At 46.3% G+C, this 72,089-nt stretch overlaps 2 protein-coding genes across 2 annotated transcripts; one reads left to right on the top strand and one right to left on the bottom strand.

Annotated features, from left to right (window-relative positions):
* Nucleotides 1-16,820: 16,820 nt before the first annotated feature.
* LOC136477566 (uncharacterized) lies at nt 16,821-18,530 on the top strand. Its single transcript, XM_066475770.1, has 4 exons — nt 16,821-17,313; nt 17,452-17,622; nt 17,728-17,829; nt 18,182-18,530. The coding sequence occupies exons 1-3, from the start codon at nt 16,836-16,838 to the stop codon at nt 17,823-17,825; spliced, it is 747 nt and encodes a 248-aa protein (XP_066331867.1). The 5' UTR covers nt 16,821-16,835; the 3' UTR covers nt 17,826-17,829; nt 18,182-18,530.
* Nucleotides 18,531-21,712: 3,182 nt separating this feature from the next.
* On the bottom strand, nt 21,713-22,576 carry LOC136474055 (uncharacterized). Its single transcript, XM_066471672.1, has one exon. The coding sequence runs from the start codon at nt 22,070-22,072 to the stop codon at nt 21,749-21,751; it is 324 nt and encodes a 107-aa protein (XP_066327769.1). The 5' UTR covers nt 22,073-22,576; the 3' UTR covers nt 21,713-21,748.
* Between the last annotated feature and the right edge of the window lie 49,513 nt (nt 22,577-72,089).

Genomic DNA, 72,089 nt, shown 5'->3' with positions numbered 1-72,089 from the left:
CTGTACATCCCTATTAGGTGGTAGACTGGGTAAATCTTCAGGAAACACATCCGGAAATTCACACACTACCGGGATATCTCTAATTTCTTTGACAGCAGTTGCACATATCTTGCCCACTGATCTTCTTAAGGTTGGAAGTTGGATGAGAAGTTGAGAAGTACTATCAGGCAAACTTACCCTTAAAGTTCTATTCAAAGCATCTATAATAGCCTTATGCTGATACATCCAATTCATTCCCAAGATTACATCTATGTCCTGATCCTTAAGGATAATCATGGTAGTGGGAAAAATATACCCACCCAGGTTTACGGGTACCTGGTATACCATTTCCTTAGTACACAGACGTCCCCCGGGCGACTGTATAAAGAAATTTTCCTTTGTTGCCCCAATTGAAATTTCATACTTCACGACAAATGTTCTATTGATGAATGAATGCGATGCGCCAGAATCAAAAAGTATAACTGCAGGGTGATTGGCAACAGGAAACATACCTATCATCACTGGCTCCCCTTCTAGAATTTCTCCAGCTTGAATATAGAACACCAGTCCTGTCTTCCTCTCATCTTTGCCCTTCTGAGCATTCTGATTGGGGTTCTTGTTTGGTGCCTGACCCTGTTGTTGATTGGCAGGGGCCTTCTGATAATTTTGATTAGCCTGCCTGGGATACGGACATTCCCTAGAGAAATGACCAGTCCTTCCACAATTGTAACATGGATAGTTGTGACCCTAGGACGTTGGAGCATTGCCACCAGGAGCATTGGTCGACTGTGAATTCGGGTAGGTTATAGTAGGACGGACATTTGACTGTTGCTCGGCTTGAGACTGCGGCGGACGATAAGGAGGACGATTGTGATGTACTAGATGATAAATCACCCTCTGCCTCTTCCGATTTCCCCCAAAAGATCTAGATGGCATACTCTTTTTCTTTTTGAGCTCCTTATGCTGCCGATACTTTGACTCTGAAGCAATTGCAATATTTACTGCCTCATGATAAGTAACATTAGTACAAGTTGTCATCATTGTTTGCAGCTTGGTATTCAGGCCTCTCATAAACCACCTCTTCTTCTTGGCATCAGTATTGATATGTTCAGATGCATATTGGGATAGGTGATTGAATCTTCCCACATACTACATCATAGTTTGATCCCCTTGCTTCAAAGCAAGGAATTCATCTAGCTTCATAGTCATAACTCCTTTAGGGATATAATGGGCTCTGAAGGTAGTATGGAACTCAGCCCAAGTTATTGGAATGTCACCTAGTTGCATAGCCACTAAGTTTGCCCACCAAGCACTTGCTGCTCCTCTAAGTTGCTGAGCGGCAAACGCAGGTTTCTGATACTCCGTGCATGGAATGAGATCAATTTTTTGCTCCATGGTTCGAAGCCAGTCATCAGCCTCCAATGGTTCATCTGCCTTGGTGAACACCGGTGGTCTTGTGTCTGTAAAATCAACATATGTAGCCTCCTGTCTGTTATGGTGGCGACCATGGTTTCCATGCATCTGATTCTAATTACTCTGAGCTATCTCATGAAGCAAACGAGAATTTTCGGCCATCACATTGATAAGTGCGGTTATAGCATCAGCCAGATTTGTTGGAACTGGTGGTAGATCTGGAATACCATCCTCATCTTGTGAAGTTCCAAGAATATACGAACCCCGCGTACGACGCATCTGCTCATAACAAACCAAACTTTATTCACAAGTCTTTATTGAATTGCACCAAAGCTTACTTCAGACACATTATATAGAGTTTACTAATATAAACACAAACCCGTAAGTACCAAAACAAGACTACATAACTTAACTAGAACTAACTATTATACAACTCTACTCCTTTCCTTGATTACTTCAAACTTCAGGCTCAGTATCCATTCTGGAATTATTACCGCCTTCATCATCACTTTCATCAATCATTACTAATTCTTCAAGATCTTCTTCTTCTTCCGATTCGTCATCATCGGCAAGGATGACATCGGGGTCCATGGCATCAGCTTGGGGTTCATGATTCGGATTTAGTAGATTGCTAAGCCTATGAACTTCCTCATGTAGATAGGTATTATGTTCTTCTAAATCTTCTACATAGAATTCTAGCTCATGAGTTCTAGCTCTAGCTACATTTTCCCTGTGCCAAGCTTCATTCCTTCCCTCCACCGTATGAACTAACATGCTTTCACAGTTTCTGTGCGCGGTGGTGAGACGCCTCAATTGATCCTGTAATTCTCCTACCTGTATAGCATCCAAAGCCCTATCTCTAGTAGCTTGTGCTAACTCTGCAGAAATCCTCTATATCTCTGCCTAGGGATCAGGCCTAGAGCTACTACTGCTAGCACCATCATTCCTAGGGGCAAGTTGGTGACGAGGAACTCCTTTGGGTCCAGTGGACTTACGGGGCGTCATCTTGGTACGAGCCATACTGTAGGAAGCCAATTTAATCCAAGTAAGATCATTTGATCAAAGTCTAAAGAGCAGCTATGATGGATTACATTACTCAAACCAGACTCACTACTCAACTCTAGACTCAGAGGTGAAGGAAGTAACTAGTAAATTAATCATGATGCATGAATCGTTCTTATGAACAAAAACATCAAAGTTTATAATGCACATAAACAACATTTATTTTTATATAGGGCATAGTAAGATTACTACTCCACCACACAAAACCTTTTTAATCAAATAAGGAATGGTGAGAAAGCAATAAGATAAGTCAGAAGCAATTTGGACCAAATTATCAAGTTAAATTTAGTCATCCAAATCATTTTGAAGTTTTTGTAAAACAATACAACAAAAACCTTGCAACGATCTCTCTGATACCATTCTGTGGCAGAACCTCCTAAATTATAGGGCCCACATGCACCTGTCACTGTCCGACGACCTTTGACATCTATGCATATGTTCCTGGTAACTTAAGAAGACTGTCGGGTGTCCTCGGGGAACCCCGAATCATCCACGATTTCTGAGTAGGATCATATTACAGAGTCATTGCAGTATTACAACATTTATTCAAATATCGACATCAGAGTAAAAACAACGGAAGTCTTACAATAACATAATTTACAAAATAGTAGTTTCAAACCTCATAACTAAGTTCGATGATTATTATAAAACGAAATAGTGGAGTGGCATTATAATATAATACAAAACACACAATGAAACTGCCCTGCCCAAGGGCCACACATTTACTTCTCATTGCCATCACAAGGAACAACCGTCATGCAGCACGATCCAAAATAGATCTGCTCATGAGCCTCACCTACAACAAGGGGTCAACGAACCCTGAGTACAAAAGTACTCAACAAGACTTAACTGAAATAAAACTGATAGAACTCAGGAATGCCGGCTCATGGGAATCAAGGTATGGCTTTAACAATAATCAAAGTTCTTTTGCGTAAAAGCTCTTTAACAAAATTCTTTACTTCAAAGTTAAAACTTTATAAGTACCACATATGAATCTGCCATGATCCGTAATGAGATCATGAACTTCATATCAATCTCTTTCACAAACCTTTCTCAAGTTCTAGTTATTAATACTACGATGATGAACAGTGAGTTGAGTCTCCATAACCGAGGAGCAACAACGATTCAAACCGATTAAACCCAGCTGGGGATTCCAGACCACACGACATATGCAGGTCCCCGACCTACATATACCAACCTACCCTCGGATTGTCTAAACAAGAATGGGTCCACGCCACCCGAGAATATAGTACTCCACCATTCCAGCCCATGGCCACGTGGGTACACGCTATTCCCGCCATCTCTCCACTCCTAGTGCGCGAGTAGCCATTCTCGTAATAGAATAGCCAAGTTAAGGCTTACCGGAGTATGTGGTTAGTACTACAAAGTCTCACCTCATGCAATTCAACAACGGACGGACCTTAATCGACACAGGCGGAAAGAACCCGCTCACAAGACCTCCATGTCTTATGGCTCACATGCACCGAGTCCGCCCGGTCTAGATTTATTACTCCACATTCCCATATCACATGTTAACATAATTAACCAAAGTTCCATTTAAATTTCACAGGTGACAGGTAATCACTCGACTTTCATCGTTCTACGCATAGCTAAGCAAAACTAGGCATATACGAATTTAAAACTTGTAATATGGTAAATATGGAATAACAAGGTTGGTAATGTACCAATTTGGTTTGTACTTGACTCCTAATCACTTAATGCAGTAAAAAGAAGCAAAAGCGAAATCAATTTAAAAATACAAGGTAGGGTTGTATGCATCCGGGGCTTGCCTTTGTTGACGGAAAAGTCCGGTTCCTCCGACGTTTCACAAGTATTCGATCCGACCTCAGCAGACGGATTAACCTCCTCTGCAACTTGATTAACTACTACGTGTTCACCTTTGTTCACTACACGTAGTAACAGTGCCATGTTTAATATGATGCGGAGTACGAAACATGATGCTCGATGATGGATGCAAAAATTAACAATTTGAATACAATTTTCCTTCGCGGTACAGTTACAAGTCAAACTAACCAAATCTTTTTCGTACTACTTACATCAATTGCCAAGGATCATTATCAACTAATGAACCAAGGACATCACTCAATCAAAAATTCAAACAAGACCTAAATCACTAAAGGTTACTATTTGCTTTTATGAATTAATTAATTAATTAACAATTATGAAATAAATCAACTTGTTCCAATTGACCTCAAAATTTTTGTAAATGTTCATTACATGATAACTAAGTGGCAAAACAAATTTCATAATCTTTGGATAAATAAATAAGCCTAGAAAAATCATGGAAATTCATGTATTAATTAATTGAGCAATTTTCATCACATTCAAAATGTACTGAAAAATATTATTTCATATTTTTCTTAAATATTATGCATCACAGAGAAGTCACACAAAAATTTTCATAATTTGTGGAGCTCTAAATAAATCTACACAAAAATAACAAATTACATCACTATTCATTCAAATCTAAAAATAGAAAAATTTCCATTTGAACATTGAGTCACTGACAAAGGGACCCCACTTGTCATCTTCAACCTCCAGCACTGACTCCAGCGACATGCGCGCTGACCGGTGATTCCTCGCCGACGGCGAGACCAACAACGACGGCGAAGGTACTAACATGATCACTACATCACGGCGCATCGATTTGTGGCCCAAACGCGACCGATTACTGCCTGGACCGAGCATAGCGACGACCATGGCGGGCACAATAGCACGGCCGCGCTACACCGGCGACATAAGCGCGGTAGAGGTTAAACACTTAGCATAGAAGGGTTCAGCACCTCACCCCGAACACGACTGAGCAACGAGCAGGGTCGGAGGAGCAACGAAGAGGCTGGTCGACGTTCCGAGCAGGCACGACGGAGCAGATCGTCGTCGGTGGCGATGTTTCGGTAGCTGTGGTGGTCAAAATGAGAAATCAATGGGTCGTAGAGTACCACGGCATCGAGGCGAAGCTGAAACAGGACTCAGCAGGGGCAGAGGCGTACCGTGGAGCTCTGGCCACGGTGAGGCGAACACGACGGCGACGCTGTCGGCCGCGAGGAAGAAGACGAAGAACGGTGTAGCCCGGCGAAATCAGGCGATCCAAGCGGGATGGCTAGATGTGCAAGGAGTAGGCAAAAGCTAGAACAAGCATTGCTGAGACGGTAACAGTGCTAGGTCGACGATGAAAGCTCAACGGAGCGATGACAACGGTGGCGACGGTGAAAACAGAGGAAGAAGAAAAACGACGACGATGGCGTCTCGGTACTTATAGCATGGCTCAGAAGCTCAAGGAAGCCACGACGGAGCCGTTCCCATGCCAGCGCGACGCCAAAGACGGCCATGACGTGCCTGGAACACCGAAGAAGGCCCGCCGGCAATGTAGCTTAAACGGTGAACACTGTTCATCAATATTACAGAATTGCCATCTAGTTTGAAACTCAAATTACTCCCAAATTTTTGTAACAACTCAAAAATCTCCAAAAATAAAAGTTGTTCAAAATCAAAAGTTCTACAAGTTTGCTTTTATAACCACCCCCAAATTCGGTCTAGATTTTGAAATGAACTTTTGAATTCAAATAGGGGAAATTTAACAAATTACGCCTTTTCGAATTACTCCAAATTTTTCATAACAACTTTGAAAACTCCAAAAACAAACTTTGTATAACTTGTCAAGCTCTACACTTTTGCTTTTGGGATCAACCCCAAAATATGTTTAGATTTTGAAATGAGTTTTCAGGGTAGGATTTAATTGCTGAAAATTAGGGTTTTCTCGAAAATTTAAAAATCCAAGCAAACTTTGAACTTAAGTCAAACAATACAATTCAACACATACCACATAAATATAAACTTGTTTTAGTGTATGCATCTCAAAGTTTTCACCAAATGCCAAATGCTTTGGAATGCGTATGATGACATGTTAGGTTTTAGTATTTAAACACCCGGGGTGTTACAGCACTGGAGGTCCACCGCGCTAGGTGCAGCTCCCCCTTGCTCATGCCCTGTTGAGCACCACTGCGTCGGCGACCCACTGCAGAGCCACCACCGTCGATGAACTTTCACCGCTGCAGTGCCATCCACGTCCAGTGCCGGGCCGTCGATCCATCACCGCAACCATAACCCTCGATTCGGTGTTCCCCAATCCGTTCCTCCTCTTGCCGCTTCGCCATTTTGTCAGGTAGCAATACCCTACGTTTCAATTTCATATCCAAATTTCTTGCTTCCTAGGTTTTCGCATCTATTAGATATATAGTATTTATTTGTATATCCATCTATTCCATCGTGCAGCGAGTCGGTGCCGTTGAGATCGTGTGGCAGTTGTCAGTTAACTCGGGGCCAAGCTCGCGAGTAAGGATCGAGGCCAAGCCTTGAAAGTGTCAGAGGCGGTTGTTTCCTGTCAGCGATAGTTGATTCTCTTTAGATTCATCAGATGGCTCGCACGAAGAATGTCGGTGGTGGTCCAGGCGATGAGGATCTAAGGCGTCCACCTCGCTTGCCTGCAAATCCTAAAGGCAAGGCAACGAAGAAGGTGGCATCAAAGAAGTGTAAGTACCCTGATGCAGAGATAGCCAGAGTAGCTGCAGTCGCTGAGGCCGCAGAGCGTGCCGAGAGAGGAGGAGCTCGTAGTGGAGTTGTTATTGCAGATCATCTGTCACCAGAGGCGCAGGGTAGACTTGAGCATATTGAGCGTCTTCATGGTAGTCCACCTGGGACTATCATGATGGCAGGACGACGTCTTCCCATTGTGGATCCTCAGCCTCAGGGGGAGTCACAGTAGGAGCCACAGCAGCAGCCCCCACTAGCAGAGCCGACAGAGTAGACTTAGGAGGGCCAGCAGGCCGAGGAGACAGAGTAGGCACCCCAGCCACAGCCTCACCACTCTAGTTGTACTCGTGCCCCAGTCACGCCATGGGCTAACACTCAGCGGAGGGGTTCTCGTCCACCGCCTAGACCACAGGGTCCGCCTCTAGTGACCCATCTTGACTTGAGGGCCGCCACAGCCAAGCATGTGCAGCAGTTGAGGTTTGTTGACTTTGAGGTATGGTTTCCACCCAGGAGGGATGAGAGAACATCAGAGGGATTCTATACCCCCCTGTAGGAGGACTTCTACAATGCCTATCTGAACAGTGGAGCAGTCTTCAGACCACAGAGAGTATGCAACATTGAGTCTATTGTTGCAGCAGCTGGAGAGCACATTCGCCCCTACCTCGCATATCTGCTGGGGCTAACAGATCTAATTGGATGGATCGGATTATATGTTCCATCTTGGGTTCGGTAGTTCTATGCTTCTCTCTTTATTGACCCGCACCATCACTTTATTCACTTTGCATTCGGTGGGAGAGACTATCGATTGACAAGCACCAGGGCCAGGGAGATTCGTAGGCTTTAGGAGTAGCCAATCAGGCTCCATGAGGTGTGCTATGGACAGACTACACCCCCCAGACGTCCTCATGGTGGCTTGGTACCCCCTACAGATTTGGTGCGTCACTACTTTACTGAGCCTTTTGGCGAGGGTTCGAGGAGGAACCCAGTGATCTCACGCCTACTGCTCGCGTGCTTGAGGCAGTTATGAGAAGGACTTTACTCCCGAGGATGGGATACAGAGAGGGATTGACTCGGATTCAGCTTTGGCTTCTCAACTCTCTGATGCAGCAGACAGTCTTCGACATCTAGGATCTCCTTTTGTCAGAGATGGAGGATACTATAGCTGAGGGCTTCAGAGGTCACAGGAAGCTACCCTATGCTCACTAGGTCACTTTTCTTATCCACAGAGCTATGTCAGTGAAGTCGCCTGAGATGATTGCTGAGTACAGTGGTGCCACCATAGAGTTTCCTACCTATAACATGACACATATGATTAGGCACAGTACACCTATAGCACCTAGTCAGCCACGTCGATGCCCTGAGGTGCCAGAGTCTATAGCCTAGTAGGATTATATCATTAGAGGCATTACAGCTATAGAGGAGGAGGAGCTTGCTCAGTAGGAGGGGATGGTCGTGAGTGACCCCAGTGATAGTTCTGATGATGACTATCAGCCCATCCCTTAGATGCCTCCTCAGCGACATGACCATGAGGCTGATAGCTCTAGCTCAGCACCACCTGCCCCACAGATCGACCCCGCTCTCCTTGCTATACTTGAGCGGATGAGATAGGACCAGGCACGACAGGCTCAGGAGACAGCTGCTACATTCGCTCAGTTCTAGACTCGACAGGATGAGTTCCAGCGCCAGCAGCAATAGATCCAGCAGTAGCAGCTAGCTATACATCAGTAGACTCAGGCTCTACAGCAGCAGCAGCAGGCCATGCATCAGTAGTAGATCCTCATGTAGCAATAATTCCTTGGATTTATGCAGCATGTTGTGACTACCATTGGGGCTCCACCGCCACAGACTATGCCCTAGCTTGGTCAGCCAGTCACCACTTCCACGACTCCAGCATTACAGCCTAGTGGGCTTCAGAGTCAGGGATAGCCACTAGCACAGTATGCTTCTCCTACAGAGCAGGTGTCCTAGTGGTTCGCTTCACCAGTGGTAGCCCCGCAGTTCACTCCATTTCAGATGGGCTTCACACCGGCATAGACATCGTCACTGCTAGAGCTAGATACTTCAGTCTCTAGGAGTCTTGGAGCCTCTTTCAGTGAGTTGATAGGGCAGCCTACACTGCCACATCTGTATGCCCCAGGTCCTACAGTAGCTCCCGTTGCCGTGACTACACAAAGGCTTCCTTCCTCAGTTGCATCTTCAGATCCTACTACAGGCATACCAGCAGAGTCACAGGCAGCACCTATCCCAGCTTAGACCTAGACCGCTTTAGCGACACTGCCAGCTACAGAGGGTCAGACAACCTAGAGTTCTGGATCAGACGATGACGACACCTAGTTCCACCTTGCCCCTCGTACCTCAGCGCTCGGCTCATCCGCTGCAGTCCCACCGACCGACCCGTAGGTTTTGGTGTTTGACGCCAAAGGGGGAGAGGGTTCGAGTATGTTAGGCTTAAGGGGAGCTTAGTTTTTATATTAGCTTATATATTACATCTGGAGTTTTTATGTGTGATACACTATTATGCATTCATCATGTGTTTACTTTCATGCATTGAACCATATATATGTGATAGTGATATCTACGTGATCATGATATATGACATGTGTGCTCTCTATTTTGAATTATTTATATGTCATATCACTTGTGTTATGCTCATTTGCCCTTGCTTCCGCGTTTTACTCCGATGCAAATGAGCTTTATTACTTGTACTCATGCTTATTTCATATCTTTTGAGTACATCTTGTTGGCTTGGTTCATATAAGCTTGACTAACACCTTTGTTCTTAATGCCTATAGCTTATATGATCCAAGCATGTTAAAAACCTCACTCTTTCATATACTCGAGGTAGTATTGTCATCAATCACCAAAAAGGGGGAGATTGAAAGCATCTAGGCCCCTTGTTGGGTTTCGGTGATTAATGACAATACGTGATTACTGTGACTAACGTGTGTTTTGCAGAAACAATTGAGTTAGGTCACGGTAATGGAGATCGATTGGGCAATCATGGTAGTCATGCCCCTACGATGGAAATTGTTTTGGTTTTCAAAGGATGAACGACAAGGTTAAGGATGAGCTAGTTCTAAGTGTCGATTGGAGTTGAAGAGACACTTAGAGTAGTTTAGGACTTTGTTTTTTCTTTGGCCATACTATTAAGGGGGGGTATGGATGAGTAGCTTGACCTAGGTGAGTCTAGTGAGTTAGGTGTGGTGCACACTTGTTCAAACTAGCGCTAGGTAGCTCCTACATATGCCTAAGATCAAATGGAGCAAACTTCATTCACATATGATCGAGGTTTGGAAGTGAATGGAGGGTCAAATACTGAACGAACACTGGCTTCGGTATGACCGGACGCTGGCATAGAGTCCGGTCAGTTCATTTGACTAAGGTGAAATCATTCGGTGTGATCGGACGCTGGAAGGTCAAGTGACCGGACGCTGAGAACCAGCGTCCGGTCATTTCCAGTAAGGTTCCAGAGAGGGTAAATTGTGACCAGACGCGTCCGGTCACACTGTAAACCCTAGAGTTCGGGGTGTACTGACTAGAGTGTCCGGTCAACATGACCGGAGCGTCTGGTCAACATGACCGGAGCGTCCGGTCACCCCGTAGAGGCACATAACGGTTCGTTTTTTAGCCCATGTTATAAATAGAAGCTCCACTCGTGTGTGGAGTTACTTTTGCTCATTCCAATAGCTAAGAAACACCTTAGAGAGTGCCAAGAAGAGCAAGATCCTTATGAGGTGATTGAGATTTGAGAATCCAAAAGAGAGACCTCATTAGTGAAGATCAAGAGTAGCAAAGTGTGCATCCACCTTCTCATTAGGCTTGTCGTGGTCAAGTGAGAGTTTATGCTTATTACTCTTGGTGATCACCATCACCTAGACGGCTTGGTGGTGATTGGGAGTTTGGTGATCACCCAGTGGAGCTTGTGGGTGACCCAACTCACGTTGTGAGTGGTTGTGGGTGATTCACCATGACAGAGTGTCGAAGAATCAACCCGTAGAGAGCACTTGATTCTTGCACGGATCAAGGGGGAGCTACACCCTTGCGTGGGTGCTCCAACAGGGACTAGTGGGGAGTGACGACTCTCTGATACCTCGGCAAAACATCGCCGCGTCCTTTCCTCTCTTTTAATTTGAGCATTTACTTTGAGCATTTACTTTGTGCAATTCAATTCATGTTTTTACATTCTTAGAATTGCCATGCTAGAGTAGTATTGGAACTAGGTTGCAAGTCTTTTGTGCGGTAGAACAATTAGAAACACCTTTTAGGCACAAGGGGTTAATTGGGCTAACCATAGGACTTAATTATTGCGAAGAAATTTAGAATTAGCCCAATTCACTCCCCCTCTTGGGCATCTTGATCCTTTCAACCTCCACGACAACATGATGCTGAGGCCGGTAGCTCTAGTTTAGCGCCACCTGCCCCATAGACAAACCCCACTTTTCTAGCTATACTTGAGCGGATGAGGCAGGACCAGGCACGACATGCTCAGGAGACAGCTGCTACATTTGCTCAGTTCCAGACTCGGCAGGATGAGTTCTAGCGCCAGCAGCTAGTCATTTAGCAGCAGACACAGGCCCTACGGCAACAGTAGCTGGCTATGCACCAGCAGCAGATCCTCATGCAGCAGTAGCTTCTCGGATTCATACAACATGTAGTGACAGCAATTGGGGCCCCACCACCATAGGCTTCGCCTTAGCTTGGTCTGCCTGCCACCACTTCGATGACTCTAGCGTTACAACCTAGTGGGCTTCAGAGTCAGAGACAACCACCAGCACAGTATGCTTCACTGACAGAGCAGGTGTCCTAGTGGTTCGCTTCGCCAGTGGTAGCCCCGCAGTTCACACCACTCCAGACGGGCTTCACACCGGCACAGACATCGTCGCTGCTTGAGCCAGACACTTCAGTCTCTAGGAGTCATGGAGCCTCCTTCAGTGAGTTAACAGGGCAAACCACTCCTCCATACCTGCATGTTCTAGGTCCTTCTACGGCTGCACCTGTCATTGCGATGATAGAGACGCTCCCGTCCTCTGTGGCATCATCCGAGCCAGCTGCTTCAGTTATACCAGCTTAGCCTATAGCAGCATCAGTTCCTGATCCAACCCAGACTGCTTCTGCATCACTACCAGCTATAGAGGGTCAGATAGCCTAGAGCTCAGGATCAGATGATGATGGCACCTAGTTCCACCTCGCTCCTCGTACCCCAGCGCCCGGCTCGTCCGCTGTAGCCCCGCCGACCGACCCTTAGGTTTTGGTGTTTGACACCAAAGGGGGAGAGGGTTCGAGTATGTTAGGCTTAGGGGGAGCTTAGTTATTATATTAGCTTATCTATTTACATTTGGAGTTTTTATGTGTGAGATACATTATGCATTCATGTTTACTACTATATTTATGTGATAGTGATATCTACGTGATCGTGACATATGACATGTGTGCTCTCTACTTTGAATTCTTTATGTCATATCACTTGTGCTTTGCTCATTTGCCTTTGCTTCCGTGTTTTACTCCAATGCAATTGAGCTTCATTACTTGTACTCATGCTTATTTCATATCTTTTGAGTACATCATGATGGCTTGGGTCATATAAGCTTGTCTAACACTTTTGTTCTTATTGCCAAAAGCTTATATGAACCAAGCATATTAGAAACCTCATCTCTTTCACATACTCGAGGTAGTATTGTCACCAATCACCAAAAAAGGGGAGATTGAAAGCATCTAGGCCACTAGTTGGGTTTTGATGATTAATGACAATACGTGATTACTGTGACTAACGTGTGTTTTGCAGAAACAATTGAGTTAGGTCATGGTAATGGAGATCGATTGGGCAATCAAGGTTGTCATGCCCCTACGATGGAAATCATTTCGGTTTTTAAAGGATGGATGACAAGGTTAAGGACGGACTAGTTCTAAGTGTCGATTGGAGTTGGAGAGACACTTAGAGTAGTTTAGGACTTTGTTTTTCCTTTGGCCATACTATTAAGGGGGGTATGAACGGGTAGCTTGACCTAGGTGAGTCTAGTGAGTTAGGTGTGGTGCACACTTATTAAAACTAGCACTAGGTAGCTCCATAACAGTGCTTTGATCCAATGGAGCAAACTTCATTCGCATATGTTCGAGAGTTGGAAGTGAATGGAGGGTCAAATACTGACCGGACGCTGGCTCTGGTGTGACCGGACGCTGGCTCAGGGTTTGGTCAGTTCATTTGACCAAGGTAAAAGCGTCTGGAAGTGACCGGACGCTGCGAGGTCATGTCACCGGACGCTGAGGGCCAGCGTCCGATCGACTCCAGTAAGGTCCCAGAGAGGGAGAATCCTAATCGGACACGTCCGGTCAATGTTGACTAGACGTTGATCATGTTTCGGCTACTGACCGGACGCTGCTCAGCAAGTGACCGAACTCTGGAGGTCTAGCGTCCGGTCGACATTAGTAAGGTTCTAGTGAAGGGAAAACATGACCGGACGCGTCCAATCAACTCTTAACCACTGGAGTTCGGGGTGTACTGACCGGTGCATCCGGTCAACATGACTGGAGTGTCCGGTCACCCCGTAGAGGCACATAACGGTTCGTTTTTCAGCCGGTGTTATAAATACAACCTCCGCTCGTGTGTGGGGGTACTTTTGCTCATTCCAACAGCTGAGAAACACCTTAGAGAGTGCCAAGAAGAGCAAGGTCCTAGTGAGGTGATTGAGATTTGAGAATCCCAAAGAGAGCCCTCATTAGTGAAGATCAAGAGTAGCAAAGTGTGCATCCACCTTCTCATTAGGCTTATCGTGGTCAAGTGAGAGTTCGTGCTTGTTACTCTTGGTGATCGCCATCACCTAGACGGCTTGGTGGTGATTGGGAGCTTGGTGATCATCCGGAGAGCTTGTGGATGACCCAACTCAAGTTGTGAGTGGTTGTGGGTGATTCACCGCGACGGAGTGTCAAAGAATCAATCCATAGAGAGCACTTGATCCTTGCGCGGATCAAGGGAGAGCTACACCCTTGCGTGGGTGCTCCAACAAGGACTAGTGGGGAGTGGCAACTCTCTGATACCTCAGCAAAACATCGCCGCGTTCCTCCCTCTCTATTTATTTTGAGCATTTACTTTGAGCATTTACTTTAAGCAATTCAATTCTTGTCTTTATATTCATAGAATTGCCATGCTAGAGTAGGATTGGAACTTAGGTTGCAAGTCTTTTGTGCGGTAGAACAAGTAGAAACACTTTCTAGACACAAGGGGTTAATTGGGCTAATCATAGGACTTAATTATTGCAAAGAAATTTAGAATTAGCCCAATTCAGCCCCCTCTTGGGCATCTTGATCCTTTCACTATTGACCGGACTCCGAACCCAGCGTCCGGTCACTGCACCACCAGCGTCCGGTCACTCTGTGAACCCCTGTCTTTTCTGTCTAGGGCGCCGGTGGCACCGTCGGACTGTCCGCACTCTACGGGCGCTAACCCTTGCTCAAATGTGCCAACCACCAAGTGTATCACCTTGTGCACATGTGTTAGCATATTTTCACAAGCATTTTCAAGGGTGTTAGCACTCCACTAGATCCTAAATGCATATGCAATGAGTTAGAGCATCTAGTGGCACTTTGATAACCGCATTTCAATATGTGTTTCACCCCTCTTAATAGTACGGCTATCTAACCTAAATGTGATCACACTCGCTAAGTGTCTTGATCACCGAAACAAAATGCCTCCTACTATTTATATCTTTGCCTTGAGCCTTTTGTTTTTCTCTTTCTTCTTTCCAAGTTCAAGCATTTGATCATCACCATGGCATCACCATCGTCATGATCTTCGTCGTTGCTTCATCACTTGGAGTAGTGCTACCTATTTCATAATCACTTTGATAAACTAGGTTAGCATTTAGGGTTTCATCAATTAACCAAAACCAAACTAGAGCTTTCAGTGGCGACAAACGCCGGTGGGCCGCAAGCGACGCTCAGTCTCGGCTTTCGGTTAACCGAAACCGATGACCGATCGATTACTTTCAAAATACGCAACCGAGAAATTTCGGTTGCGGGTAATTCGGTTCGGTTTCGATTCTAACCGATGGAACCGAATTTTTCAGGAACCAAAAACAGCCCATTCAATTATAACTTTCGGCAGCATTTTGCCTGATTTTCATGCAGTCAAAAGGGACAATTTAAACAACAATGCAGCATAAAACAACAATACAACACATATATATTATTGTTCTCTCAAATATTCATAGAGCAATATTCAAGCCATATTCTAGGGGCCTTTACATAGTTCGGTTATTTCAGGTCCATTCGGTTAACCGAGTGCTGGAACCGAATAAACCGTAATAATTTCGGTTCCTGAGAACCTGGAACCGAATCTGGGACTGAATAGTTCGGTTTCGGTTATTTCGGTTTCTGTTCCGGTTAGTTCGGTTCGGTTCTCGGTTTTTTGTGCCCAGATCTAGGCGACGCAGCGGGCGGAGGGCGGACGCCGGCACCTTCGAGGTGGGCGGAGGGCAGAGGGTTCCCGCTCTTGTGGTGCGCGGTAGTGGCCGTGTCCGGCTCGCTTGCGGGGCCGCGCTCAGCTCGCCCACGGGCTGCGCCGCCTCGCTGATGGCTGCCGCCCGTGCTTCGCTCGACGGACGAACCCGAGAAAGTTCGCGAGGTTTTGGGTTGAGAAAGAAACGAGCAGGGACCAAATCGATCCGCAATCGAACGGACAACATCGCAAGTTTGCTGGATCGCACGGCCAGCGGGCTAACGGACTACGTGGCCCTATCCGTTAGCCCGCTTTTGGTGCAGGATTCGTTTATAGAGATCGAGCTACCGCTCGCCTCCGAGACCTCCGGCACAGCCGGCCACTACCGTCTTCTTCCTTCCTCCCTCTCCCTTGCTCTTAGAAGCTAGTTAACGTTTCTACAGAGTTCGGATTCCACACGGCTTAATCATCCGTGGGCCACCCAGTCTGGGCCGGCATACTTCAAACTGGGCTGGGTCACCCTTTTGGGCCTCTTCGTGATGACAGACTTTGCCGCCTCCAATCCTGTATTGCCTTCAGGTCCATCATCAGTTCTTCGGTCATCTTCTTCAGTGGCATCAGTCACCAGTGTCGTGACACCTTTGCATTTTACTCTTTGGATTTTTTTTATTTTTTATTGGAAATGATGCCATGTTTCACGTGTGGCCACAGCAGCGCCGAATCAGGTCAGCTTGGCAAAACAAAGTACATTTACACATGCATTACGTATCGATATGTATCATTTCATTTTTTTTAATTTTTATACTTCGAAGTATATTTTTTCTAGTAAGATTTTCACGTTTGTAGTGTTGAGGGGGGTTTGCATTGAATCCTTTTTTTTTCTCTTGCGAGGAGTTTGCACCAAATACTTGACTTTCTCTAAGTCTGAATCCATATCGTTAAGTTCACATATAGGGCATTGTTTTGAATAGTGAACTAACCTCAAGTTAGCCCTAGGCCATATAAATGAGTGGGCTAATTTTAGTGTAGCCTAACTGGTTGTTAGTCCATGTATCCCGACGACGTGTGACTGATTGCTTGTCTGAATTCTGGAGAAATCTGGATGGTTTGGAGGAATGCCGGAGGAATTTGTGAGAGAAAAATACTATTCCGGATGAAAAAATAAGCATATTAAGCCGGGTTTAAGGGCACGCGAACGGGGCCATGTCAATCACTACTTTGGTCGCCTAAATTCTAGTTCGTAGTGTTACAATCTCACCGAACTGAGCATTCGTTCATTCAGAATGTGAGAAGAGTAGCAGTAATCTCCAGTGAATCATTATGTTCTGCAGTCTGAAAAGGATGTGATTGGATTGGACTATGGAATGCACATTGGAGATTTGTACTGGAGCAGTCAATTATGCCACTTGCCACGCAAGAGCTGCCAAGTGAGAAGAGTAGCAGTACCCTAGCAGCCATCGGCGGAGGAGCGACGTCCACCGGCTGGGCTGGGCGCCACCATCCACCCACCGTTGGGAGTTGGGGACGCTACGCCGCGTTCACTGACAACCGCGGGTTTCGCGTGTGGCCACGGCGCGGCCGCAGCCAATCGTCGCGTCTTCTGCCTGTCCGTCGCCCATCCATGCCGCCTCCCGCCTCGACGCCGGCGACGCACGCGGCCGTGTACGTGGCGGCGGTGCCCCTGCGGGCGCCCAGGGGCCCCGCGCAGCTGCTGATGTCGGCGGGCTACTCGCTGGGCATGTGGGACCTGCAGCACTTCATGGTGCTCCTGCGTCCCGACCCGGCCCTGGCCCAGGCGCTGGTGTTCGATTTCCAGCCGCGTGACCCGGAGGACGCCCTCGCCGCGCTCGCGGTGCTGTCCCGGAGAGAAATCCCTGGTATGGTAAAACCCTTCGCCTTCCTTCGCGGTTGATTGATTGATTCGTGCCATGGCGAGAGCCTATCTGTCCTGTCCTGCCATGGCGAGGATTTATTTGTCCTGCTCCTGCAACTGCAATGGATGGATGGATGTTCAGGCGTGGTTCGTAGAAGGACGCTGCGGAGGGTCCCTGACCGGCGGTGCTGGCTCGTCGGGCACTGCTGCTGCGACGGGGACGACGACGCCGTTGCCGCCGCCGGCAGGTTCAGCGAGCGGTGGCGGACCGGCCTGGTGGTCGGGGAGCACGACTGCCGGGACTACACTAACGGTAATCCGTCAGTGGGGCTCATAGTCATCGACATTGCAAAATCGTCGTGGTACTGCGATCCGTCTCACCGTCTCTTTGTTTTGTTTTGTTTTGTGGATCGACAAGGGCTGGTCGAGGTGCTGACAGGTGAAAAACGTGTCCTGGAGTCGCTCCGATTGGGCGCCAACGGCAGCACCACTAGCGGGGCGGCGCCGCCGTGGTAGCCTGGTGCGAGTGCCTCTCTCTTTCCTTTTTTTTCCCTGTATGTACAACCCCTCCGTTCCTTCGGTCTCGTGGCGCACTAGTGAGTGTGTACTGAATCTCCATCGAGATTGAGATATGGTTTCCAATTCTTGGGTGACGTTGCGTGTGCGCAATCTGATGATGCAATATGAACAACAAAGGCAGCCAAATTAGCCAGAGGTTGCCCGCCTCTGGGTAATTTGGCAGTCTTTGAGGTAACGGGCAACCTCTAGGTAATTTGGCAGTCTTTGTTGTTCAGCCTCGTTGCAGGTTGTCTGATAGAGTTCGTTTTTTTTAGGATGCTTCTGAGTTACTAACTCGTCGTCTTACTCTGCAGATGGATGATCTAAATACCCCACCGTCAGTGTCATCGTGAAGCATGTACGGTCCCTTATCGGATTCTATAACTGGAGACCCAACACCCAAGGCAGAGATCTCAAGGAAATGAGGAGACATTTTCGAAAAAGAAGAAACGAGGAGAGAAACTAAGAAGCTACTCCAGACAAGGCAATGGTGTAACGGAGAAATGAGGTCACTTCGCTGAAGATCAAGGCAAATCTGAAGTAGCATTGCTGATCCATGTAACGGTGAAATCCTTTGGACTAGAAGAAGCTGTTGGCTCAATCTGTTGTCAGCATCTTTTGCCATCTAAAGTTTCTGAACGATGATACACTACACCTCAAATAGTCGAAGTCCTACCTGAACTGAACCCTGGGTCACCCTTCCAACTCCTTCAGAAGAAAACAGAGTCCAATTTTTCCTCAACTTGAGACAACACGTAATGCAACATCCATATTCCATAACATGACAGAGTAAATCTTCCTGTTGAGGGTTGACCCTTGCACCAATGCCTCTCAAGCAGTGGCAAAGCTGTCCCCATATTGTCCTCACCTGGGCTGGGAATGTATGATCACCAACCGCCACTGCTGGCCACCTTTGCCCCTACGTCCCCACCACCTCATCCATCTCATCTCAACCCCAGAAACAACAAACCAATTACCTGCGCTCGCTGTGCTTACTCGTGCCATGACCATGATGACGCCGACAAATGGAGGTAGCTCGGGCGTTGACTAATGCAATGGCTTTTCTCCATTAACCCTTATCCCAAGCCTGAAAGGAGGAGACAGAGTATGTAGGCGAGGCCATTAACCCTCCCTTATCTGGAAGCCTGTGATTGATCCAGAGTCTTATCATCAACTCAATTCTCAGAGGCTATATGATCCACCAACCACACATAAGCGCATCTAGCTCTGTGTGAAGCTATCGATGGCTCCACCGCAGATGGTGCGTGCTGCGTGCCCCTGCCCCACCTGCACAGCCAAATCAGGCAGCAGCCTGTGACATGAACGCAGCAGAGGAAGAAGATACTGTCCGTGTTTAGCTGGCCACCATCACCAATTCGCCATGCATGCTGCAACGAACTTTCTGCCTGCACTGCTGCACCTTAGGTTCTACTTCTACCTGCAGCACTAGCTAATTAAGCGAGCACTATGTGTGGATGTTGGTGAATCAGGCATTCCATCCATGGAGACAATCAGAATCCAGAAGTATTCTTGCATTGGTAAAGGGGAGTTTTGAATGACTCATGCTGCGGCATGACTCATGCTCATTGACAAATTTGGGAAGTTGATGGAAATGCGGTGATCATCATCGCGCCACGTATCCGCGTATCCGGTATGTCTGCAAACGCATACTAGTATATTCAGGAAGATGGTTGCTGTGGATTTTCTGGAGGGCCCTGTTGGCTTGCACAGACTACGCATGAACTGGTGACCGATGATGATGATGGTGATGATGCTCTCACCAGTCACCAGTCACCACAGATAGAAGCTACCAACCATGGTCGTCAAATCTGTTCAGTTCAGACTTCAGACTAGGGGTGCTTCTCAGCTCAAGCCTCAAGTGATCTGCAACAGATGATCTTCTGGCACAGCCGTTCAGTTTTGGTTCACACCTCTGTACCTTCACTGTCAAATCTGATCTGATCTGCTGCGGTGCTGCCCAAGTCGAGGCTCAGGAACATTCTATCACCTGCGGGCTCATGTTGAAATTGTTTCCAATCCAAGTAAATTTGAATAGAGTACACTTATGCGCCTACAGTAAAACTATCACAAAATTACACACAGTTTGCACGGTTTATCATGAAAATACAATTTTTTGCCACGCGCACACCATTAACCCTTTTTGCTAACTGAGGTGAGTTTGGCGTAACCTTCGCCATGCCGACATGTAACGGTCCACGAATTATGTTTTATGAAACAGGAGTGAATTCCAATTACTGGTTATAAATAAAAAAGTTACATGAAAAGGAAAAAAAAAGCCCAAAGATTACACAAATCCTTGTAGCCAAAGTTCTCTGTCTGATGGGAAATACAACTTCTTTGCTCTAAAGATAACATGAGCAAACACATTTTTGAAAACTTCTTTGCAGTACGGCAGAGGAATTATTGAGGACAGAAAGTAACAGAGCAAAGGGTTCTACTTTTTGGTCGAGACCAAAAGATTTTGACCAACCTACCTTTGGTCCTTGGTCTGAGTACCTAATAAGCTTTTGCAGCAGTTTAATTAGCTCAAATTAGGTCAAGTAGTGCCTAGGAATGATATCTTTCGATATTTAGGATCAATGCTACAGAGAGACAAAGATATTGATGAAGATGTTAGCCATAGAATCAAAGCAGGGTGGATGAAGTGGTGGCAAGCATCTGGTGTCCTATGTGACAAAAGGGTACCACAGAAGCTAAAAGGCAAGTTTTATAGGACGGCGATTAGACCTGCTATGTTGTATGGTGCAGAATGTTGGCCTACGAAAAGACGACATGTTCAACAGATAAGTGTCGCGGAAATACGTATGTTGCGTTGGATTTGCGGTCATACAAGAAGGGATCGAGTTCGGAACGATGATATACGTGATAGATTAGGGGTAGCATCAATTGAAGAAAAGCTTGTCCAACACCGGTTGAGATGGTTTGGACATGTCCAACGGAGACCTCCAGAGGCACCGGTGCATAGTGGAATCCTAAGCCGTAACGTGAAGAGAGGCAGAGGAAGACCGAAGTTGACTTGGGTAGAGGCAATAAAAGAAGACTTGAAAGGATGGAATATACCCAAAGACTTAGCCTTAGATAAGAGTGCTTGGAAGACAGCTATTCACGTGCCTGAACCTTATTGCTTCTGTTGGATTTCAACTCTAGCCTACACCAACTTGTTTGGGACTTGAAGGCTTTGTTGTTGTTGTTGTTGTTGTTAGAAATAAAATTGTGGACAACTTCTGAGATTGCAAGTCCGGTCAATTTGTCTTTCTTCATCCCAAAGATCTGTCATAGCGATAGTTGCACATCATTTTTTACTTTCAAAAAGAAAAGATAGTAGCACATCATTTTCGGACCGTATTCTCGAAGAAGAAAGAGCATTTTTGTACCACTGAAACTTCATGTATACAAAAGCTGAAATCCAAGTTCCGAATGCCAAAACTAAACAAAACTCCAAAGAAGGCCAAGAATTACATGGACACGGAGGAGGAATAGAGTGCCAATTCGACATGCAATTTGGTGATTTCTTATCCTTGCCAACGATTCCACATCACAGAACTTTATTGTCCGTCCTAGACACTAGTAGACTAGCTAGTGGGGACCACCGCGTACAAGAATATGAGATACAGTACTCTATACACTATGCACCATCTCAACCTGCTACGTACATATATGTTGTTTAACACCTACATACCCAAACCCAAATGGTACATGCATGCATGGATATACGTATATATATATATATACGTGTATATATATATATATATATATATATATATATATATATATATATATATATATATATATATATATATATATATAGAGAGAGGAACGTAGAATAATCCTACTCTGCAAAGTACGGAGTATATATACGGCTACGCGTAGATGGCGTAGCGCATGCTCTCGCGCACCATGAGGTGGCTGACCTCGTCGGCGCGCGGTCGCCACCCGGTGGCGGCCCACGCCTCCTCGGTCGCGCCGACGTCCTCCCCGTCGAAGCGGATGGCGCACGCCAGCGCCAGCAGCGCCCTGGCCAGGGCGCTGCCTAGCGTCGGCGCCGCCACCGCGCCGCCAGCGGCCGGCGGAGCGGCGGCGCCACCGTCAACGTCGCCGTCTGCACCGAGCGCGCTCTCGTCCACCACCCGCGCCGTCCGCCGCCGCCGGCCCCATCGCAGGCCCTGCCGCACCAGGCCCCACATGATCGATGGCCGACCGGCAAGCAGCAAAAAGACGTACGAGAACCTTAATTCTCCCCTCTCCGCCCTCTCTTTTCCTCCTCAGCACATCCTTACGTGCACGCACGCGCGCTTCTGAGCTCTGAATCTCTCTGGTCTCTCCTAGGTGTGTGTAGTTTGTTGGGTCACGCGGCTCGCACCATGTCCATGGCACCACTCATGCTGTTTGCTAGCTTCTGCTGTCATCTTCCTTGGCTCGGACACGCCATCGTCGACCAGAGCCTAGTACTAGTATATATACAAGGAGGATAGATTCTGCTGCTAGCTATGCGGGAGACTGCTTGACAGGTTAATTAGCTAGTTCATGGAAGCAAGCTAACATCCGTGGGACATGTATATATATATATGGAGGGGAGCATGCTAGAGGAGAGAAGCAGGGGAGGCCGGGACACAGACGATCGAGAGAGAGGCAGAGGACGCAGGAGCGAGAGGGTCTAGGTCGAGGAGGACAAGGCAGAGATAGTGGTGGTGGTGGGGAGAGAGGAGCACTACCCTGGCTAAAGAAAAGCAGGTTAAGCTAGCTATAACGAACTACTCGGTAGTGGGATCGACCGGGCGGGCCTTTAGATCGATGCCACAATAACATGTTTGGTAGAGTCCGGAATTGCTAAATAGGGTTTCACAGAAAAATGAATCTACACTAATCCGATGATGTGATTTTCTGAAAGTAAAAAGTCTACTTAACCTCCTGCCGGTGGTAGTCTACCTCACCCCCTCACATATAAAACCATGTATTTTACACCTTATTAAACTACAAAAAACCATCTAAATAATGTCTAAGGCGGTTTCACTAACGTCATATATTAAGTGAGTGCTCACATGTCTATGAGTCGATAAACAATAGTAAAAAGTCTATATAACGCCCTACAATATCAAGAGTTGATTACATAATCCTCTCAACTATAAAACCTGATATTATAACTCTTAAAGCATATAATATTATTCAAATAATACCTCTGATGGTTTTGTAGGGCTGTTTGGACACCGTATGACAACCCTAATTTGGTTTTGGATAATTGATGAAACCTAAGCACTAACCTTTATCATGAGTGATGATATGAGCTAGGTTGGTGCAATCCAAGTGAGGAACATGGTGGCACCCAAATGGTGATGTTGATCACATGAAATGATGAGATGGCCACATGTGATGATGATCAAGTGCTCAACTTGGAAAAGAAGAAAGAAAAACAAAACCCTATGGAGATCAAGGCAAAGGTATAATTAGGGATTTTGTTTTAGTGATCAAGACACTATAGAGAGTGTGATCACATTTAGGATAGATGGTCGTACTATCAAGAGAGGTTCTTAACTAGACAATTCGGTCATCTAGTGCCACTAGGTGTTGGACTTCATGCATTGCATTTAGGCCTAGTGCACATCGGAGAGCAAGCAAAAATATTTATCAAAAATAATTTGAGAAATGCTAACTTGACTCTAACATGTTTTGAGAAAACACTTTGAGAGTTAGCCTCGCTTGCGGAAAGTTGCTCTAAGTTGCCGTGGAACAAAACACGAAAGAATTTGCAACTTGGGGAAGGGGTTTGGAGCCTGCGTGGCACCGCCACCCATTGTCTGGTGGTACCGCCACCCCTAGGGCGCTGCCCATCTGGATCTGGCAAAGAAGGGCCGAGAGTGGTAGGTTTGGGGTGGTCATTGGACACGCCGGTGTACACCGTCATGAGCGTTCTCCAGTCAACTAGAGGGTTAGGCTCTGTCGTTGGATCCTATTCAAGCTCCATGACCTCGGGGCCGGACTGAGCCGTTGGTTGGTTAGCCCCCTGTCGATGCGGGACCCACGGGATACTCCTCAAGGAAGGGAGAAGATCTAGTCTAACTAGGATTCTTTCCATGTAATCTTAGTAGTAGTATTATTCTGTAATCCTACTAGGAACTCTCATTGTAAACCGACTAGGACTCTGGCCTCCTGACTATATAAAGGAGGGCGGGATTCCTAGAGAGACAACACTTATCAATCTAATGCAAAGGCTAACGCCGACTGGACGTAGGGCTATTACTCGATCACGGTCGAGGGCCCAAACCAGGATAAATCGACTGTCTCTTGCGTTTACCGTCGAGTTCTGCATACGCTGAAGTCCGAACAAACTGTCCTAGGTACCCCCGTGGTAGGCTATCGGTGGTGAAACATCGACAGCTGGCGCGCCAGGTAGGGGCTTTCGGCGAATTTGCATCCGAGAGCTCGACGGACCTCGACAACATGATCTTCTCGACGGGATCAACCTTCATCTTCGATTCATGGATCTGCGAGGCAGGCGATGATGGCAAGCTCCAAAGCCGTCTCCTCGAAGATTCGGATCACCATGAAGACCTTTCTATTTCGACGACTACGACAGATCAACTCGCCGGAAGATTCGCGCAGCTCGTGATGTCCGATCCAACTCAGATTTCGCGACTTTGCGCATCCAACTCAAACTCAGGCTCCGCATCCGAGATGGAGTCTTATCCGAGTTCTTTCGAGAAACCAAATTCTTTTCCGGCAGGGTTCCAGAACGTGGCTTTGGCCTATCGAGAATACAACTCGGAGAACACTCAGAATCCTTTCAAGAAGTCAGGTCCTTTTCCGTTCGGACTCCACAACATGGCAAAATCTTATCAGGCACGACCTGAAGGATCCCTCGATCCGGTGCTTAGAATGCCACTAAAAGGAGCTCAAGAAGGTCTCGTACTAACTATAACATCTTAAGACTGCATCGTCCACTGGCCAGGTTCTGTTCCTAAGGATAGCGGTACCCGACTAGTCGGCACGACGACAACATCAATTCTACCCTACCAAGAAGGAGATTCGATCTGTGACCTTGAAGCCTCTACTAAAGTTATCAACGACTACGACAGTGTGGAAACCGACGTCGATAACAGAACAATTCACGCACGAGAAGTGTTCATGGTTCGACATCCTCGATCACCATTGGTCCCCCCAGAAGCACCTGACACCAGGTCATCAGATGAATCTGAGTCCAACATATCACCCTTTATCCAGGGGCACAATGGTGAGACCGAGAATCAGAAGCAAGCCAGAGAAAGAAGAAACAAATTAAAACAAGGACGCCAACACCGTGCTAGGCAACGCAAGGAAGCTTGTATCAGATATGAATTAGATCTGGCCGAGTACAATAGAAGAAAATCAGAGCAAGAAGTCAAAGAAAGACGCACGGCGAATACACCCTACAATAGGATCCGAGAAGCAATAGAAGAACTCAGAGCGACCTCACATCCCAGTGAAAGACAGGAACAGCTCTGGGACCTTCTCCGGTCAACTGCCCTAAGGACGCACGACGGAAGGACCCGCTCAAGACTACCTGCCAGGTCAACATCTCACGGGTAGGAAGATCAAAATCAAAGGAAGTCCACTTTTGAGAGACTCGGATCAAGTGGAAGTCACAACAGAGAAAGTAGAAGGGACCATTATCAAGACTACCGAGTCGAACAACCAAGAAAGACCAGAAGCAAAGTACCTATTTAGACAACCCCGCAGAACTACTCTCACCAAGACAATAGTTGGCTAGAAGGAGGTGCTGAATCAGAATACACAGAAGCCGGAACGCACGATAGATTCCCCTGTTTTGCAAACAGACTTGCTTCAATACGACTACCTCACAAGTTCAAGCCGTCCAACCACTCTAAATATGATGGCAAGACCGAACCAAGGCAGTGGCTTAGGATTTACTCACAGTCGATTGAACTAGCCAGAGGAGACGACGATATCAAGACCTTGTTCTTTCCCATGGCTCTAGAAACCATGCCCCTCCAATGGTTCGACAAATTAAATCCAGGGTCAATCAGAAATTGTGAGTTCTTGCAAAGAGTTTTCTATGAAAATTTCACGGGTATCATTACGCACCCCATCACCCACGCAGAATTAAAAGGACTCAAGCAGAAAGGAGGCAAAAGTCTCAGAAATTACTATCGACGATTTGGCGAACTACGTGCTCAAGTACATGACATCACCGAACGAGAAGTAATCGAAGCTTTCTCTCATGGAATCATGGCTAGGTGGCAATTTCAGGACTTCTGCAAAGAAAACCCGAGAAACAATGAAGAATTTAGACGCACAGTAGAAAAGATGATTACTGTAGAGGAGAAGACACGAGAAAGGTTCCCGGATAGAAACAACCAAGACAACCCAGACAAGCAAAATCATCGAAACATCAGACATCAGGAAAGAAAACATGGACCAGACAACACCGTAGCGGTGGTTGACAAATCTAGGAAGTTTTCTAAACCCAAAAGGTATGACGACATTGAAAACATGCATTGCATCTGGCACCCTAAAGGAAATCACACCATCGGAAATTGCTACACCTTCAACGATCGATACACAAGAAAAGATAATAAGGTAAACACTAAAGAAGACAATCAGAAAAAGATGAAGACAACCACGAAGACAAGGGATTCCAAAAATCTAGGGGGACAGTAGCAGTGATCTTCGCTAGGGCCCCAGATTCTAGAAGCAAACATCAAGAAAAGCTAGCTGTACGAACCATCATGGCAGCAGAACCTGCTACTCCAAGATATCTCAATTGGTCATAGTATCCAATCTAGTTTTTAAGAGAAGACCAATGGACTAGCGTAGGAAACATAGGCCATTACCCACTGGTTCTAGATCCAACTATCGCCGGTATGACTGTCACAAAAGTACTAATCGATGGGGGAGCCGAACTCAACATCATTTTTTCAGAAACGCTAAGGAAGATGGGACTACAACTCGCCGGGATGATTACTCCAATGAGCACCCCTTTTATGGGATAGTACCCGGCAAGGCAGCCATGCCACTTGGACAAATCACTCTACCAGTTACTTTTGGAACTCCCTCAAACTACCGAACAGAGTTCATCAAGTTTGAAGTTGCAGACTTCGATTCATCATATCACGCAATCCTCGGGCGCCCAGCACTAGCAAAATTCATGGCGATACCACACTACCCGTACCTATTGCTTAAGATGCCAGGGTCTAATGGTGTCCTTTCCCTTCGAAGTGATTTGAAGCGCGCTTTTGACTGCGATGTTCAGGCAATTCAAATTGCAGCCAAAGCACAAGCCACCAATGGTAGAAAAGAAATAGCCACTATTGCCGCAGAAATGAGCCCAGAAGAACTAGAGATACCGGCTAAAAAGCCCAGCATCCTCACACCACCAAAAGAAGCCAACGTCAAGCAAATCGACCTGGGCACCGGTGATCCCTCCAAAACGGCAACCATCAGCGCCCACCTCTCAACAAAATAGGAACTCGCGCTCACCAACTTTCTTCGGGACAACAAAGATATCTTCGTTTGGAAGCCGGCCGACATGCCAGGTGTCCCAAGAGAGTTGGCTGAGCATAGAATCGATATCAATGAAGGCTCCAAGCCTATGAAGCAACGACTACGATGATTCTCACCCAACAAGAAGGCATCAATTAAAAAAGAAATCACAAAGCTAATGGAAGCCGGATTCATCAGAGAAATCCATCATCTAGATTGGCTAGCAAACCCAATTCTAGTACAAAAAAAGAATATGGACGAGTGGTGCATGTGCGTCGACTACATAGATCTCAACAAACACTGCCCGAAAGATCCATTCGGGCTACCACACATTGATCAGATAGTTGATTAAATAGCAGGATCTGCCCTATTATCCTTTCTTGATTGCTATTCAGGATATCACCAGATCGCATTAGAGGAACAAGATCAGAGCAAGACATCTTTCATTACTCCGTTCGGTGCCTACTGCTACAAGACAATGTTGTTTGGACTCAAGAATGCTAGTGTCGCATACCAAAGAGCTATCCAAACATGCCTTGGTGATCAGATCGGTGAAAACATAGAGGCATACGTGGATGACGTAGTAGTAAAAACAAAGAACCAGGACACACTAATTGAAGACTTAAAGCAAACCTTCGAAAACCTAAAAAGGTGGAGGTGGAAATTGAACCCAAACAAGTGTGTATTCGGAGTTCCTTCAGGACAACTACTCGGATTCTTGGTCAGTCATCGTGGAATCAAAGCCAGCGCCAAGCAAATTCGAGCCATTACAGAGATGGGCCCTCCTCGAAGTATCAAAGATGTGCAGAAACTAACAGGCTGCATGGCGGCCCTCAATCGTTTCATATTAAGGCTCGGTGAAAAAGGGTTACCTTTCTTTAAACTACTAAAGAAGACAGACAAGTTCGAGTGGACAGAAGAAGCCAACGAAGCTTTCAAAAGACTTAAGGCATACCTCACCTCCTCGTCCGTTCTCACACCTCCAAAGAAATACGAAGACATGTTGCTGTATATTGCGGCAACTTCTACTATGATCAGCACAGTGATAGTCATAGAAAGAGAAGAAGAAGGGCGCGTATATAAAGTACAACGCCCAGTATACTACATCAGCGAAGTACTGTCAGAATAAAAAATCCGGTACCCACATGTGCAAAAACTACTCTACGCCCTCCTGATCACTTCACGCAAGCTTCGCCACTATTTTGAAAGCCACAAGATCACCGTGGTGACAGATTTCCCACTCAGAGACATCCTACACAATAGAGACACAACAGGGCGCATATCTAAGTGGGTAGTTGAACTTGGTGCTCTCAATATCGATTTCACCCCACGGAAGGCAATTAAATCTCAAGCCCTTGCCGATTTTGTTGCCGAGTGGATAGAAATTCAGTAACCTATGTCAAATACCATCCTTGACCATTGGAAGATGTACTTTGATGGATCACTCAAGCTAGGCGGAGCTGGTGCAGGCGTTCTCTTCATCTCTCTAGATGGAAAACAACTCAAGTATGTCCTTCAGATATTATGGCAAGCTACAAACAATGAAGCAGAATACGAAGCCCTCATCCATGGGCTCCGAGTGGCAATTACCCTTGGAATCAAGCAATTACTCGTATATGGCGATTCGGCAGTAGTCATCAACCAAGTCAACAAAGATTGGGACTGCACCAAAGAAAACATGGGCGCTTACTGTGGTGAAATACGAAAACTCAAAAAACATTTTCAAGGATTAGAAATTCTACATGTCCTGCGTGATTCTAATATTGCAGCAGACGTCCTCGCCAAGCTCGGATCAGACAGGGCAAAGGTCCCACCCGGCGTATTCATAGAGGAGTTATCAGGTCCCTCTATCAAACAACCCGATGAGATAACCCCTGAACTCCCAGCTAAAGGCACCCAGATTTTGGTAATCACCACCTCATGGACCCAGGTTTTTATCGATTATATCAAAGAGAACAAGTTGCCAGTAGATAAAGCGGAGGCTACCCGAGTTGTTCACAGAAGCAATTACTACGTCCTAGTAGGGGACAAGCTGTACAGAAGAGCCGCATCATCAGGAGTACTCCTAAAATGTGTCTCATTTGAAAAGGGCAAAGGGATCTTAAACAAAATACACTCAGGTTGCTATGGAAATCATGCCGCTTCAAGAACACTAGTCGGCAAAGCATTCCGCACCAGATTCTACTGGCCAACCGCTTTGAAAGACGTAGAAGAACTTGTTAGAAAATGCAAAGGTTGTCAAATGTTCACAAGACAAGCTCATGTACCAGCTCACAATCTCATCTACATCCCTCCCGCTTGGACTTTCTCCTACTAGGGGCTGGATCAAGTAGGACCTCTCAAGAAAGCAAAGGGCGGTTTCGAGTACATCTTTGTAGCAATTGACAAGTTCACCAAGTGGATTGAATACAAACCACTCACAAAATACAGCGCAGCTAAAGCAGTCGAGTTCATCCAAGACATTATGCACCGCTTCGGCATGCCCAATCGAATCATCACAGATTTGGGTTCCCCCTTCATAGCTACAGAATTCCAAAGTTGGGCACAAGATTGCGGCTTTAGCATAGATTATGCATCAGTCGCACATCCAGAAGCCAACGGATAGGTAGAAAGGGCTAACGGACTCATACTAGCCGGATTAAAACCAAGACTACATGAAGAACTAGTGGACCATGGATTCAAATGGATTGAAGAATTACCCAAAGTAGTATGGGGGCTACGAACTCAAATAAGTAGAGCCACCGGATACTCACCTTTCTTCCTAGTTTATGGATCAGAAGCCGTACTACCTGCTGACTTGATCTAGACGTCACCAAGGATAGAACAATATGACGAAGGAGAAGCAGAACACACCCAAAGATTAGAACTCGATAGTACAGAAGAAGTCAGAGTAAATGCTACCCTTCAATCAGCAAGATACCTCCAAGGTTTAAGATGCCAGTACAACAAGAATACCCAGCATCGATCACTCCAAATTGGAGACCTAGTACTAAGAAGAATACAAAAAACTGACAGACACCATAAACTACTCGGTCCATGGGAAGGTCCTTTTATTGTCACAAAAGTCACCGGACTAGGCACATACAAGTTGATAACTGAAGATGGAAAAGAAGTCAACAATACATGGCACATCAGCCAACTAAGAAGATTCTACGCATGAAAACAACTCAAGGAAGAATATATATACAAGCCACAAGAGATCAACGTTCATGATCAATAAAGATGGTGTTCCTTGACAACATATGTCTTATTATGGCTTTCCCAAAGTTGTTTTCACTAAGCATATCAATGTTCATGATCAATAAAGATGGTGTTCCTCGACAACATATGTCTTATTATGGCTTTCCCCCAGTTGTTTTCACTGAGCACCGATGAGGGTAGCTAATAAGCTAACACCCGAACCAAAAAGCAAAATGGCTAAAATTATGCCTGAGCATACCAGCCGAGAGCAAAAGAGCTGAAAAGATGCTTGAGCCCGCCGATGAGGGTAGCTAATAAGCTAACACCCGAACCAAAAAGCAAAATGGCTAAAATTATGCCTGAGCATACCGGCCAAGAGCAAAAGAGCTAAAAAGATGCTTGAGCCCACCGATGAGGGTAGCTAATAAGCTAACACCCGAACCAAAAAGCAAAATGACTGAAATTATGCCTGAGCATATCGGCCAAGAGCAAAAGAGCTGAAAAGATGCTTGAGCCCGCCGATGAGGGTAGCTAATAAGCTAACACCCGAACCAAAAAGCAAAATGGCTGAAATTATGCCTAAGCATACAGGCCGAGAGCAAAAGAGCTAAAAAGATGCTTGAGCCCGCCGATGAGGGTAGCTAATAAGCTAACACCCAAACCAAAAAGCAAAATGGCTGAAATTATGCCTGAGCATACCGGCTGAGAGCAAAAGAGCTGAAAAGATGCTTGAGCCCGCCGATGAGGGTAGCTAATAAGCTAACACCCGAACCAAAAAAGCAAAATGGCTGAAATTATGCCTAAGCATACCGACCGAGAGCAAAAGAGCTGAAAAGATGCTTGAGCCCGCCGATGAGGGTAGCTGATAAGCTAACACCCAAACCAAAGAGCAAAATGGCTGAAATTATGCCTGAGCCTACCGGCCGAGAGCAAAAAAGCTGAAAAGATGTTTGAGCCCACCGATGAGGGTAGCTGATAAGCTAACACCTGAACCAATCATGAGTTATTTTCACAACCAGGGAAAGAGCCAGATGCTGGCCACACCCCGAGTTAAGCAAAAAGCTAAAAACATGCTTGAGCTCACCGGACGAAAGCAAAGAAACTGAAGATGCTTGAGATCACCGGTCGTAAGTTTTTTTAATACCGACAAGAACAAAAAGGCAAAGATCTACATACCCTGAGTTGTTTACATGGCTCAGATAAAAGCCATACAAATGCTCGACCTATCAAGGAATTATCCTACAACGGATGAAAGAACACGACCACTCTAAACTGCGGATGCGCGCCACGCCTAAGAAACGACTACTCAAAAAAAATTCTGATCACTTGGACAACTCAGTTGAAGAATAAACAAGGCGAAGACATCCAGGCAAAGAAGACATCATCAAAAATAAAGAATCTTCATTCAAAAAGAAGTATAATATCCTATTATAGAGGCTAGAGTACAAAGGTCAATTACATCAAGCATCGTCATCAGGAGAAGAAATATCAATATTAAGATTATCCACAATCCTCTTGGCTAAATCTTCGACCTCAGGCTCCACCTTTTCAACGGCATCCAGATATTCTTGACTCTCGGCTTCCTCTGCAATCTTGGACAAAGGCACCTCCAGAGCAAGAACCTAGACCTAGGCAAGAACATTTCTGGTACATAGTTGGGCACACCTCTTCATGAACTCCTGGAAACGGGTCGGAACATGAGGAATAAACTGAGCCCAAGATTGACCATCATCTGTTGGAGTCCGGAGAAGATCGGCTACTGACCGAAATGATTTCCACAAAGCATTCTAGTTCTCAGTAGCCATCGCCAACTTGCCAGTCAAGACTTCAATAGTTTTTTGGACCTGCACAAGATCCCTGTTAGCTCCACGCCTAATCAACTTGGCAAGTGCGAGTTCTTCTTCAGCACGAGTAATTACCTCCTCAGCCCTATTGTGACTATTGCAAACAAGTATCTTCATTTCCTCAATACCCTCTGAGAGCTTCTGCTTTTCAACTCAGAGAGCTAGACCAGGCACCAAAAAACAAGTCAGCAGAAAGGGAAATTTGAATACAAAAGGAAACAAAAAGAACCCGTGATACCATTGCACTCATTCTTCATGGCCTCCACATTCTTCAAGGCCTCCTGGACAGCAGCATCCTTCCGCTTTTCTGCCTCAACCACTCGGGCATGAAGAGCCTGTTCCTCCCTTTGGTGCGTTTGACGCTCGGTCTCCATCTTAGCCCGACAGAGGTCAAGCTCTGTTTTTAGGGCACTAACCTCAGAAGACAACTTTTTCTTGGTTTTAGATGAGAAAAAGAAGCCGGTATGATCCCAAAAAAAAGACTGAACAAAAAGAGGGAGAGAGAGAAACAAGACATAAGAATAGAAGAAAGCTAAACATCCAAAGAAAGAACTTCAGAAAAACTTACCTAGAGTTTTTCCCCAAAAGAAGTCACAAAGGTTCCCTAGGCAGCGGTTAGCTCTGACAACCGATGAGTGGCATCGAATTGTTGCACCACATCATCATCCAAACGCTGACCACCAGTAGCAAGAGGAGCAGAGGGAGAAGCCGGTCGATGCAAAGAAGGCAAGACTAGGGCCATATCCTGGGAAGCCCTGGCTACCTCCTCAGATGGATCCACCGCCACGGCCACCCCCGGAGCCACCAAATCACCAGCAGCATGATCACCAGGGAACCCTGTCTCCCTCACAGCCACCTCACCGACCGTACATTCTGGGTCCTGAGACTCAGTACACAGGGGCGCACCAGAAGACTGACAAGAGGTCGATTGAGGGTTAAGGGAAGGCAAGGGTCTACAAGATGATAAGGAAACTCGACGATAAGAATATGAATCAGAAAAAAGGAAAACAAAAGCAAAGGAACATAACCAGGATTCACTCACTTAGCTATCTTCTTCTTCATAAAACCCCCAAGACCAACAGAAGGCCTTAGAGGGGGAACTATAGTAGCAAAAATATCACCACCACTCTACAACAGGAGTGGCATGGTCGGTACTGGAGCCCCAGAAGAACTCGAGCTCGACGACCGCTTACTACAAGAGAACAAGGGCAGAGTTAGAACAAAAAGAGGTGTTCAACAACAGAAAAACAAGAAAACAACTCACCGCCGCATGACAAGGGCCGCATCATCATCCTCATCTACCTCACTCTCAAACAAGCCAACCACAGCGCCATCTGAAACAGGAGAAAAGTACTCGGTTAAAGGCACAAACAAACAACAAAAAGACAAAATGTATTAATATGCTCACCTAGGAGCACACTACCTATAACTTGAGTACCTGGATGAGTACTCGACTGGTAGGACTTCTTGGTACCAGACAAACCAGAAGAAGAATAATCCGCTCGTCCCCTTTTTCCGACACTACGAGGAGCTCGAGGAACTAGACGAGGAACATACTCAACATATGCATCAAGCACTGCAGAAGAAACACCAGGAAACATCATGGTGGTTTGAAACTTACTGGTTAAAGATGCCCCAGCAAGACTCTCCCCAGTCTCCACCATGGTAGGGCGGTCATCAAGGGGATCGGATCAACGAAGTTACGCCCCAATTCCTATAAAAGAGTAAAACAACCAGATGAGAAAGATTAAGCAAAAAGTGGAGACAGCAAAGAAAATACAAAAAGTACCCGCATAAGAAAAAACAACTCACAATAGGAGGCGGGTTGTTAGCACAATACTCAGGGACAGCATACGGGACGATGCTTACTCCTTTCAACATCTTCTGAAGGCACTCAAGCACCTCCTCATCAGTCAACTCAAGGACAGGGACCATACGAGAAGGGTCCTCCACCCCAGAGTACTCAAAACCATAATTCTCTCGCTCCTTCAGAGGTTGAACATGGCGGTAAAGAAAACTGGAAATGATCCTAAAGCCGGTCAAGCCTTGCTGTTTCAGAGTACATATCCTCTCAAGAAATGGCTTGATCGCCTGGAGCTCATCCATTGTTAGGAGATTTTTATCCCATCGATCATTAACCACGGGACCAGAACCTTAATGAACAGCAAGAGGAGGAATCATATTGGTGACATAAAACCAATCGGCACACCAATCCCTCACAGAATCAACCAAGTCATAATCAAAGAATTTACTCTTACGACCCTGACAAAACTGAATCCCGCAGCCACCAAGAACATGGGTGTCATCGCTGCGGGGTTGGGGCTTCAGATGGAAGAAGTAACGAAAGAGAGAAAGAGAAGGAGGAATTCTAAGAAAAGTTTCACAAAGATGAACAAAAACAGAAAGATGAAGGACAACATTGGGAGTAAGATGGTTCAAGCTAATCCCAAAATAACTGAGAAATCAATAAAGAAAAGCAGAAGCAGGAAGGTAGAGTCCAGCATGGATAAAGGAGACAAAAAGAACAATCTCACCAGGGCCTAGAGTTGGGACTCGATGCTGTCCTAGAGCTTTCCAATCAGCAAACTCCTTGCCCTGGATTAGACCATCACTAACAAGCTCGCGCAACTGATCCTCAGTCATAGTCGGAGCCGACCAGATCTTCTAAGCAACCCTCATGGCCATGAATTCTTGATTTTCAATCATAGAAAGCGATGCCTCCTCGTCTACAAAGGTTGCCTGGGACTTGCTCGCTGATTTCTTCCTACCCATATACTAGCGAAAGCAATAAAGCACTAAGAAACGATGATGCTCAGATGGTGGCGCTCAGATGACGGCGACAATGGTGATGGCAGAGTTTCGAAGACTAGGGTTTCAAGGCAAAAGCAGGGCAGGAAAGAAAAAGAAGAAGAAAGGCCTTTAAATAGATCTTTACAGCAATAAAAACGTGGCCCACCAGGCCCGTTTAAACACGGCATGATAGCGCAACGATCCATTTCCCAACACAACTGACACAGCTGAAATGACGGATGGCACACTTCTACACAAAGGTACAGTTCAACGGGTAGATTTCAGACTTATCCATCTAGCACCACGGCAGAGTTATCATATTGCTACAAAAAGAACTCATCAACCATGAAGCAATGAAGGGTCACCTCACAAGGAACACAAGAACTAGGTTCTTATAGAAAAAACTCGGGAATCTCATAAACAACCAGGACATCAGCAGAAAAAAGAATAACAACTCAGAAGACAAGATTCTTTCCATTATAAATGGCTTCAAAAAATACAAGATTACACATCTTACAAGACCCAACGAACTCGGTACTACGATGAGCAAGGTAGCAAAAAGGAACCCAGACACAACTAGGCTCTGGAACGACTATGTGTTCTAAATTGCTACTCGGTAGAACAAACCGCACTTGGCTACACTGTTTTCTTCAAAGGACGAACGCAGTACATCCAAGGCGGAAGTCAGCAGCACGGCGGGACAACATGGACCTAGGAAGGCCTACAGGCATCTGTCTACCCAAGACCGATGTGATGCCAGATCAGGCGTTGATCTGCATCGGACAGTCGCAGGGCAGGCAAGGGGGATCTACCCAAAACTGCTGGATGAAGGAACGTATCCCACATCACAAGACTTCCTCCAACTACCGCCACATACTTCCTGGTACAATGCCGCTGCGAGATTAGTCTACCTCTAATCCCTATCACAAGACTCCCTCTAGCTATGACAAGATATACAAGAACTACAAAATACGCCCAGGGGCTGCTCTACTTCAGAAACTATCATATTCATGACCACGGAGATTTCAGACCACGCAACAAAATGCTCGATGAATCAAAACAGCACACCAGGAGGGTATTTATAGACCAAAGAAGCGGTACACATGGACCAGGAGCACCAATGGAACAAACCTAACAAAGGACACAGTGAAAAGACAGAATTCAATAAAAGAGGACTCAGGCGTGAAGGAACAGTACTCAAGAACAAGCATATTCGAAAGAATATACCAACACTGTACAACTCGTGAACAAACAACATTTACACTCAACCACCACCATACAACTACATCTGACAACAGCAGACTACCAGAGAAAATGCCAAGATCCAGTTCTTTTTTAATAAAAGAACCTAGATATATGCTTGGGGGCTGCAACAGGAGAGGTTTTCAGTTCCTTGAACAACTCAGATTCAAGACCCTCCAACTCTTTGTTCCAAATAGCAAGAGGCTCGGGGGCTACACTCAGTGAGTGCACTTTTTCTTCAAAAAAGCGCACATCACTCAGAAGAATTCTTCAAGATAGGAGTTTTAAAAAAATATAAGATTCAAGACCCTCCAACTTTTTGTTCCAAATAGCAAGAGGCTCGGGGGCTACACTCAATGAGTGCACTTTTTTCTTCGAAAAAGCGCACGTCACCAAGAAGACTTCTTCAAGACAAGACCACTTCAAGGCCTCAAGACAAAAAGAACCCAGACTGAGATATATCCGAGTTCTTTTTGATAAAGAACCCGGGTATATGCTCGGGAGCCCTTCGACGAAGAATCAGAGCAATTTCAAGACAAGACCCTCTAGCTCCTTGTTCTAAATAGCAAGAGGCTCGGGGGCTACACCAAGATGGGAGTACTTTTTTCTTCAAAAAAGCACACACCACTCAAAGATCCCAAGAAGCGCTACATGGTTTCACTCAAGAAAGCACTCGAACGACACTTGTTCCTACTCGGCAAGACCTGAAGGAACAAGACGAGGCTTCCAGAGCTCAACCATGAAGTGCTCGGGGGCTTGTCGATGCGGGACCCATAGGATACCCCTCAAGGAAGGGAGAAGATCTAGTCTAACTAGGATTCTTTCTATGTAATCTTAGTAGTAGTATTATTCTGTAATCCTACTAGGAACTCTCATTGTAAACCGACTAGGACTCTAGCCTCCTGACTATATAAAGGAGGGTGGGGTTCCTAGAGAGACAACACTTGACAATCAATCTAACGCAAAGGCTAATGCCGACTGGACATAGGGCTATTACTCGATCACGGTCGAGGGCCCGAACCAGGATAAATCGACTGTCTCTTGAGTTTACCGTCGAGTTCTGCATACGTTGAAGTCCGAACAAACTACCCTAGGTACCCCCATGGCAGGCTATTGGTGGTGAAACATCGACACCCCCCGAGGCTAGATCGGACGAACCATCATCGGACCATTCTGACCCTTCGTAGCGCATCGAGGGCTTGTGTTCGTCGCTGGCGAAGACACCTATTAGCACCAGCTATTGGCTAGATGCCGCCTTCACAAGCGCGTCGGCCGCCTCATTGAGGCGTCTTGGGATGTGATTGAGTTCAAGGCTATTGAATTTGTCCTCTAGCCATCGGACTTCTTGGTAGTACGCAACCATCTTGGCGTCATGATAGCTTAACTCCTACATGATTTGGTTGACAACCAGCTAGGAGTTTCCTCGGATGCTGAGGCGTCGGATGCCCAACTCGATGGTAATGCATAGGTTGTTGATGAGCGCTTCATACTTAGCCACATTATTGGATGAGGGGAATGGAGACGGACCATGTACCTCATGCATACCCTGAGGGGTGATACGAAGACTAGCCCTATGCCAGCGCCCTTCTTCATCAGCGATCCATCGAAGTACATCGTCTAGTACTCTTGATCGACCACCGCCGGTGGTGTTTGGACCTCGGTCCATTCCACGACAAAGTCAGCCAACACCTGGGACTTGATCGCCATTTGGGAGGCATACGTAATGCCCTGATCCATCAACTCGAGCACCCACTTTTTGGTTCTTCCCATGGCGTCCTGGCTTTGGATAACCTCGCCAAGGGGAACGATGTCACGACCGTCACCGGGTGTGACTCAAAGTAGTGGCGTAGCTTCCTCTTGGTGATGAGGATGGCATACATGAGCTTCTGAATTTAGGAGTAGAGGGTCTTAGAGTCAAATAGTACCTCGCTGATGAAGTACATAGGGCGCTGCACCTTGAGGGCATGCCCTTCTTTCTCCCACTCCACTACTAGGGCAACGCTGACCACTTGCATGGTGGCTGCTATGTATAGTAGAAGGGATTCTTCATCGGTTGGAGGAACCAAGATCGAGGCCCTTGTTAGAAGTAGTTTGACCATGTTAAGTGCCTCCTAGGCCTTGGATGTCCACTCGAAGTGGTCAGCTTTCTTCAAGAGTCAATAAAGGGGGAGACCTCGTTCGTCGAGGCACGAGATGAATCAGCTGAGTGCGGTGAGGCATCCTATGACTCACTGAACCCCTTTATGTTCTGAATCAGGCCCATCCTTGTGATGGCTGAGATTTTCTCCAGGTTGGCTTCGATACCACGCTCGGAGACAACAAAGCCGAGCAACATGCCCCTCGAGACCCCAAAAACACATTTCTCGGGATTAAGTTTGATGCCATTCACTCGGAGTTTTGCAAAGGTCTACTCAAGATCGGCAATGAGGTGGTCAGCCCATTTGGACTTAACTATGATGTCATCAACATAGGCCTCAATGGTCCACCCAATGAGGTCCCCAAAGCATTTGAGCATACAATGCTGGTACGTAGCCCTAGTGTTCTTTAGACCGAACGACATTGAAACGTAGCAGAATGATCCAAAGGGGGTGATGAAAGATGTCGCGAGCTGGTCGGACTCTTTCGTCATGATTTGATGGTACCCGGAGTACGCATCAAGGAAGCAAAGGGTTTCGCACCCTGAGGTAGAGTCGACTATTTGGTCTATGCACGGCAAAGGAAACAGATCCTTTGGGCACGCCTTGTTAAGACCCATATAGTCTACACACATCCTCCATTTCCCACTCTTCTTTCATACAAGAACAGGATTGGCTAACCACTCTAGGTGGTATACTTCCTTGATGAATCCGGTAGCCGATAGTTTTGCTATCTCTTCACCGATGGCCCTGCGTTTCTCCTCATCAAAGCAATGCAAGCGTTGCTTCACTGGCTTGGAGCCTGGGTGGATTTTCTAGGTGTGCTCGGTGACCTCCCTTAGAATGCCTAGCATATCCAAGGGTTTCCACGCAAAGATGTCTTTGTTGTCACGGAGGAAGTCGATGAGCGCAATTTCCTATTCGAAGGAAAGTGTGGTACCAATGCGTACCATTTTGCCCTCGGTGCTCTCGGGGTCTATGAGGACTTCTTTAGAGCCCTCTGCCGACTCGAATGACCCAATCAACTTCTTGGCATCAGGCACTTCTTCGGTGACCTCCTCCTTGAGGGTGGCGAGCTCCCTGGAGGCGACGATTGCTACGACATGACCGCAACACTCGACCTCGCACTCATAGGCGCGCTGGAAGGTGCCGACAGTGATGACCCCGTGGGGGCCTGGCATCTTTAGCTTGAGGTATGTATAGTTGGGGACATCCATGAACTTCGCGTAGCATGGACATCCCAAGATGGCGTGGAAGGTTCTGGGGAACCCAACCACCTCAAAGGTGAGGGTTTCAGTCCTATAATCGAACTGATCCACGAAGGTAATGGGTAGATCAATCTGCCCAAGTGGCATGGCCTACTTCCTAGGCATTATGCCATGGAAAGGTGCTTGGGTTGGGCAGAGGCGTGTCCGGTCGATGCCCATCTCATCGAGCGTCTTGGCGTACATCATGTTGAGGCCGCTGCCTCCATCCATAAGTACTTTGGTGAGTCACTTTGGGCCAATGATCAGGTCGACAACAAGCGGATATCTCCCTGGGTGTGGAATGCTATCCGGATGGTTAGTCCTATCAAAGGTTATGGTGGACTCTAACCACCGGAGGAAGGGAGGTGTCGCCGGTTTAGTCATGTAGACCTCATGGCGTGTGACCTTCTGATGACGTTTGGAGTCATAGGCTGCTGATCCTCCAAAGATCATAAGGTAGTCGTCTGGTGTTAGAAAGCAATCATCCTTTTCCTCGGCGTCATCCATGATGGGGGTAGGGTCCTTTCCTTGCTCCCCTTTGTTGGAGCCTCCAGACAAGAACCACCGCATAAGACTGTAGTCCTTGAGCAGATGTTAACTAGGAAGGCATGGTCCCTTGAGTAATTTTTTGAAGTGGTTTGGAGTGCCCTCCATGGGCTTCTGACCACCCTTGCGGTCAGCAGCGGCCATGAGCAAGTCCTCGCGCCATTGCTTCTTGTTCTTCCTTTTGGTGGAATGATTGGAGGTGCCTTCGCCGGCACCCTTGTCTCGCCTTGCCTTGCCCTCGAGACGATCGAAGATTGCTCCGACCGCCTCTTCTCCTGAGGCATGGCTGGTGGCGATGTCCAGGAGTTCCTTGGTGGTTTGCGGGCCCTTGCATCCCAGCTTATGAACTAAAGACTCATAGGTAGTCCTAGATAGGAAGGCTCCTATAACGTCAGCGTTGACAACATTAGGGAGCTCATTGCGCTGCTGGGAGAAGCATCGGATGTACCCTCGGAGGGTCTCTCTGGTCTTCTAGCAGCAGTTCTTGAGGTCCCATGGGTTCCCAGGGTGCTTGTATGTGCCCTAGAAGTTCCCCACAAAGATCTCCTTCAGATCCGCCCAACTCTGGATCACGTTGGATGGTAGGTGTTCCAACTACGCTCGTGCCGAATTGGCTAAGAATAGTGGAAGGTTGCGGATAATGAAGTCGTCATTATCCACACCACCGGCTTGGCAGGCAAGGCCATAGTCTTCAAGCCAAAGTCCAGGGTTTGTCTCCCCAGAGTACTTAGGAATATTGGTAGATGGTTGGTACCTTGGTGGGAAAGCAGCGTTGAGGATGTGTCGGCCAAAGGCCTGAGGGCCTAGTAGGCTAGGGCTTGGGCTCCGGTCCTCACCGCTATTGTAGCATCTACCACAATGAGGATGATAGCCGCGGTGGGCTCCTTCTCTCAGGTCACTGTAGGTGTGTCTATGGGCGTCGAGGGTGCTGCATGTGTTGCGGTTGCGGCCATGGCGCTGATGCACCAGGACCGTGGCGTGCTACCTATCGCCTTGTGGTGCCTGGTGGACTGACGCATCCCTAGCGGGGCATGTTGAGGTTGCGTGCTGGCTGGCATCGAGCTCGTGTCATCGAGACAACGAGCTCTTAGCCTGCTACGCCGCCGCACGCTCGAGTAGCGTGCGAATCTCAAGGTGGGCCTAGCAATCCTTAGGCGTCGAGGCCTCTAGAAGGCCATGGAGCAAGGCTGTCATGGCGGCGATGTTCTGGCTCGCCCAGGCAAAGTGAGGAAGGGCTTAATCATCAGTGATGATCCTTCAGTTCACATCATGGGCCATGGTGCGTGCGCACCCACCGTCTCTATGGCGCTCGATCTCCCGATCGAGCTCCACGCACTCCTGCACAAGGTGGATTCCAGCTTCCTCGATCTCTCGCTTTTGGGTTTTCAGCTACTCCACCCCCATGCGAGGTGGAGCCATTGTCTCCCCTTTGATTTCATCGCCGAGGTTGCCCGTCGGGGTAGCCTCCTTCGTGGAGATGCTTTTGACGTGTCCCTCGGGGGTACCTGTCATGAAGCATTCCCAAGAGGGGTGATGGCTCCCCCTACTAGAGTCAGAGCCAGAGGCCGACATCGGCCCCTCTATGAGGAGGTTGTGGAGGGATTCTATGATGTGTTTGATCACCCCCACGAACTCATTGTTCATGGGCGGAAAGACCATGCATCGCACCACAAGGTGGCTAACGGCCGCCGTAGCGTTGCGGAGACCGAACGGAAGCGTTGTCGGGGCACTCTTTATGTGGTGTTCCAGAGAGAGGGACCCTCCTCTGGAAAACTATGCCATGTTGTTGGTGTTGAAAAGGGTGAGGTGATGCTGGTCCACCCTAGACTGCTGGGGTCCAAGGGAGGCACCAAGCTGGCGCTCAAGCCTCTCGTGGTTGAGGCCGATGGAGGGGAGAGATTGGATGGTGGCGTGAGCTAATGCCAACTCTCCTTCCACCGTGATGATGAAGTCTAGGCTCCCGAAACACATGTGTACGCCTAGGACCCAGCTGATGCCATGGCTAGCCATCCATGGCCTGATGTTTATCATCGGAATGCGCAAAGGTCCCCTACCTAGCACGCCAACTGTTAGTGTTTTAAATAAACACCAACTAGTAAATTTATATTTGTTGCGTGTTAGGCCCAGATGGTGTGCTAAAGGACACAAGGTTTATACTAGTTTGGGTAGAATGTCCCTATGTCTAGTCTACTACTGCTCATGTTATTAGCATTGAAAAAGGTTCATAGTAGGGGGTACAAATGGTCGAGAGAGGGACAGGTCCTAGGTCTCTAATGGAAAGGTTGAAAGGATGCCAAGAGCTCGGTTGCTGCTTGGCTGTGTGTTGTGTAATGTGTTGTGTGTGGAATTTGATCTGTCGTCTTAGTGGGGTGTCCTGCCCTCCCTTTTATAGACCAAGGGGGAGCAGGGGTTATAGATGGGAGAAAGAGGAAGAAACCAAAGGTAGAGAAGGTCCTTCGAAGGTGCTGGGTCTTCCTTTTCCCTTGAGCCTACCCTGCTAACATGGCAGACTATGCTAGGGATAGCATGTTCACTGATCCTGATAGGGCCATGCTCTGGCTTCATTTCAGCGAGTGGTCACATCCCATCCTACTCCTATAGATGGTGCAGCATGCCAGGGTGCCGAGCCGTGACCCTATGGGGAGTAGATGGGGAAGTGACTATACATCCGTTACTGTAGATGATGCGAGTTCTCTCCTAGATTGTAGTGGTTGTGGTATGCTTATGTCAGGATCTACGTTCGAGGGCTAATGGCGACACCCACAACACTATAAGACAAAAGTCGGCGCCTACAACACTATTCAGGCTCTATCATGCCTGGAAGGGCTTAAAGTGCCTGTCCTGTCGTATCCTGATGGTACTTTCATGCAGGCATGCAGGGTATGGTCCCCGGTACTGTAGTTGACTCGAATGTCCTATCTTACCCTATGCTCATCATTATGAAGGAGTAGGGTGTAGTCATCAGACGAGGTAGAGCCAGCCCTAGGACATCGAGCGAGGTGGAGCCTACCCCCAGACATCGAGCGAGGTGGAGCCAGCCCTCAGACATCGGGTGAGGTAGAGCTAGCCCTTAGTCATCGAGCGAGGTGGAGCCCCACCCTCAGGGGTTAGGCAAGGCAAGGCTAGTCCCCGGTCATCGGGCGAGGCGGAGCCTGCCCCCAGACATCGGGCAAGGCAGAGCCAGCCCTCAGATGTCGAGTGAGGTGGAGTCCAGCCCTTAGGGGTTAGGCGAGGCGGAGCCCATCCCATGGGGTCAAGCGAGGCAAGGCCAGTCCCTGGTCGTTGGGCGAGGCGGAGTCCAGCCCTCGGGGGTCGGGGGAGGCGGAGCCCATCCCTCAGGGGTCGGGCGAGGCGAGGCCAGCCCTCGGGGGTCGGGCGAGGTAGAGCCAACCCTCAAGGGCTGGGCAAGGCATGGCCAACCTTTGGTCATATGGACAAGAAGTGCATTTGTGTTCTTGTCTGCTTGAAAGCATCAGCGTTTGATGGTTATTAGTTGCTCCTCCTTAGGTACCCCAATATTCGTTCCTCGACACCAAGATTAAGGAGGTCATTTATGCATAGAGAGTAGGAAGTGTGCATCCACCCTTCTCATTAGGCTTGTCTTGGTCAAGTGAGAGTTTGTGCTTGTTACTCTTGGTGATCGCCATCACCTAGACAGCTAGGTGGTGATTGGGAGCTTAGTGATCATCCAACGGAGCTTGTGGATGACCCAACTCAAGTTGTGAGCGGTTGTGGGCAATTCACCACAACGAAGTGTCAAAGAATAAGCCCGTAGAGAGCACTTGATTCTTGCGTAGATCAAGGGGGGAGCTACACCCTTGCCCGGGTGCTCCAACGAGGACTAGTGGGGAGTGGCGACTCTCTGATACCTCAGGAAAACAGCGCCGCCTTCCTTTCCCTCTCTTTACTTTGAGCATTTATATTTGAGCAATTCATTTCATGTCTTTACATTCCTAGAATTGCCATGCTAGAGTAGGATTGGAACCTAGGGTGCAAAACTTTTGTGCGTGAGAACAATAGAAACACATTCTAGGCACAAGGGGTGAAGTGGGCTAAGTGTAGGGCTTAATTATTGAAAGAATTTAGAATTGGCCAAATTCACCCCCCCTCTTGGGCATCTTGATCCTTTCAATTGTATCAGAGCCTCGTGCTCACTAAATTAGGCTTAACCACCTATAGCAAGATGTCCCACAGGTATGGACCCCCTCCTATCTTTGAGGGAGATGATTTTCCTTATTGGAAAATTCATATGGAGGCTTATCTAGAAGCTTTAGATGTTGGAGTTCTTAGAGCCACCTCACAAGGCTTCCCAAAACCTAAGGATCCCACAAACCTTCAAGGCGATGAAGTTAATTATGAGAAGTGGAATGCAAAGGCTAGAAACACCCTCTTTAGAGGCCTTTGCAAAGATGTTTTTAACCATGTACGGAACCACAAAGACGCCCATGCACTATGGTCGAACATTTGTGCGCTCCATGAGAGAACCAAGAGTGAGCGTGAGGAATGCTACCATCTTGTGATGAAAAAGCTTAATTCATTTGAGATGCTTCCTAGAGAAAATGCCAATGAGATGTACTCATGCTTGAATGTTCTTGTAGAGGAAGTCAATGGGCTTGGACTCACACAAATGCAGCCCTCCGATGTTGTAAGAAAGATCTTGAGTGTCCTCCCCATTGACAAATATGGGCATATTGTGATGGTGCTTCATCAAGGTGATCTTTTCGCCGCTACACCAACTCAAATATTGAGGAAGATCAATGCACATGAGATGTACATGCACATCACTCCACAAGATGGCTCTTCTTCCACCAAGAAGAAAGATTTGGCATTCAAGGCTAGCCAAGAGAAGAGGGTCAAAGCAAGAGTTGATCATGATAGCTCAAGTGATGATGAGATTGATGATGCAAGTCTTGCTCTTATGGTGAGAAGAACCACCAAGATGCTTGAGAAGCTCAACAAGAATGGTGTCAAGTTTGATGGCAAGAAGAAGAAATTGTTCACTAGCAATAGAAGGAAGTCCATCTCCGAAATGGATTGCTATAATTGTGGAGAACTTTGTCATCTAGCTCATCAATGCCCCAAACCCAAGAAAGACAAGTACAAGAAGAAGTACAAGGGCAAGAAAGATGACTCAAGTGATGAAGATGATGATGAGAAGAAGAAGAACAAGACATACAAGAAGAAGGATGGCAAGAAGAAGGAATATCACAAGAAAAAGAAGAATGTCAAGGCATACATTGTTGGTGATTGGCTCATGGATATTGAATCATCAAGTGGTTCATCCGATGATGAAAGTGAGAATGAGAACGAGAAGGTGACCGCTATTATAATTGATTCTTCACCATCTTCACCGACACTGTCGCCGTCATCCTCTACACACCTATGCCTTATGGCCAAGGGTGAACGAAAGGTACACAAGGGTGATGATAGTAGTGGTGATGATAATGCTAGCGATTATGAAAGTGGTAGTGATAGTGATGAAGAATTTGAATCACCTTCTTATGATGATCTTGTCAAGTTGCTAAACCAATACACTAAAATCATTAGAAAGACAATAGCTAAAAATGAAAAGCTAGAACATGAGAAGGACTCACTCTTAGCAAAATATGACATAGCCAAAAAAGCTAGTGTTGAGCTTAGAGAAGAAAATAAAATTATGTCCTCCAAACTCAAGGAGCTCAAATCCTCTAAAAAGGAGCTTAGAGAAAAACATGATAAACTTGAGGGGACACATAATGAGCTCACCACTAGCTACAATTTGCTAAAAGAAGAGTACACCAATCTCAAGATTAATCATGACAATCTTGTTCTTTCTCATGAGTTATTATCCAATGAGCGACATGATGCTACTAACAATGTTGTTAAGATTGATATAGCTACATCATGTGATGACTTGATTATTGAGAGCATTGAGCAAGGTTCTAGTAGCAAAGACAAGAAAGTGGTTGAGTCCGACAACTATGATGAGTATGTCAAGCTCAAGAATGAGAATGAGATGCCCAAGAAAGATCTTGAAAAGCTATCAACCACCAACACAATTGTGATAGAGAATCTTGACAATGATTATGATATAGCTCTTGAGAATGAGAAGCTTAAAGAAGAGAACAAGAGACTCAAGATGGAGAAAAATCATGATGAACTTAGAGAAGAAAACAAAAAGCTCAAGTTGGAGAAAGAACATCTCAAGACCAGTTTAAGCAAGTTCACAAGAGGCCAATATCTCCAAAGTGAGCTACTCATGAACATCCGTGATGAAGATGGATAGATGTGGTATTGGGTACTTAGCAAATCAAGAGAAGAAAGCTCAAGCTCAACATCAACAACAACACAAGTCAAAGCCTAAGCCAAAGAGATGTTTTGAGTGTGGACAAGAAGGTCACTTTGCTCATGAGTGTCAAACTCCACCACCACAACCCTTGCCCAAGCATGCTAGACCCTTTGCCTTCAATGCTCACTACATGCTTAGAAATGATTCTAGTGGAAAAATGAAAGTCATGTTCTTAGGTCCACCCAACAAGAATAGGCCTAAGCAAATTTGGGTTGTAAAGTCACTTGTTGAGAAAGTCAAGAGCCCTCATCAAGTTTGGGTCCCTAAACAACAAGCTTGATCTCTTGTGTGTAGGTGAACTATAAGACCGGTGTAAGTCATTGGGTTATTGATAGTGGTTGCACTCAACATATGATCGGTGATCCTCGTATGTTCACCTCCCTAGATGAAGAAGTAGATGGTCAAGAAAGGATTACATTTGGTGATAATTCAAAGGGCAAAGTTCAAGGATTGGGCAAAGTTGCAATATCAAATGATCATTCAATATCAAATGTGCTATATGTTGCTTCATTGAGCTTCAACTTGCTATCCGTTGGTCAATTGTGTGATCTTGACTTTCAATGCTTGTTTATCAAGAAGAAAGTGGTTGTATCAAAGAAAGATGATGATCAAGTTATATTCAAGGGATTTAGATACAACAACCTATATCTAGTGGATTTCACCTCCGAAGATGCAAACTTGAAGACATGCTTATTCACCAAAACATCACTTGGGTGGCTATAGCATAGAAGACTTGCACATGTTGGGATGAGCTCACTTAAGAAGCTAATGAAGAATGATTTGGTGAGAGGTTTGAAGGATGTGAAATTTGAGAAGGACAAGCTTTGTAGTGCATGTCAAGCCGGCAAGCAAGTTGCAAACACTCATCCAACAAAAGCCTACATGTCAACAACAAGAGTGCTAGAGCTCCTTCATATGGATCTATTTGGACCAACAACTTACAAGAGTTTGGGAGAAAATCTCTATTGTCTTGTGATTGTTGATGCCTACTCTAGATATACTTGGGTGTTCTTCCTTCATGATAAGACTGAAGTGGCCTCATGTTTTAAGAAGTTTGCTAAGAGAGCACAAAATGAATTTGAAGTGAAGCTCAAGAAGATAAGAAGTGACAATGGAAAAGAATTTGACAACACAAACATTGAAGCATATTGTGATGAAGTAGAGATCAAGCATGAGGTCTCCGCAACATACACTCCTCAACAAAATGGTGTAGTAGAGAAAAAGAACCAGACACTTATCACACTTACAAGAACTATGCTTGATGAGTACAATACACCCGAAGCTCTATGGGCAGAAGCTATCAACACCGCATGTTATGCATCAAATCGCCTATTTCTTCAAAAGTTTCTTAGCAAGACCTCTTATGAGTTGCTCAATGGAAAGAAGCCGGACGTATCATTCTTCTTAGTGTTTGGTTGCAAATGTTACATCTACTAAGAAGCGGACAACACCTAGGGAAGTTCCAAAGACGTTGTGATATTGGCTTTCTTATTGGTTACTCATTAAAGTCCAAAGCATATCGAGTATTTAATCATAGCCACCGGCTTGGTTGAAGAAACATATGATGTGGAATTTGATGAATCTAACTGGCTTCCAAGGAGCACATGAGAATCTTGATGATGTAGGTGATGAACCATTGAGAGAGGCCATGAAGAACATTCCGGTTGGAGACAACAAGCCCAAAGATGATGTACAAGTGATTGATCCACCATCTTCATCAAATGTGGGACAAGATAATGATAAAGATGGGAGAGTAGAAAATGAAGATACTCATGTCTCTCATGATCAAATGGTGGCACAAGCTCAAGATGTTGATGCTCCACAACCTCCCCCTCAAGTGGTTGATAGAAGAAATTTACCCCTACTACAAGCACATCCACAAGATCTCATTATAGGGAGTCCTTCAAAGGGTGTAATGACTCGCTCTCAAAAACTTGCTTCATTTATTGAACATCACTCATTTGTTTCTTGCATTGAACCTAAGAATGTAGAAGAATCTCTTCAAGATCCAGGTTGGATAAATGTCATGCATGAAGAGTTGAACAACTTCACCCACAATGAAGTTTGGACACTTGAAGAGCAACCACAAGGTGCAAGAGTCATTGGAACAAAGTGGGTGTTCCACAACAAGCAAGATGATCAAGGCATTGTTGTGAGAAACAAGTCAAGACTAGTTGCAAAGGGGTTCTCTCAAGTTGAAGGGTTGGATTTTAGAGAGACCTTTGCACCGGTTGCAAGACTTGAAGTCATCCGTATCCTCCTTGCATATGCATCGCATCATGAAATGGAGTTATATCAAATGGATGTTAAAAGTGCATTTTAAATGGTTTCATAAATGAACTAGTCTATGTTGATTAACCTCCTGGGTTTGAAGACCCTAGATATCCTAATCATGTCTATAGGTTGTCCAAGGCGCTATATGGGCTTAAGCAAGCTCCAAGAGCTTGGTATGAGCGCCTTCGGGATTTCCTCATTGAGAAGGGCTTCACCATTGGGAAGGTTGATACCACACTATTTACCAAGAAGCTTGATGGAGAAATCTTCATTTGTCAAGTATATGTTAATGATATCATATTTGGCTCATCAAATGAAGACTATTGCAAAGAGTTTGGTGAATTGATGTCAAAGGATTTTGAGATGTCTATGATTGGAGATCTTACATTCTTTCTTGGTTTTCAAGTCAAGCAAATGAGAGAAGTGATTTTCATCTCTCAAGAAAAATATACCAAGGACCTTCTCAAGAGGTTCAAAATGGATGAATGTAAGCCAATCAAGACATCAATGCCATCTAATGGACATCTCGACCTAGATGAGGGAGGTAAATCGGTTGATCAAACTCTCTACCGTTCTATGATTGGTAGTTTATTATATTTGACCGCATCTAGGCCTGACATCATGTTTAGTGTGTGTATGCATGCTAGATTTCAAGCTAATCCTAAGGAGGCTCATATGGTTGCCGTTAAAAGAATCCTTAGGTACCTTAAGCACACACCAAGCATTGGTCTTTGGTATCCCAAAGGAGCTAGATTCCAACTAGTGGGCTATTCTGATTCGGATTATGCGGGTTGCAAAATTGATAGAAAAAGCACATCCGATGGGTGCCATTTGCTAGGTAGATCACTAGTGTCTTGGACCTCCAAAAAGCAAAATAGTGTGGCATTGTCCACCGCTGAGGCAGAATACATTATCGTGGGTGCTTGTCGTGCATAGATTCTTTACAAGAAGCAAACTTTGCTAGACTATGGTGTAGTTCTAGAAAAAATACCTCTTTTATAGTGACAATGAGAGCATGGTAAAGCTTGCTAATAATCCGGTTCAACACTCTCGCACCAAGCACATAGATATCCGCCATCTTTCTCTTAGAGATCATGTTGCTAAAAATCATATATCACTAGAAGGTGTAAGGACCGAGGATCAATTAGCGGATATCTTCACTAAACCGCTAGATGAGGCTACATTTTATCGGTTGAGGAATGAGCTCAATGTGCTTGACTTTAGTAACTTCACTAAAAAATGAGCTTGTGTTGTCCCTTGCATTGCATTATAATATAAAACATGTTTATTTTTGGTAATGCACTTAGGGCTTGTCTAACATGGTTAAGATAACTGCCAAAAAGCATGTGAAGAAGCTTAACCTTGGATCAAACTTGACAAGCAACTTGACTTACTTTCAAGTATTGCATTGCATGTGCATGTGTGTTGCTTTGTCATTTCTTTTTGGTTATCTTTTGAGCACCCGCTGTGTTTGTTCACAAATAGGGAGAGCATTTGAAGCTCCTATTGGTCATAAAACCCTCTTGTGTGGTCACATGGTGCTCCTCACCCTTTTATTGCATATTTTCTTAAAAAGAATTATAGCCTAAGGTAAAATACTTTGAAAAGTTTAAGGGTTTGAGAGAGGTCTCTCACATCAGTCCCAATTGGTGTTTATTTGTGTCTTATTGAAGTTAGGACTTGATTGGGAAAAGGCAGCGCGAAGGAACTCTGAAGATTTGCTAAAAAATGGTGATAGGATGCTGCACAGTGTTCTTCCAGCATCCGGTGTGAAGGTGATCCTGCGTCCGGTCAAACAAAGAAGGCAATGTTAGGATCGACTGGACTCTGTGGTGCGTCCGATCATGAGGCACCAGACGCGTCCGGTCGTGACTTGAGGTGTTTTGGACCTCTCTGTTGTCGATCGGACTCCATGTGGCTACGTCTGGTGTAAAGTTGGCCCTACATTCGGTCAAACGAAGAAGAAGATGTCATAATCGATCGGACTCTATTGAGCGTCCGATCACGAGGGACCAGACGCATCCGATCGTGACTTGAGGGGTTTTGGACCTCTCTGTTGCCGACCGGACTCTGGGTGGCAGCGTCCGGTCTTTGCCACTGGTGCATCCGGTCAATTGAATCCATGTGGATCTAAATTCCTTTTCTTTCCTTATCTGTCATGCGGAGGCCACCTTAAATCATCTTTCCTCATTTGCATCTAGCACACCCACGCCGCCTTGCCCTAACCGCGCCTGCACCTGTGTCTACCTCACACCGCCGCACCACCATGCCCATGACCATGCCTGCCTTCACCATCACGCTGCCATGCCTGCTCCACCTGCATCTCTACCACGCCCGCCTGCGCCATGCCTATTGTGTCACTACCACACATGAGCCCATGCCCATCTGTGCCATGCCTATGCCTCCATCACCATGCCCATGCCGTGCCTGCGCTTGCCCTAGCCACGCCCACGCACACGTCTGCCTCGCGCTGCCATGCCACTATGCCTATCTTTGCCATCGCGCTGCCACCCCCATGCCAGCCTCACCGCGCCAGCACCTACACCAACCTCGCTGCTACAGCGCCTGGACTACCTCGCAACGCCTGTGCCCATGCCTACATTGCACCGCTACGCCTTCTCAGCCGCCATATGGTTTCGCACCAAACCTAGACCTAGGCGTAACTTTGTCGATTCTAGTGGTGCCCTGTGATCCTCTCCTTTGCTTGTTGGTCATCGGATCATCGGATTTCATTAGGTAGCAAGCCATCATTTTCAATTTTGCATCCACTACTTGCTTCTTAGGGTTTCCCACCTCTAGATGAGTATAGTGATTATTTATATTTCCTATCTATTCTATTGTGCAGTGAGTCGGTGCTCTTGTGATTGATTTGGCAGTTGTCAGTAAACTCGGGGTCAAGCCTACGAGTACGGATTAAGGCCAAGCCTCATGAGTGTCAGTCGATAGTTGTTTCTTATGAGAGGTAGTAATTCTCATCCACTTCAGAGATGGCATGTTACAAGAATGCCGGAGGTGGTCCCGGCGATGAGGATCCAAGACCTCCACCTCGCCTGACTGCTTAGGAAAAAGGAAAGGCGAAAAAGATTATAATGAAGAAGGGCAAGTTCACTGATGTTGAGACAGAGAGAGCAGCAGCTATGGTAGCCATCGTAGAGCGAGCTGAGAGAGGTGGATCTAGGAGTGGGGTTTGTATAGGTGATTAGTTGTCACCAACACAGAGGGCCGCCATCAAGAGGTTTGAGACTAGTGTTGGTAGTCCACCTAGGACTATCATGCTTTGCCAAGGACATGATTAGTGCATCTAGTCATCTCTCAATTTTAATAGACTCATTCTTGAAAATCAAATGAATTTGATGTTTGTATGGTACTACTATTGCTTCTATGCTTGTTTTGGTCTAGTGGTAGCATGACATGTTTGTGAGCTTGTAAACCTAGTGTTTGATCTAGAAAATGAGCTATAAGTGTTTAACTCAACTATGGTACAAGATAACCCTTATTTGGAGGTGTGAAGAAGCTTGTCCTTGGATCAAACAGAGTTAATTGTCTTTGGCAAGTATTCTAGATTGAACCAAATTTGGAAATATGATCCTCACCCCATTGATTGACATTGATAATCTCAACCTATCTACATTTTGAACCTTTATGGTCATTGATGACAAAGGGGGAGAAAAACAAAGATATTAGTACATGGGGAGAAAAGCAAAGATATTAGTGTACTAAGGTTATGAAAAGACAACAAAGGGGGAGAACTTGACATAGCGGGAGAGATATGACAAAGGAAAAGGATCAATTAAAATTTTGAGCACACAAGTAGGGGGAGCAAGCTCATGAACTTGTATGGTGCATTTGAATGTGCATTTCATATGTTTGCTTGCATGGCACAAGTTTTTAAATTTCAATATCCATGCTTGTGTGGTGTATGCTAGTTGTAGGTTTGAATGATAAAATGAAAATCTAGCATGCATAGGTTATCTAGTGATTACATTTCCAAGTGTTTCCAAGTGCTATCGAGCTAATCATGGTGCTAAGGATGGTATAATGGTGCACTCCGATTGGTATCACGCTTCAAAGGTCCATCTTTTATACCTTAGCATCATTTGGTAGACATTGTCTCCTATATTTCCTATCTAAGCATATGTGCAAGCTACAATCCAAACTCTTAGCACATATATAGGGGGAAGCAATTGCTACCATTTGGAATTCATGAAACTTGTCCATATCCTTTTGCACATGGTAAATATGCTTGGGCAAGCAACATGGATTCAATTGAATTTCAATTCATATCTTTGTGAAAGGGTTGTCATTCAATTACCAAAAATGGGAAGATTGAAAGCTCTGGTTTGGTTTTGGTGAATTGATGAAACCCTAAGTGCTAACCTAGTTTATTAAGTGATCATGAGATAGGTAGCACATTCCAAGTGGTGAAGCAAATGAAGATCATGACATGATGATGGTGATGCCATGGTGATGATCAAGTGCTTGGACTTGAAAAGAAGAAAGAGAAAAACAAAAGGCTCAAGGCAAAGGTATAAATGGTAGGAGCTATTTTGTTTTGGTGATTAAGACACTTAGAGAGTGTGATCACATTTAGGTTCGATAGCCATACTATTAAGAGGGGTGAAACTCATATCGAAATGCGGTTATCAAAGTGCCACTAGATGCTCTAACTCATTGCATATGCATTTAGGATCTAGTGGAGTGCTAACACCCTTAAAAATGTTTGTGAAAATATGCTAACACATGTGCACAAGGTGATACACTTGGTGGTTGGCACATTTGAGCAAGGGTTAGGAACTTCACCGGCGGAGTGTCCGCCCGTAGAGTGCGGATAGTCCGACAGAGCCACCGGCGCCCTAGACAGAAAAGACAGAGGTCACTGTTAGTGACCGGACATTGGGTCACTTAGTGACCGGACACTGACAGGGTGCGTCTAGTCCTGCTGATGTGGTAGCGCACAGGGGAGTCGCCGTGTGACCGGACGCTGGGTGTGTCCGGTCAAGCATGACCGGCCACGTCCGGTCATGAAAAATCATTTCTGGATGCTTACTGGAAACGACCGTACACTGAGGTCCAGCGTCCGGTCACTTCGCAGCAGCATGTTTGGTCATCACTTGACCGTTGGGATTGGGCGCTCAGTATTTGAAGAGAGGGGACACGTGGCGCACATCATGTGACCGGACGCCAGTAGGCCCGTGTTCAGTGTAGTGAGGAGCCCAATGGCTCTATTTATGGGGGCTTTCTATTTAAGCCTCATGGCTGGCTCAAGCTCACCCTCTTGGCCATTTGCATTAACATAGCAACCTTAGCCAAAGCCCTCCCACTCATCTCCATCATTGATTCATCATCTTTGTGAGATTGGAAGAGAATCCAAGTGCATTGCTTGAGTGTTTGCATCTAGAGGCACTTGGTGTTCGTGTTTTGCTGTGGGGTTCACTTGTTACTCTTGGTGGTTGCCACCACCTAGACGGCTTGGAGCAGCAAGGATCGTTGAGCGGAGTTGGTGATTGTCTCCGGCTTCGATCATGGTGATTGTGAGGGGTTCTTGACCTTTCCCCGGCGGAGAGCCAAAAGGTACTCTAGTGGATTGCTCGTGGCTTGTGTGATCCTTATCTTGTGTTGGTTGTGCGGCACCCTATTGAGGGTTTGGCGTGTGATGCCAATTAGCACGTAAACCTCCAAGTGAGTGAATCACCACAATGAGGCGTAGCTTGCCGGCAAGCAAGTGAACCTCGGAAAAAAATATTGTGTTCATCATTTGATTCTGAGGTGATTGGTCTTCATTGGTATTCATTCTTGTGATTGATTGGCTCCTTCCTCAACACGGCTGGTATAAACAAATTGCTCACTCTCTTTACATTACAACAAACTAGTTGTCAAGCTCTTTAGTGTAGCTAGTTGTGAGAGCTTGTTAGTTTGGTTAGTGTGGCTCTTTAGTTAGCCTTTGAGAGCACACTAACTTAGTGTAGTGACATAGCTATTGTGTGGATAGAAACTATATAAACTAGAATTGTGATAGGTGGCTTGCTATTTTTAGTAGGCTAGCGCAACACTTGCTTCGCCTCATAATTGTCTAACTGGATTGTTAAGTGTTGTTGTAGAATTTTTAATAGGCTATTCACCCCCCTCTAGCCATTAGGACCTTTCAAGGATACACTAGCATAGGGCTTTAGAGGTCACCATCAGCTGCCTTATGCTCATTGGATCACTTTCTTACTCAGAAAGGCAGTTACACAGAAGTCCCCATTGACGTTGGCAGAGTGGATAGGTGCTACCACTGAGTTTCCACAGTATGACATGAGCTAGATGCTATGTTACAGTCGTGCAAGGACACCTCGCTAGCCGAGCCATCGCCTAGAGGTACTAGAGACAACAGCTCAATAGGATGAGATCATCAAGGGCATCGCTGTGATAGAGGAAGAGTAGCTTGATGCACAGCCGGAGGATGAGGTCGAGAGCGATCCGAGTGATAGCTCAGACGATGACTATCAGCCTATTTCATAGATGGCACCTCATCCTCATGATAGAGAGGCCAGTGGCTCCAACTCAGCTCCACCATAGCCACCACAGACAGACCCAGTACTCATAGCTGTACTTGAGCGGATGAGACAGGACTAGGCACGCCAGGCATAGGAGACCACTACTGCACTTGCTCAGGTTCAGGCACGGTAGGATGAGTTTCAGCGGTAGCAGCAGCCACTTATGATTCAGTAGTAGTTACTTGACTTCTTATAGCATGTATTCACTGCTATTGAGGTTGATTCTCAATAGTCTACATTTCAGATAGGCCAGCATGCCACCACCACTATAGTGACTCTAGCTGTATAGCCTAGTGGGCCTCTAAGTCAGAGACAGCCAGCTCCTCAGTTTGCCTCACCTATAGAGCAGGTGTCTCAGTGGTTTGCTTCACCAGGGATAGCTCAAGGTCCACACTTTACTCCTATTGTTACGGGCTTTACTCTGACTCAGACCTCTTTGGCATTAGTGGTGGACACCCCAGTCTCCAGGAGTCTCAGCGCTACCTTCAGTGAGCTTACAGGGCAGCCTACACCTACAGTGTTTCGAGTTCCTATCCCTACCATAGCTGCTCCTGTTACCAGGACTACTAAGAAAATCCCATCGTCTGTTGCATCATCCGAGCCACCTTAGATAGTCACTCCTACACTTGAGGTTTCAATGACAGCGATAGTGGTAGATGTGGCTCCACTTCCTATAGTTACACCTCAAGAGTCATAGGCCGCACCAGTTGCTGAGCAAACCTAGACCGCTTCACCTTCACTTCTAGCTATAGAGGGTCAGACCGCTCAGAGTTTAGGGTTAGAGGATGATGCTGCTCAGTTCTAGATCTCTCACCGCACCTCAGCGCCCAACTCGACTGCTCTTGTCCTGCTGTTCGACCCTTAAGTTTGGTGCTTGACGCCAAAGGGAGAGAGGGAGCGAGTATGTTAGATCTAGGGGGAGCGTTAGATCTAGAGGGAGCATGTGATTTGTTTCTTTTGGTCCTTTGTGTGTGATACTTTCTGCATTCACGTTTACTTTCATGCATTGCATTACATACATGTGATGGTGAGACTTATGTGACATGTGTGCTCTCTACATTGATATATATATATATATATATATATATATATATATATATATATATATATATATGTCATGTCACTTGGTTATGCTCATTTGCTTTGCTTCCTCATTTTACTCTAATTCAAATGAGCTTTACTTCATGTACTCATGCTTAATTCATATCTATTGAGTACACCATTTTGGCTTGGGTCATATAAGCATGTCTAACTCCTTTGCTCTTATTGTCAAAAGCTTATATGAACCAAGCATGTTGGAAACCTCACTCATCACTTTTATATACTCGAGGTTGTGTTGTCATCAATCACCAAAAAGAGGGAGATTGAAAGCATCTATGCCCCTAGTTGGGTTTAGGTGATTAATGATGACACAAGATTAATATGACTAACGTGTGTTTTGCAGAGGCAATTTGAGTTTGGTCATGGTAATGGAAATTGATTAGGCAATCATGGTTTTCATGCCCCTGTCGATGAAATCGTTTTGGTTTTCAAAGGATGGACGACAAGGTTAAGGACGGACTAGTTCTAAGTGTCGTTTGGTGATGGAGAGACACTTAGAGTAGTTTAGGAATTTGTTTTTCCTTTGGCTGTACTATTAAAGGGGGTATGGACTAGTAGCTTGACCTAGGTAAGTCTAGTGGGTTAGGTGTGGTGCACACTTGTCAAACCTAGCACTAGGTAGCTCAGGAATAGCCCTAAGATCAATTGGAGTAAACTTCATTCACATAGGATTTCGAGTTGGAAGTGAATGGAGGGTCAAATGATTGACTAGACACTTGTCTAGTTGTGACCGGACACTGGAGGGTGAGTCTGGTCAGTTCATTTGATCAACTGAAGTCATCTGGTACTGATCAGATGTTGAGTGGAAGTGCACCAGACGCTAGGGTCCTACATTCAGTCAACTCCAGAGAGGTTCCAGAGAGACTTTTTCCTGACCAGACGTGTTCGGTGAGAGCTGACCGGACGCTAGTTAGAATCTGGTACCTGATCGGATGCTAAACAGTGAAGTGACCGGACTCTGGGTACTAGTGTTCGGTCAATATCAGAAAGGTTCCAGAGAGGGTTTTTCTTGACCAGACGTGTCTGGTCAGTGCTGACCGGACGCTGGTCAGAGTCCAGTCAGAGCTTAATGGCTCTTTCTGACACAATGGCAGGTATAACTAACCAGAGCGTCTAGTCACCCTGACCAAAGTGTCCGGTCAACCCACAGAATGCTGACTCAGCCTCCAAATGTTATGTTTTGAATGAGGGGGTATAAATACTTACTCCACTCGTCCATGGGAGGTCTCTTGCCCAACTGTTCAGCTGAGAAACACCTTTGGATTGCAAGGGAGAGCAAGAGCCTAGTGAGATGATTGAGATTTGAGAATCCAAGATTAAGGACCTCATTAGTGCATAGAGAGTAGCAAGTGTGCATCCACCCTTCTCATTAGGCTTGTCTTGGTCAAGTGAGAGTTTGTGCTTGTTACTCTTGGTGATCGCCATCACCTAGATGGCTAGGTGGTGATTGGGAGCTTGGTGATCATCCACCAGAGCTTGTGGATGACCCAACTCAAGTTGTGAGTGGTTGTGGATGATTCACCACGACGGAGTGTCAAAGAATCAGCCCGTAGAGAGCACTTGATCCTTGCGCGGATCAAGGGGGAGCTACACCCTTGCACGGGTGCTCCAACGAGGACTAGTGGGGAGTGGCGACTCTCCAATACCTCAGGAAAACATCACCTTGTTCCTTTCCCTCTCTTTACTTTGAGCATTTACATTTGAGCAATTCATTTCATGTCTTTACATTCCTAGAATTGCCATGCTAGAGTAGGATTGGAACCTAGGGTGCAAAACTTTTATGCGTGACAACAATAGAAACACATTCTAGGCGCAAGGGCTAAAGTGGGCTAAGTGTAGGGCTTAATTATTGAAAGAATTTAGAATTAACCCAATTCACCGCCCCTCTTGGGCATCTTGATCCTTTCAACCCTGTCCGGTGCCCCAACGGCTAGTTTGTGACCGTTAAAATTCGACCGTTGGATAGGTCACCTTCATGTTCGATGCCAGGCATCGTTGTAACACCCCAGGTGTTTGGCTTCCACATTTGCACTGGCATTTCATAAACATGAGCATCATTCATCCATTCATGAGCTTGGATTGTTGAAACATGCTTTTGAAACATTGCAACATATTGTTCTATTCCATGGGTGTTTGTTTTATGAAATGAATAGTGTGCAACACTCAAGTGCAACATGTGCAACTCACTCTTGAAACATGTCACATACTTTAGTAACATGGTTAGTTAGTACTATGCAACAAACTCATGAAACATATGAAACATGGTTTTGAAACAAAAGTAACATTTCACTTGTTCTTCCTTGTTTCAATACATGTGATGCTTGATTTTTGTGTGATCAATGTGTGGTGTGGCTAATTATTCTCTTAAACAACTTAGCTACACTTAGAATGTCATTAGGAACAATGTTCATGTTGACCATATTGCCTAATTATATTTCCTAGTAATCGTTTGACTAGTGTTGACCCCTAGAGCTCTGATGTTTGACTATTTAAAAAGTATAGCTTAGAGTGTTTGCATGTCTGAGCAACCTAAAGCAAAGTTGTAGGAAATTTTATAAGGAACAAAAGTTATTTTATGACTATCTCATGAAAATGTGCAGAATATGCTCAAAAATGGCCCACAAGTCAGGTTTGAGGTCTATTTGGAGACTCGGAAATTTTCCCAGTCAAAAACCAAATTTCAGTTTCATTGGCTCGACATTGGTGATGATTTTACTCCTTAACTAGTGAGAATTAGTCCATGATCCTTTAATAGAAATTCTAGCTGGTATGTAGGTGTACAACTTTTGTTTAGATTGTTTTCGCTAATGATCAACGGATTAGGAGTTTTATCATCATCAACTTGTGCTGTCAGGCCCTGATGTCTTAACTGAATCAAAGCTACAGTACCTGCCCGGTTTCAGAGTTTCAGTGCCACGTGGTGCCGCACGTCACCAGTGTCCTAACCACTCAGGCCATATTGGGCTGCCACGCACCATCACAGCCCCCAGCGTTCCATTTCCATTTCCTGCTCCTCCCTTCGCGTCCGCAGCAGCCGCAGCAGACCACCACCGTCGCCATTGGCTCCGCCAAGCTCGCGCGAGCTCACCGCTGCACCACAGCCAATGCCATTTCAACCACAGCTCCGCTAGCACCTCATGGACCTCGACGACATTCTCGCTGAGCCAGCTAAGCCTTAGGTGAGCCGCATTGCTGACTCTGCCCCGACGAAAGCTCACCGGAGCGTCGCCGCGCTCGCGGTCCACCATGGCCAGCATAGCATGGCACCTCTCCTCCTTCCGTAGCTCTCGTCTCTTATTCCACATCATGTGTAGATGCTCCGGTGATGACGCTACCAACAATGCCTGTCCAGCCGAGCCAGAACATGGCCGAGCACCGCCGCGCCATGGTCGCCGTCGGTGAGCTCACACGGCCACGCTTGACCATTTCACCGCAGCTGGTAGCAGTAGCGTAGGAAGGTCCGCCATGGTCCTAGGAAGTTGATGCATGCCTTGTCCGAGCATCTAGCACCATGGTTTGTCGGAGCATCGCCGTGCGCCATGGCCGAGCCGCCGTGCGCCATGGCCGACGCGCCTAGAGGCCGGTAGAGTTTAGATTTAGGAGGTCAATCGATGTGGGTGGTCGAGGCGGACACGGTGGTACCCTCCTCATCGCTGGAGAAGCCACCGTCGGCGAGCTAGCGCCGATCCCACACCATGCACTTTTTTTGTTTCGCTGACAAGCAGGCCCCGGTTGTCAGTGACTTAGAGTTAGAAAGATAGTTCAAATATTTCAGATTTGAATGCTGTTTTGTAAAATTTATATCTCCAGTTTTGTAGATCCAAATTGGGTGGTTCTAATTTTGTTAGGATCTTGGTGAAGTGTAGTATTTAGGAAAATATGATATTAGCACTTGCAGTAGAGTTTCTAGAAGAATTAAATTGAAACTGGAAATGTGTTTTTAAATGGATGCAAACTTGTTTAATTCATATCTAGAGTTCCTGTGCTCCAAAAATTATGAAATTTGGATGGTGAGCTCTTCTTGATGAGTAGAAGCTCTGGTAAAAATTGCAGAGTCAGTGAATGAAGATTTTTTGAGTTATAAATTTTCGTTTTATCATTAGATGATCCTTGTGTGAATTTTAATAATTAATCTATGAATCCAATGACCATGAAATTTCTTGGAGGTTATCCTAGTACCTTAAGGATGCTAAGAAAAATATAAAATCTGTTGCTTGACACTTTTCACTAGGGTTTCCTATTTATGTTATTTTAAGCCTTTATGCCTTGTCATTTTTGTGTAGGATGTTATACTTGTTCAAATGATGTGAAATTTTTACAGTAGCCTACTTGGAGCATGTAGTACCTACTGTAATTTTTGTAGATTAAATGGTGCAGTTTTCATATATGTTTATTATTCCTCTTAAATAATTAGATAAATTAAGAAAGGCATTAAAAGAAATGAATTGGTGGTGAACACTTTACTTTCTGGTGTTATTTTCATATGTGTGATGAGTTAGTAAAGTTGGTTTTATCCATTTATATGTTTGCAACATAAGTTAATAATTATTTTCTTGCACTATGTCTTTCTGGACAGTTCTGGGAACTTTGCAAAGTTCACCATGATAATTTGGTTTGCTGGGAAAGTGGTGAATACAAAAGTTGTAGATAACTTATGTATCTAGCTCTTGTTAAAATTTAGTGGCATTTGGCCTAGTAGTTTAGGAGTTACAGTCGTTCAAAGTTGAATCACAGTTTTGCTTGCTCTCTGTCTTCTTTGGACCTGATTATGTGGTTATGTAAATTAGACCTAGTAAAGGTTGGAATCATGCCTTGAGGTCTGAAAATGAATTGTAGGCAATTTCATAAGATTTCTAAATTGTCTTGTTGCTTGTCATTTCGATTTGTAGAGTTATGATCAGTTTACTATACCGCTGTATAGTCCCTGTTTTGCTGAAATACGAATGTTTGTGTGTATGCTTTGTTGCAATGTTCTTGTTGATTGTTTAGGTGTGTCGACGAAATATGGTCGGTAGTCTACCTAGGGGTATGCCCAAGGTTGTAGATTGTCGGCAGACAGATGCGCAAGCCACAAACAAGACGGTGACGCAAGACAGACATGAAGTTTTATCCAGGTTCGGCCGCCAAGAAGGTGTAATACCTACGTCCTGCGTCTGATTGTATTGCTGTATGTCAATGAGAGATGATCTTTAGAGGGGTCCCCTGCCTGCCTTATATAGTCCAGGGGGTAGGGTTACAATTCTGGAAACTAATCCTAGCCAGTTACAATTGCCATAGGTGGCCGGATAAGGATTCCTATTCTAACCGGCCAGGATCTTGCTTGATCGCCAAACCTGCCTTGACTCCATGCGCGGGACTCCAAATAGGTTGGCCGGGCTGCACGTCGTCTTTTGATGGACCGGACCCTCTGATCTAGGCCAGCCCAAGCCTAGTCGTAAGGATATAGGGGTTAATACCCCCACAGCTAGTCCCCGAGCACCATGTATTATGCCACGACACGCCATTTTAACCTTCTCCGACAAGTAAGGCTTGAGTCCCTGACATCTCTAACCACCATTATTGCCGGAGAAGTAGGTTGTCCGAAGAATGTATGGTGCTCTTAAGAAAAAAGAAAAAGATTTCCATCCTATGAAGTGTGCCCACTTGTATTTCTGAAAAGAAATGTAAGTGGATCTTGAAGCGTAGCATCCTTGATCATCAGAGGCGTAGGGGTCAAAAAACAAACACATTCACTGCAAGGTGAAGTGTGCCCACTTAGTCCCCGAGCCTAGTAGTAGGTGACGTAGGCACATGGTGTCAGGGTCTAAAAAGAATTTCCAGTTAAGTTGAGAACCCAATTGTCGTATAAGCGATACGAGATGCACCGGCAGGTGCATCGTACCGATGTAGTCTCCGAGCTTGCTGGAAGGCAAAGTATGAGCCTTGTAGCAAGGTCTAAATAAACGTCTCTCAACTGTATGTGAGTACAAATCACATGTAGTCGAGGAGAATGATCTCTGAGCAGTGGTCGGGACAGTTACCGAGCACGATATTAATCCGTTTAATCAGTCAAAGCATAAGGGTCGATTAAATAAACACATTCACCGCAAGGTAAAGTGTGCCCACTTAGTCCCCGAGCCTGGTAGTAGGTGACGTAGGCACGTGGTGCCAGGGTCTAAAAAGAATTCCCAGTTAAGTTGAGAATCCAATCATCGTACAGGCGATACGAGATGCACCGGCAGGTGCATCGTACCGATGTATTCCCCGGACTTGCAGGAAGGCGAAGTATGAGCCTTGTAGCAAGGTCTAAATAAATGTCTCTTAGCTGTATGTGAGTACAAATCACATGTAGCCGAGGAGAACGATCTCCGAGCAGTGGTCAGGACAGTCCCCGAGCACAGTAGTGGTCGTAGCAGTCCCCGAGCACGGTAGTGGTCTGGGCAGTCCCCGAGCACGGTAGTGGTCGGAGCAGTCCCCAAGCACGGCAGTGGTCGGAGCAGTCCCCGAGCACGGTAGTGGTCTGGACCATCCTTGAGCACAAGACATGCAGCAAAAAAATGAACGCCGCTTGTACTATTATTTGGTGTATTTATTTATCTTTGTATTCTGTCAAGTCCAATCATACATGTCTGGTCAAAAAAGCAGACAGGTATAGCACGTCATACTGTCTTCTTGCCCTTTCTAGCAAACAGTCGCTTGGCACCTATAAAGAGGTGCATCAGTGTGGGCCCTCTCACACTAGCAATGAAGAGGCGCATACACATGTCTCCCAAGAATCTCGGGCAGACAAAACGAGGTTGTGAAAACTAGCAATGAATTGGCGTAGATCTCGAGGTTGTGAAAACAACCGTCTGCGGCGCGTGCACATGTCTCCCAAGAATCTCGGGCAGACAAAACGACGGAGCTCTTGGTTATTTATAATATAGAACTGGTAAGTTACTTTTTACCGATCCCCATTATCATTCGCCGCCGCAGCCTTCTTCTTACTCTTGCCGAACCCTATTCCTCCGAAATCATCACCAATCCCCCTCCACCGCATCCACCCCTTTAGCAAGGATAGATTAATGGCGAAGAGAGATGCCCAGAAGAAAACTGGAGTCATGGCGAAGGAGTGGTGGAAGTCAAGGAGCAACGAGTAGACCATCGAAGACCTCGTCACCATGGGAGTGCTCCACAACAAGGCACTCATGGGATGGCGCGCGCCGGAAGGAGAAAGCTTTCTCGATCCACAACCAGGTGAGATTGTGGTTTTCGAGGATTTCTTCAAGCAGGGTTTTGGGGTTCCAGTGCACCCTTTCCTTCAGGGGCTCTGTTTGTATTACGAGATTAGGATTTGCAATCTGCATCCCAACTCGATTCTTCTTGTCTCCACCTTCATCCATCTTTGCGAAGCCTATGGTGGCTTTTAGCCCCATTTCGACCTCTTTCGCCATCTGTTCTGTCTGCGGAAAAAAGGGAGTGGTGGCTCGAAGATAGCCGGAGGCGTATACCTCAATCTGCGTGATGGGATGAAGGCCTAGTACCTGCACTGCCCTTGGAACATATCGCTGGACGACTGGTACAAGAAGTGGTTCTACATCCGCGAAGAGCTGAACACGATCACCCTGTGCGACGTGGGGTTCATTCCGGAGAAGAAGAACAGCTGGTCGGAGAAGCCCGAGCACTTGGAACAGATTGCAGAACTGCTCGGGATGATCCCATGGGGGAAGCTGGATGGTCCAAGCGTGGTCGGAAACTTCATCAGCCGAAGGATCCAGCCCTGCCAGAGGAGGGTACATCCTGGCTACGAATACCAGGGGAGCGCAGATCCAACAAGGACCAGAAAAGAGGCGCTTGACAAGATTGAAGTCAAGGCCAGGATTGGGGAGCTATTCAACTTAGCCGATCCCAATTATGTTAGGTTAAACGACATCGAGCACGCCTTCAAGCTGGCCCGACCTCCCCCAAAGGTAAATTATGCTTCCTTGTACCTGTAGAGTTATGTTGTAACAAAAATTGACTGTGTTATCGCCTTATGTCTCCTAGAGTAATGGTCATGATAGGGCAGTAGTGTTCGTGTCTCCACCCCCTGGTGTGGATTGGCCGCAAGTTGCCAGCCCAACCGCCCAGACCAGCGCCAGGGCCGAAGACATCGACTGGGCCATACTCGGGGTTGGGGAGGAGGCAATGGCTAGGGCTACTGGCAAGCGGCCGGCGGCCAACAAATGTCGTCAGGCCATCTTCCCACTGTCAGATGATGAAACAGAGGATGTAGACATCTTCCGACTCGTCCCTCGAAAGAGGAGGAGACAACTGGAGTCGATGGAGCAGGGTGGCTCCTCCGTGCCAGCAGGGATCGCATCACCGACCACTGCAACACAAAGGACAAGCAGCGAAGGGGTCGAGCACCAATCCCCGGCGCCGGTACTAGTCATGGAAAAAGACCCGGTGGAACCCGCCGAGCACGTGGAGCAAGCACGGTCGAAGAGACGCTCCTTCGCCATGTCATTCCGTGCTTCCAAGCTATAAGTATTTGTAACCTTGATGTAAGCTTACGATTTGTATTGAATACTATTGTCTTCTAAACTTATCCCTGATATATTAGGTCGGCATCCACCAAAAATCCCGACCAGCTTGCCGGGTGCGACATTGCTTTGCCAGCAATGGCGGAAAGAACTGCCCAGCAGCCGGCTGTGGAGGAACCTGTAGAAGAAAATCCACCGAAACCTCAGCAGACGAGCGGCCAAACGACAGTCCCCGAGCAGCTGGTCGAGAAAAGAGTCGAGCCAAGTACAAGTGCTCCGAGCACTAATCCTACTGAGGGGGATACTTCAGGGCCAAGGGGACCAAACCAAGCCGAGGAGCAGCAGCCGGAGGTGGCACAGAGCACGCTTGCCGATGCTACGGCTCATGGGAAAGCCATAGTGGTCGCAAAGACTATAAACTCCAGACTAGCACCGCCTCCTAAACAAGAGGCCGAAGAGGACGAAGTAGAAGAGGTCCTGGGCCATCCCCATGACAAACGACAACATGTATATGTGTCACACTGGTGGAACGACGAGTGGGTTATGCATGAGGAAATCCCAGAGGTCAAAGAGACCCTAAAAGTTGAACGAGCGGCAAAACGTCTGGTGATAGAAGTCTAGGTATGTTTGGCTTGACCACTTGATCCTGCTATTTAGTCGAACTGTCTGACTTAGCTTGTTTATATGCAGGACTTGATGAAGACCGCAAAGTACCGAAAGAGGTGCTTCAACCAGATTGAGGGAATCACGGCAAACAATAGAGAACTGGCGGCCGAGGTGGAACACTTGCGCCGCCAACTTGAAGCCGCCGACCAGGAGAGGATGGAGCAAGAGGCACAAAACCAGAACCTGGTCATCCAGCTCAGTAACAAAGAGCAGGAAAAAACAAGTAAGTTGTCATTTTATCACATCAAGTGCACGACACGTGTTGTTGCATTATTGGTAGTGACAGCTATAGTGCAGGCTTAGAAGCCAAAGTAACCCGCCTCCAAGAGGAGAATAGCTGTGTGACCGTAGAGTGTGGTCGCCTGAAGGAGGACAACGAGAAACTAGCGCGCGACCAGTCTCAACTTTGGGACCGCACAACTAAGATGAAGGAGGAACTGAAAAGTAAGTGTTCCAGACCAGCTTGCTCAATCTATTACCCGCCTTATCTTGTCGTGCTGTTACATTCTAATGTCTTGTACGGTTTGCAGTTTTAAAAGTCAATGCCAAGAAACATCTAGAAGATGTGATGAAAGATCATGACGGCTGGAAGGCGCGATGCCTAGAGACCACCGGGGATCGAGACACATAGAAGAACCGGTGCCAGGAAGTGTAGATAGACTTGAGAACGTGGCAATTCTCCATAGTATGGTTTGACTTGGGATGGAGCTGGCAGGGCCCTTTCAATGCTTTGGCGTAGTCATCTTCGTAGTTATGGCGTCCGCCCTTTTTTTTAACGGTATTGACCTCACCATCGTCTTCCCAAGCACGCTTGCCCCTGTAATCGTCACGGCGGTTACGCCGCTGATTACGTTGGTCGTGGTGGTCGCAGGAGTCATTGCGCTGGTTGCGGCGGTCAAAATTGTCGTTCTGACCACGGTTGCTGCGGTAGTCGTCGCGGTGTGGGGGTGGTCAGAGCGTGGAACCCTTGCTGCTTCTTCGATAATTATCTTTTTAGCGTCATCGGCGTCCGCATATTTCTTAGCGGTGGCCAGGAGCGCCATGACTGATTTAGGCCTCTTGTGCAGGAGCTTGTCCCTTAGGGCGTCGTGGAAGCGGAGGCCAGTGATGAAAGCCTCGATTGCCTCATTGTCGGAGATTGATGGGACCTTGATGTGCATCTCCAAAAAAAGCCGGACGTACTCACGCAGTGGCTCATCTTTTCGATCTCGAATCCGTTGCAGATCATATTTGTTGCCGGGTTGTTCGCAAGTAGCAATGAAGTTGTCGATGAAGGCTTGCTTGAGCTCTTGCCAAGAATCGAAGTAGTTCACCGGCAAGCTGACCAGCCATTGGTGACCTGCATGGCCAACAGCGACTGGGAAGTAGTTAGACATGACGTGCTCGTCAGCCATGGCTGATCTGCACGTAGTTTCATAGAGCATGACCCATAATTCAGGGTTTTCCTTGCTGTCATACCTCTAAAGTTTCTCGAGCTTGAAGTTTTTGGGCCATATGACTTGGCGAAGGTGCGGAGTAAACTGCTTCAAACCCGGCGGACCGTGGGCAGTGTCATATTCCATACAGCGATAACTTTCATGGGATGCTCGATTGTTGGCTCTCTGGTTGATGCGATTGCGTAGATCACGTTCCCCAAGGTAGCAGCGGAGATCATTATTGCCATCACGGCGATCCCGGTTGCCATCCTGATTAACCCTGCGGCCGCGGTGATTATCGCGGTTATCTCGGCGGTTGTCATCCCGAACGTCGCAGCGGTTGTCCTCCCAACGGCGGTTGTCGTCCCGACCACCATCAGGACCACCGTTTCCACCTTGATGGTTGTCTGATGGGTCGTTGTTGCGTGAGCCATGTTGGTTGAGTGGCTGTGAACGACTTGAGTATTGGCAGCTATGGCTCGATTCGACTAAAATGGATGGAGCCCGGGCTTGATTCACCATCTCTGCGGTCTGTGCCATAGCAGCCGTCAGATAAGCTTGTATATCATCGTGAACTGCCTAGGTTTCGGGGGTGTTGGGTAGCTGTTGCATTATCGCCATAGCGACGGCTACGTTGGCGCTTGGAGTCCTGAAGACCTGTTTGTCCCCCACCCTGTCAAAAGCATTGTTGAGGTCGTGTGGCTGGACCCTTATGCGTCGTGCCTCCTCTTCTACTTCAGCTTCGATTTGCCGGTGATTAAACCGGTCAATATTGTGTGCCTCGTGTGCAATCCTTTCTTGTTCTGTTTCGCCAACTGCTGGCAGTTCATCATTGCTGACAACATTGATCAAACCCCCTCGCCTCGGCGGGAAAGACAGGAATTGCGGGAACCCCGGGGCATGGTCTGGGATATCTAGATCGTATTCGATGCCTTCATCGTTGTGATGCTGGAGCTCGGTGTGGATGGAGGTGTTAGATGCAATGCCAGACGAGGAGCTAGAGTCACCCTCTTGGACCGTGTGGATGGATCCTTCTTGATAATCCTCAATCCGCATCATGTTGACGAAGTTGCTTGGCCTCAGCCGAGGCTGATGTACAAAACACAGATCCGAGCAGCATTGTATGTTATACGCGTAGTTGGAGGAAGCATTTCGCAGGCCGTAGGGCTGGGCCTGGTAGTTCTCCGTCGAGGCTTCATACTCGGAGAGCCGGAGACCTATCGCGGAGGCTGGCCGGCGATGAGCGGAGCGCCCTTCAGGAGTAGATATGACCACGAGATCTATACCAAGTCGTGAAGGACGACTGGCCCAAGCTGGTCGGGTAGATCTGTTGTGGGGAGCAGTTACCTACTCATTAGGTTGACTTTGAATTGTACTTACCAGAGCTAGGGTTTCAGCGAGTTTGGTGCCGACCTAATCGATGGAGTCGAGCAGGTCGATGTTGTCGATCTGCTTCCCTTTGTAGCGGGGAAGCGGACGACGGGTTGTCAGCATGGCTAAAGATGATGCAGGCGTGGTCGGAGCCAGATGTACCGTGGTCAGAGGCAGATCCTTTGTGGTCGGAGCTATATCCACCGTGGTCGAAGCCGTGTCCACCGTGGTCGGAGCCGTAGCCGATGCAGGTGAAGCAATGGTCGACGCAGATTGAATCTGCGCTTCCTCCGTGGTCATGGCGATGAAGTCGTCGGAGCCGGTGGTCCAGGTGATCTGGCCGATGGTGAACATGAGGCCGTTCGGTGTAGCCACGGAGCCGGAGATGATGACCATCTTGTTTGCTTGGAGAGCAGTATGCACACCCCCTACCTAGCGTGCCACTGTCGACGAAATATGGTCGGCAGTCTTCCTAGGGGTATGCCCAAGGTAGTAGATTCTCGGCAGACAGATGCGCAAGCCACAAACAAGACGGTGACGCAAGACAGACACGAAGTTTTATCCAGGTTCGGCCGCCAAGAAGGCGTAATACCTATGTCCTACGTCTTATTGTATTGCTGTATGTCAATGAGAGATGATCTTTAGAGGGGTCCCCTACCCGCCTTATATAGTCCGAGGGGTAGGGTTACAGATCTGGAAACTAATCCTAGCCAGTTATAATTGCCATAGGTGGCCGGATAAGGATTCCTATTCTAACCGACCAGGATCTTGCTTGACCGCCAAACCTGCCTTGACTCCTTACGCGGGACTCCAAATAGGTTGGCCGGGCCGTGCGTCGTCTTTTGATGGACCGGACCCTCTGATCTAGGCCAGCCCAAGCCTAGCCATAAGGGTATAGGTGTTAATACCCCCACAAGGTGCTAGCCTAACTTGAGAACATGCTTAGGTGCAGGTGCTAGGTCCTTAACAGAAGATGAGCAATTGTACATTAGGTTGTATAAACATGGTAAGTTAAAGTGATTTGAATAGAGCTTAAGTTAGAATATGCCGACTGCAGTAAGCATGTGCATTCCCCGAGCATCCCTAACTTCGTTCATGTGCATCCATGATATTTATCTTGCGCATACATGCAATAGGTGTGCCGGAGGGAGTGACACTTCTGGAGTTCGAGGGAGCGAGCCAGGAGGAGGAGCCTGAGGTTCAGGCAACCGACAAAGCAGCCACCGAGGAGGAGTTGCCTGAGTGCCCTGACCACCGCCCATCCTCTTTCCTAAAAGGCAAGCCCCGGAGCATTCTAAGTCTTCCATGTTTTTACAAATATCTTGAGTATCTTTTATTGTTGATGATGCATTAAGTTTAGGAATTGGTTGGAACCAATTGTTGCATTATATATCTATCCTTGTCCAGATATCGCACTTGAATCCTATTTAAGTTCAGGAACGGGTTAAATGCTTAGCCATGGTTAGTGTGGTAGAAGTCGGGTGATTTCCTATTACCTGCGAGCTTTACGATGAGGTGGGTCATGGTTGGCTATATTTTCTATCGTGGAAAAGAACCATGTTAATAATGAATTAAGACCGGGCAGAGTCTGGTATAGGTTTGCACATAGTGACTCTGTCTGTATCGTTTAAGGACCGATACGATGTATATCCTCATGTCATGTTGAACGTAGCTTAACACTTAGCTGGCTGGATAAGTCATTCCGACCGCGAAGCCTAGTAGCTCGATTTAGGCTAGGAGCATGATTAGTTGGTCACAATCTGGATGGCAGTAAGGATGTGTGGAGAACCATTGGCGTAAGCCCAAGGGTGGGTTAAGTCACCAAGCACTCATGGCAGAGTGGTTCTCTGGTTTTGCGGCACTGATCGTACTCGCGACTCCTAAATTGTACCAAAGGTGACTTGTTTTTGACCCTGATGGGGGAAGCAGGGTTTGTGTTAGGAATACCCCTCTAGCTAGATAGAAATCGATTCGAATCGCTGTCTCTCCCAGATAGTGAGAACTTGACTGAGCAGCGGCAACATAGATTCACTTAATTTAACGATATGGTTAAATGGAGAATGATGATCATGTTGCCACAGTTATACCTGCTATGGTTAATAATGTTTGCATCTTAATAAAGTGATTGCTTAGTATAGGTGCTAATATAGATGACTGGTTAATGGCTAAAAGTCATTGCTAGCTCAGGTTAAGAGTTGATCATTATTACTTATGCTTTTCCGCAAAAAGAAAGTGTCAGCCAGATCCACTAAATTAAGCTATGCATGATCCTTGGTGTCAATTATTTTTGGTTTCTGACGAGTAAGTCTAGCTGAGTACATTCTCGTACTCAGGGTTTATTCCCTCTTGTTGTAGATGACCTTCTTTATCAGGGCTTCTGTAAGTACTATCTCCACCCGGCGGGTGACGAAGACTAGATCACGGGCATGATCTCTGTTTATCTTATCCGAATGCTTTTGTGGGATGTGATCGGCAAGCTGGTACTTGTATTTGAACTCGTGTGTGTGAGTTAAACTATTTGCTTCCGCTACTTTACAAGACTTGGTTTGTAATAACTATGACTCTAATGTGTTGTAATCTATCTGCAAACTGTTTGTGAAATGTTGTAACGTGTGATGTGTTATGTTGAATTACTGTGATCTTGGTTGTATGCAAGTTGGTTTGAAATCCTTCGTGGTTTCAGTTGACTACCGGGTTTATATGGGCTCAAGTGCGAGAATTTGATCGTTCAGATGATCGTTTTTGTACTTGTGCTCTTATAAATTGGACAGTTCTGCGATAGTTGGCATCAGAGCTAGATTCAACACTAAACATGTCATATGGGTATTTAAAAACAAAAGCTTTTGTTGCGAAAATGGTTTTTCCAACTTATAGTTATAAATAGGTGTTTCAAAATCTGAAATTTTATAGTGTGCTGGTGATCACATCCCTTGTAGCCCACATAAGGACTTTTAGGTGGCTTATATAATTACTAACTTGGGGGAAAGTGATTGTTTCTATTTCGTCGTCCATGCGGCGTGCTATTGCATGGGTGCCATTCGCTTGAATGGTAATGTATGGATCAATTGCCTCTACGCCAAGGTAAGTGTGAGTTGTGAGAGCATGACCGTCCAACTGTCGGTCTCGGGGAGAGTTAGTTGTGGTTACTGGAATATTTACATGTTGCATACATGTACATATGAAGGTACTTAATGGTGGGTATATTTGTCGGGTAGTTTGGATACCAAAGTATATATATCCAGGGATGTATATATGGAGAGTATCTTAGTTTACTACTTTCATTGTTAGCATTATATCTTGTTTGGTTGGGCTGCAATGAAATTTTCTGCAGGTACACTAACAACGCACCGTGTAGATCGATTAGTTACCGCTATTCGAGAGAACATGTGTATGCCACCGTATATTCCGCTAGAACTTAACTTTTCTTAGATTTGTGAGGACATACGGAACGAGCATGCATCATATTCACTCATATCATTCATATTGCATTACTCCCTCCTTTATAATTGCTTATCCCAAATATTAAGTTTTAGCTCTCAAAAATAATCCTCTCTCGAGAGTTGCATCCC

Source organism: Miscanthus floridulus, chromosome 8 (genome assembly GCF_019320115.1).
Source record: "Miscanthus floridulus cultivar M001 chromosome 8, ASM1932011v1, whole genome shotgun sequence".
Taxonomy (NCBI): Eukaryota; Viridiplantae; Streptophyta; class Magnoliopsida; order Poales; family Poaceae; genus Miscanthus; species Miscanthus floridulus.
Note: the sequence above shows the minus strand (reverse complement) of the source record. Positions and strands in the feature narration are given on the sequence as shown.

Bases quoted from the DNA above. Each gene is read 5' to 3' on its own strand.
- LOC136477566 (XM_066475770.1), top strand. From the start codon at position 16,836: ATGCCACTTGCCACGCAAGAGCTGCCAAGTGAGAAGAGTAGCAGTACC. The intron at 17,314-17,451 runs GTATGGTAAAAC...ATGGATGTTCAG, and splicing joins GTCCCGGAGAGAAATCCCTG to GCGTGGTTCGTAGAAGGACG. The intron at 17,623-17,727 runs GTAATCCGTCAG...TGGATCGACAAG, and splicing joins CTGCCGGGACTACACTAACG to GGCTGGTCGAGGTGCTGACA.
- LOC136474055 (XM_066471672.1), bottom strand. From the start codon at position 22,072: ATGTGGGGCCTGGTGCGGCAGGGCCTGCGATGGGGCCGGCGGCGGCGG.